Source organism: Ranitomeya variabilis, chromosome 2 (genome assembly GCF_051348905.1).
Source record: "Ranitomeya variabilis isolate aRanVar5 chromosome 2, aRanVar5.hap1, whole genome shotgun sequence".
In the NCBI taxonomy this organism is placed as follows: Eukaryota; Metazoa; Chordata; class Amphibia; order Anura; family Dendrobatidae; genus Ranitomeya; species Ranitomeya variabilis.
In genome coordinates this window covers 465,838,753-465,895,504 of record NC_135233.1, presented here as the reverse complement: position 1 = coordinate 465,895,504, position 56,752 = coordinate 465,838,753, and the positions used below count along the sequence as shown (strand labels likewise).

The window sequence follows — 56,752 nt, the reverse complement described above, 5'->3', positions numbered from 1 at the left end:
ATGCTGCCTGGGGCCCCTGTGCTCTGCCTGGGGCCCCATGTTCTCCCTGGGGCCCCTGTGCTCTGCCTGGGGCCACTGTGCTCTGCCTGGGGCCCCATGTTCTGCCTGGGGCCACTGCTCTGCCTGGGGCCCCATAAGCTGCCTGGGGCCCCTGTGCTCTGCCTGGGTCCACTGTGCTCTGCCTGGGGCCCCATATGCTGCCTGGGGCCACTGTGCTCTGCCTGGGGCCCCATATGCTGCCTGGGGCCACTGTGCTCTGCCTGGGGCCCCATATGCTGCCTGGGGCCCCTGTGCTCTGCCTGGGGCCCCATATGTTGCCTGGGGCCCCTGTGCTCTGCCTGGGGCCACTGTGCTCTGCCTGGGGCCCCATATGCTGCCTGGGGCCCCTGTGCTCTGCCTGGGGCCCCATATGCTGCCTGGGGCCCCTGTGCTCTGCCTGGGGCCCCTGTGCTCTGCCTGGGGCCCCTGTGCTCTGCCTGGTGCCACTGTGCTCTGCCTGGGGCCACTGTGCTCTGCCTGGGGCCCCATATGCTGCCTGGGGCCACTGTGCTCTGCCTGGGGCCCCATATGCTGCCTGGGGCCCCTGTGCTCTGCCTGGGACCACTGTGCTCTGCCTGGGGCCCCATATGCTGCCTGGGGCCCCTGTGCTCTGCCTGGGGCCCCTGTGCTCTGCCTGGGGCCACTGTGCTCTGCCTGGGGCCCCTGTGCTCTGCCTGGGGCCACTGTGCTCTGCCTGGGGCCCCATATGCTGCCTGGGGCCCCTGTGCTCTGCCTGGGGCCACTGTGCTCTGCCTGGGGCCCCATATGCTGCCTGGGGCCCCTGTGCTCTGCCTGGGTGTAGGACACTGGTGACGTCACTTATCTCCGGACATTAGCTCCGGACATTAGCTCCGGACAAAGCCACGGAAGTTGGCACAAATTGCAGGAAGTAGTATTCTAGGCAATTATATATTAGATTATATATATAGATAGATAGATAGATATATAGATATAGATATATATATATAGATATATATACTGGCTCAGTGAGCAGAAACAGGATGGATATGAATTGAACACAGTCTGATTGGGTCATAGAAATCTGGGCTGCCACAGGGGTCAGTATTGGGCCCTCTTCTTTTTAATATATTACCATGTTGAGGGCACATAGAGCAGAATTGCAATATTTGCAGATAATACTATGCAAGGTAATTCACACTGATTATATATTACAGGGGGATTTGGGGAAGCTGGATTTTTGGGCCAAGAAATGCCAAACTAAATATAATGTGGATACATGTAAGGTAATTCACTAAGCGGGAAAAAAAATTAACAATTAAGATAAAATACAAATCTTACTAAAATAACCCTTAGCTGGAAGCTGTGTCCAATAAATAAAAAGTTCCTGTAAGGCTGCATTCATGACTGTATTTTTGTTTCTGTCCGTAAAAAAAAAATTCTGACCATATTCTTTCTCACGAACCGAATGTCCACATGATAAAAATCGCTGCTTGCACTAATCTACGTTTTGGACGGAGCTCGTCTATTCAAGTCAAATTTTTGGAATTCCCGTACAAATTAATGAAAAGAGCTGTGCGTGTGCAGCCAACCCTTCATTAACAGACAGCGCTGGATGAGGTCCATTCAATATATAAGCAGGTCCCAGAGGGAACCAGCATCTGTCAGCCACTTACGCATATGATATGTACAAGATGAAACAATTCCTTTAAAAAGGTCATAAAAGGCCTGGATTCCTTTCTTGAAAGGATAAATACTACAAGTAATGGGTACTATATTTGTGAACTTGAGATTATGTTCCAGAATTTTTTTCTGATTTTCATGATTGAAGTTAGTAAAGAATTTTTAAGCGGAACGTTCACCAGATTTCACAATACAAATGTATTATATGATTAAAGGGAATTAATCAGCAGGTTTTGCTATGCAATCTGACAGCAGTATGATGTAGGGGCTTAGACCCTGATTCCAGAGATGTTGCTTATTTTTTGGGTGAAGCAGTTGTGATAGAATCACTTATCTGCTGTAGATCTAGCAGAGCTCTGAATGCTGAGCTCTGTATAACACCGCCCACAACACTGATTGGCAGTTTTCTGTGTACACTGAATATTGACAGATGCTAATCAGTTGTGAAGATAAGGTTGGACTAGGAGGTACTAGGCACCTAGTCTTGCAGTGTTAATGTTAGGTTGACCAAGTGAGATGGATCCATCGGTGTAGGTCAGGCATGCAGGTAGCAGAGGTACTGGAGACTGCAGGCAGACAGGAGATCAGAAAAAAGTAGCAGAGGTCCTGGGAACAAGTAGCAGAGGTTTGGGGGGCTTTAGGCGGACAGGAGACTGGGAACAGATAGCAAATGTACAGAAAACTGCAGGCAGAAAGGAGACTGGGAACAGGTGGCAGAGGTCCGGGAGACAGCAGAGGACAGGAGATCGGGAACAGGTGTCAGAGGTACTGAAGACTGCAGGTGAACAGGTAGCAGAGGTCCTGGAGAACACAGGCAGGCCGGAGACCGGGAACAGTTAGTAGAGGTCCTGGAGAACGCAGGCAGGCCAGAGAGCAGGAACAGGTAGTAGAGGTAAAGGAGAACACAGGCAGGCCGGAGAGCGGGAACAGGTAGTAGAGGTCCTGGAGAACGCAGGCAGGCCAGAGAGCAGGAACAGGTAGTAGAGGTATAGGAGAACGCAGGCAGGCCAGAGAACGGGAACAGTTAGTAGAGGTCCTGGAGAACGCAGGCAGGCCGGAGAGCTGGAACAGTTAGTAGAGGTCCTGGAGAATGCAGGCAGGCCGGAGAGCTGGAACAGGTAGTAGAGGTACTGGAGAACGCAGTCAGGCCGGAGAGCGGGAACAGGTACTAGAGGTCCTGGAGAACGCAGGCAGGCTGGAGACCGGGAACAGGTAGCAGAGGTCCTGGAGACCACAGGCAGACAGAAGACCGGGAACAGGTAGCAGATGTCTTGGAGATCGCAGGCGGACAGGAGAATGGGAACCTGTAGCAGAGGTCCTGGAGGCTACAGGCACAAAGGACTCCAGAGTATTAATACTGTGGTAGAAAGGCTCACTTGGCTGCACATAGAGGTGGACACAAGAATGCTGTCTCTTTAAATCTTCCACTGGTTTATTAAAGGTACTGCATAAACCAGTGCAGCAATAGCAAAACAAACACAGCCTTTCTGGCCTAACAGGAAAACAAATACATAATGTATGGTACAGGACATGTTGCTGCAGAGATCCGCACGCTCAGGAACAAACAACAACAAAAGTTCAGCTTTCCTTATGAAAATACAGCCCTGGAGCTTGCACCTCCAAACACACCCAGCCCTGAATTTACAACAAAGCTGGCTATTTATCCTCTGGACTCCACCCACTCTACAGCTACTCAACCTAGCCCTAAACATGGCCGATTAACCCCTTTCAGCACTTGGTGTGCTGGAGCATTTTCCTAGGTTCATATCACTGAAGCTAACAACCACAGTGATACATATCTCCCCTCCAGTATTTTGACAGTGACTTTGTCACAATATGAAGATCACATGGGATCAAGCCGGGCCATCTGCAAAGCCCAAAAGAGAGCACAACAGAGTTCAGCAAACCGGGGTGAGGGAAGCAAAGAGTAACAGAATTTTATTGAAACAAAAAAAAAAACAGCCCAGAATGTGACATCACTGGAATCAGAGTTTCAGCCCCTACATCATGCTGTTCTCAGATCACACAGCAAAAACCTGCTGACAGATTCCCTTTACAGTTGGGGAAATAAGTATTTGATCCCTTTGCTGATTTTGTAAGTTTGGGCACTGGCAAAGACATGAACAGTCTATAATTTTAAGAGTAGGTTAATTTTAACATTGAGAGATAGTGTCAAGGTGAAAATATATTTTCTTATATATCTTTTTGTACTTTTATACTCTTATACTGTAAAACAATAAGTTTTTCCTATCTGCTAGCTAATGCATATGTAATTGTATTTAAAGATGGTCGCCAGAGTTCAGTTTCGTTTCAGGTTAGTGACCGAAGGGTTAAGCCATTTCCTCAGAAACGAAAGTTAAGGAATGTGAAGAAAAGGAGGATCCACCAGAAGATGTCAGAACAAATCAGAAAGACTGAATGTTAGCTTAAACCCCGCCTAATGCACGCCTTCCCCTAACACTCAATATAGTATTGTGTATTTTAGAATAAAGCCAGTTGGTGTGACCGCTGCAGACATGTGTGGATGCACGGGGCATTAACTAAGTTTGAACCAGCTACCTGTCTGATTTATTCTTATCCGGTACCAGATGCCCTGCACACATATTAATTTGGAATGACTGGTGAAGGAAGGGTAATTGTCGTATTACGACCCCGACAATTTTGGCGCGACCAACGTGGGGCGTGGCCAGCGATCCGAGACCCTCTGGACCCATGCCTGGATGTCTGTGGATGATACCCGTAGTGGCTGACCTCGAGGACTGATCACCCTCTGCACGCGGTAAGTGGCGATCATGTACACTGTATATGTCACACTTGCTAGTGTCTCAGCCGTTATTGGTTTGTCTGTAGTCTCCTTGGGTCCGGGAGGTGAATGATCGAGTGGTGAGATCAAACGTGATCCTGTGCCACGCTCTGAACCAGCAACTGAGAGACGTCGCATCCTGTGCGACCTCTGTACACCACACCTCCCCCACCGGTCATTATACTCCGTTCAACCATCCTACCCGTGACTATTGTCTAGTAGTGAAGTGGAGTGAAAGATTGAGCCAGTTGTAGATTGTGGGGCAGCTTAGAGAAAGGGATAGGAGACGCAGCCTCTGTGATATTGTGCTGACAGGTAAATAAGGCGTTCCGTGAGGGGACCACCTGTCCAGGCAGGTAACTAAGGCGTTCCGTGAGGGGACCACCTGTCTAGTTAGGTAACTTAAGACGTTCCGTGAGGGGACCACCTATATTTTTGTGGAGGGGTCTCATTAGGAGGCTGCCTCCCGACTGTTTGGGATATCGTGGCAGGATAGTCTGTAATCACTGTTGTTCAGGTTAGGGACGGAAATATTGAGCGCGAGGCTCTTTTCCTAGTACGTCGAACGTGAGGCTCCGTACTGTGGAACTCAGTGTTGAAGATCGCTGCCAGTGGTTTTACTGCAGAAAACCATAGTATCCTGGGAGCCAAGCTGCGTATCTTAAAGTAGAAGTCTGTGCCCCACAAGTTAGATGAGGATGTCGTGGAAGTCAAGACAATGGTCACGGGAGGGCAAGAGACAGTCAAGAAGCTTATCTGCGAGTTGCGCGAAGCTTAAAGAACAAAGGATGAGAATAGGTTGATGGAGGGGAGGATCAGATAATGTAGAGCCCGTGTTTGGTTATAAAATGCCTGTGAACTGTGATCTTACAGATTGTAAAATGGCCGCCGTGCCACTGATGATGAAAATGTAGTCCCAGCCACCGCCCTGTAATGGCGGCGGAAAGAGATCTCCAAAAGCGTAGGTGTGTCCTGTTTGTGTTGTGCAGAATCCAACCTGGGCGGAGACCTGCCTTGTGTGTGCGTACGGACCGTCCTTGGGGCTCCGCCCAGACCACGGAGGATTATAGGAAAGTTTTGTAGAAATTAGGTCTGAAAACTGCTGTAATTTGTGACTGTAGAAGATACGGAGCTTTGTATCAGTGCTATGTAGTGTAGGGGAGGGGCTGAGCAGACCGCTGCGAGCTTCTCTTTTCTCCTTATCTGCGCTACGTGCTGGAGAAGGGGGGTATGGAGTTGGGCTCTTGCTCTCCCTTCAGCGCTGTGGAATGCAGTGATTTTTTTTTTTTTTTCTTATCTCCGCGTTACTAGATGGGAGGGGCTGTGTGTGCCCCTGCGCGCCCTGCTTGCAATTTTTCCCCTCGGCGCTGTGGGCTACGGGGGAGGGGGGGGGCCATGTATTGCATTCTAAGTTTTCTCTGTCCTTGGTACAATACACACTGAGAGATTTATGTTTACAGCAATAAGTACTGTATGAAATTGAAAGTGAAATAGACCTGCCTAGTCTTAGATGAAAACTTGTAAGTAATTGAAAGATTGGTAAAAGGCACCAATATATCCTGGATTGCCGAGAAGTTCTATGGGCGTCTTATGGTAGTGTTTGAAGATCTGAAATTCTCACTGTAACAAAAAGCCCATTCATACTTTTTTGTAGTAGGCCCGATATTGAGATTTCCACTCCGGATGATATATTGAAAATAGTAAAGAGTTTTTTCAAAAGAATTTAGCCCAGCAAGAAAGGCAGGGGTTAAATCACTAGCCGTAGTGATTCTTGCTCGCTCACTGGCCCCCATCGCTGCAGCTGCGAGATCAGTGTTTCTTATCTCCATGTAACAGATTCCAGCTTCTGCCCCCTCCCTTTGTACATGTGAGTCCAGCTTCACACTCCAATACGCCTTTTAACCCTGTATAGGAATCTAACTCCCTCCCAGCTGCCTTATGTCAATTTTCAGCTAGACTTTCTAGGAATCTGAAGTTTTGTTTCCCTGTTATATAGAGGTGGTTTGGCCCAACAGATAGCAAAAAAAGGGGGGCCAGTTATAGCCCAAGAGTGTCAGGCCTACCTTGCCGCTCATGGCCCCTTGCATCCAGGAGATGCTATGACTACCCAGGGAGGGAATTTGCCCTGTGATATAGTGCTACACACTGCAGGCCCTAGATACTGATTACAAGACACCCGAGTATTGCCGTACAGTATTGCAGACTGCCTTGCAGACAGAGATCACCTATGCAGGACATGCTACAGGTGTGCTGACTCAGCTTCATGGAGACAAACAGAGACCTGTTGCTTATTACAGCGGCCGCCTGGATACGGTGGCAAGACAAAGCCCCTTCTGTGTTCGGCCCGTGTTGTCTGTCCAGCTGTTGCTACACAAGTCTTCAGAGATTGTTTTGGATTACCCACTGATGGTCCACACCCCACACGATGTACATAGTATCTTTAACCAGGTACAACCTAGCCACATGTCCATGGCTAGACAGCTGCGACTTCGGTGTGCTATTCTCATGCCTACTAATGAGACTTTGAAAAGGTGCACTGTCCTAAACCCCGCTACTCTTCTCCTAGTTCCCCTGGATCCAAAGGGGGGAGGAGTAGGTGACATATAGGTGACATGAAAAAAAGGACACTTTTTCTTTTAAGAATGGATCCAGAGGAACAAGATTAGGTTTCCAAACCACATGATTGTCTAGAATTGATGTCTTAGGAAACGGCTGGTCTCTAGTGTGCCTATTCTAATGCTGATTTTGAGCTTTTTGTAGATGGATCCCGTCACCAAGATGACCGAGGATGCTACTATACCAGATATGCTGTGGTCTCAGAACATGAGATAATCAAGGCAGAGTCAATGCCAGCTCATATGTCTGCACAAGAAGCAGAGCAAACTAGCAGAAGGTAAGACTGTAAATATCTACACTGATTCCAGGTATGCTTTTGGCATTACACACGGTTATGGGCCTATCTGGAGAGCCAGGGCTTTCTTGACAGCAAATGGCCACCCCTTTAAATATGCTGAGGCAGTCCAGCAACTTATGAATGCACTACAGCTTCCCACCCAAACAGGCATCATAAAGGTAAAGGCACATAGCAAAAGCACTGGTGGACGGACAAAGGGTAACGCACTGGCAGACCAGGCTGCGAAGAAAGCAGCAAGCACTCCTGTGGCCTCTCAAGTACATCACCTAGACACCCCACCATCTCCACTTGTGTTGAAAGACATCTTAGCCCGGTTACAAGAACAGGCAAGTAAGGAGGAGAAAGATAGGTGGCAAAAGATAGGGGCTTGCTCTGATACCGTTACCGGACTATGGGGGAGGGGTGAAAAGGTCTGCCTACCACAGGTACTGTACCCAATGATGGCACAGGTTCTGCACGGGAATGTGCACCACTCGAAGACGGCCATGTGTGACACCCTACAGAGACAATGGATTGCCCCCGGGTTTTCCACCTGCGCAGAAAGGCAGGTACAGAGCTGCATGATATGTGCCACACATAATCAGGGTAGGACAGTGAAAACCCCATCCAAACACACTCCCCGGCCCCTTTACCCATTCCAGAGACTGCAGATTGATTAAATTCAGTTACCCAGGGTAGGGACGTATGAGTATGTGTTGGTCTGCATTGATTTATTTTCAGGTTGGCCAGAAGCCTACCCAGTTGCCAAAGCTACGGCTAAGACAACGGTGAAGACACTGATGGCTGAGATCATATGCAGGTATGGAATTCCTGAAGTCATTGAAAGCGATCAGGGTTCCCATTTTACTGGAGAGATCATGTCAGAGGTAATGGCAGCACTGGGGGTAAGTCAAGCATTGCATACTCCATCCGCAGAACAGTGGAAAAGTGGAGAGACTAAATGGAACTCTTAAGCTTAAAATCCAGAAGGCAATGACAGAGACTGGTAAACCATGGACAGAATGCCTTCCTCTAGCTTTGTTTTCAGTAAGATATACCCCAAACAGGAAGACAGGACAGTCACCGTATGAGATTCTGTTTGGCAGGGGCCCCAATCTTGGATGTTTCTTTCCACAACAGTTGCAGCTCAAGTACCAGGACTTGATTAGCTATGTGCAGGCCTTACATGGACACCTTGCCAAAGTGCATTTAACTGTCTTCAGTTCTCTTCCAGACCCAGACAAGGTTCCTGGACACCATCCCTTTGTGCCAGGAGACCTGGTGTATGTGAAAAAGTTTGTGTGCAGAGATTGTCTTCAGCCGAGATTTGAAGGACTTCACACGGTGATCCTGGTCACCCCCACTGCAGTAAAACTTGAAGGAAAGAGCACCTGGATTCACGCTTCACACTGTAAAAGAGACCGAACCAGTGTTTAGTCACAGAAGTGACTGAAGGGAAATGTTGCTGTTGTTTTTGATCCTGGAAATGGGGGCCATCCTCGCCCCTACCTTCTCGGCCCCTAATGTAAATGAAAATACTAAGGTCCCACTATTCTCTGGATAAACCTGACAGCCCCGGTGAATATCTGGCGATTTGATTTCTGTGATGTAGTCAAGTGTCCCGAGACTGAACGGGTGGTAGAAGAGATCATCCAGTTTTATATGTGTGTTACCAGAAATGACAACAATAACTGTTATTATTGGTCAGATGCTGCTTGGAATACGGGAGATGATTGGGGATATAAATCTAGTGAAGCCATGTTCCCAAGGATGGGACGGGTAGGAGTCTTCGTGAGAGAATGCATCTAACAGCCCTTCTGCAACCACCTAGAGGCTGTAAATGGGGTAAAAGTTGTCACCCCCTCCTCCTGAATCTTGAAAAACCCCAATCTGCTGATCTGCAGACGTTCGTATTAGGAAGGCATTATAATTATGTATTTAATAGTGGATACCATGGGAATTTAGGCCATATACAGCTCCAGGATATTAGTTTCAGACCAACCAAAGCCCCCGTTACCAGTACACCTAAAACAAGCCCAGGTGAGCATTTGCAAAATGTAGTTAATGAAGTGATCCCCATTCCAGGTCTCAGTTGGCAAGAAGTCTTCTCCATAGAAACACAAACAGCCCCAAGGAAAAACCTATGGTTAGAATGGGTGAGATACAATGTAAGAGTCCAGAATATCTCTGTAGGATGTATTGCTTGTGCTGCTGCGAATACACATCTATACACACATGCACTGCTTTTCCCTGATGACAACACCACTGCCTGTGTCATGAATCTGTTGAAAGGTTTGAAGCCCACTGATTGCCCAGATTATGTCCCACTATTTCATAAGGAACCCAGACTAAAGGTCCCAGGAGAAGTAACAGTATTAGCTGACAATTACACCTGCTATAATTCCCACGACACCACAGGTACACTAGTAGGGATCTTCGAGACAGGTTTCTGCAAGGAGAACAGTTCCTTAGATACTGACTTGCTAATCAAACATACACATTATATGTATGACATTTATTGGTTATGTGGAGACGGTAAGCTCCGTCCTAGGTTGCCTAATGCCTGGATAGGCCAATGCACCCTTGTTAAACTAGCCATGCAGTTCAAAATTTTACCTTGGGATCCAAAGATACCTGATGAACCTACCAGAAAGAGGAGAAGTCTCGATCAGCTCCATATGAGTTATGAAGAAGATCCACTAGTATATATTGATGCCATTGGAGTGCCAAGGGGGGTGCCTGACCAGTTTAAAGCCCAGAACCAGATTTATGCCGGCTTTGCTTCTATAATCCCACAGGTGCAGATTAATAAAAATGTTGAATGGATCAAATATATATATTACAGTGAACAAAGATTTGTTAATTATAGCTGTGATGCCTTTCAGGATATAGTTGAGGACTTGGGCCCTAACACTTGTATGACCCGTGCTGCAACCCGACCTAAGAGAATTACACTGAATCCTGTCCAGACAAGATCACATGTAGTGACATAAGAAGCTGACACAGGATTGTGGTTGGCGGATAGTGGGGACATTAACTTTTAGGAGTAGGCTGACAGTAATCCTTTTGGGAAGGAGCTGTAGACCAGCATGTCATGTCGCCCCCACCACCAGAGAACCAACCACATCAGGTAGGGTAAGACAGATACAGGAGTATTATCCCTGGAGGCCCACTGACTAGCTAGCTACGCAAAAACAATTGGCTGACCCTGAGAACCAACCTTTCTCATTCTACAGACAAATAATGACCATATGATAGATGTATAAATCCACCTAGGCAGGCCTAGGTAGTTAGTGAGCACAAAAACGGGTGACGTGCTAGGACGCAAGTTAAGACTTTTTGCAGATGTGACAAAAGGAGAGAGTGTAGAGCTATACTTTGGACGGTTACAGCTGAAATAGGAAGACATGGAGTACAGTCCCATAAACCCACTTGATGTTAAAGTATTGGTAAATACATTCATTGACGGTATGACCAAAGACTTACGAGACGAAATATAGACAGCCAGACCTGAATGGCGAAATGTAGATCCAAAAGACCTGAAGGTTTCTAAAGAAGTTGAACAAATTAGGACAATAAGACGACGTGTCATGTATGCTGGAGCAGACACATCTTTCTTCTCCAGTTGGTTAGGTGGGATCAAGGGATTCCTTCAATAAGTTTGTTTAGTACTAATTGCCCTCCTTGTAAGTGGATCGATAATTTTCTGTTGTGTTATTCTTTGTACAAAAAGGTTATTGCCAAAGCAACTCCGACTGGCACCGTCCTCAATCAAGAAGACCCACCAGAGTACAATGGTACTGATCCAGGGGAGATCCCTAAGTATATTCCTCTCAAGAGAGTAGACAAAACCCCTCATTCTCAGATGATGTTAAGAGATTTAGTTTAGGGACAGTGGGAGAACTCCATGTGAGGTTAGTGAAGGGTTCAGCTGCCTGGAGGCCTCTCGCAAGGGGAGAGTTTCTGAGGTGTCTGGATGAAGAAATCCACCTCCCCTTTTCCCATCACATGGACAGTCTCGAAGGATCTTTCTTTAAGGGAAAAACTTAGTGTTTAGGGGGGATTGTCAAGGTGAAAATATATTTTCTTATATATCTTTTTGTACTTTTATACTCTTATACTGTAAAACGATAAGTTTTTCCTATCTGCTAGCTAATGCATATGTAATTGTATTTAAAGATGGTCGCCAGAGTTCAGTTTCGTTTCAGGTTAGTGACCGAAGGGTTAAGCCATTTCCTCAGAAACGAAAGTTAAGGAATGTGAAGAAAAGGAGGATCCACCAGAAGATGTCAGAACAAATCAGAAAGACTGAATGCTAGCTTAAACCCCGCCTAATGCACGCCTTCCCCTAACACTCAATATAGTATTGTGTATTTTAGAATAAAGCCAGTTGGTGTGACCGCTGCAGACATGTGTGGATGCACGGGGCATTAACTAAGTTTGAACCAGCTACCTGTCTGATTTATTCTTATCCGGTACCAGATGCCCTGCACACATATTAATTTGGAATGACTGGTGAAGGAAGGGTAATTGTCGTATTACGACCCCGACAATAGAATATTAAAAATAAAATCCAGAAAATCACATTGTATAAATTCTATAAATTGATTTGCATTTTGCAGTGAGAAATAAGTATTTGATCCCTCTGACAAACAAGACTTAATACTTGGCGGTAAAACCCTTGTTGGCAAGCACAGCAGTCAGACGTTTTTTGTAGTTGATGATGAGGTTTGCGCACTTGTCAGGAGTAATTTTGGTCCACTCCTCTTTGCAGATCATCTCTAAATCATTAAGATTTTGAGTCTGTCACTTGGTAACTTGGAGCTTCAACTCTCTCCAGAACTTTTCTATGGGATTAAGGTCTGGAGACTGGCTAGGCCACTCCATGACCTTAATGTGCTTGTTTTTGAGCCACTCTTTTGTTAGCTTGGTTGTATGTTTTGGGTCATTGTCTTGCTGGAAGATCCAGTCACTCAGGATTTTACGGTGCATGGCTCTATCCATTGTCCCATTGATGCGGTGAAGTATTACTGTGCCCTTGGCAGAGAAACACCCCCAAAACAATGTTTCCACCTCCATGCTTGACAGTGGGGACGGTGTTCTTTGGGTCAGAGGCAGCATTTCTCTTCCTCCAAACACGGCGAGTTGCGTTAATGCCAAAGACCTCAATTTTGTCTCATCTGACCACAGCACCTTCTCCCAAATCACTCACAGAATAATCCAGGTGTTCATTGGCAAACTTCAGACGGGCCTGCACATGTGCCTTCTTGAGCAGGGGGACCTTGCGGGCACTGCAGGATTTTAAACCTTTACGGCATAATGTGTTACCAATGGTTTTCTTGGTGACTGTGGTGCCAACTGCCTTGAGATCATTAACAAGTTCCCCCGTGTAGTTTTAGGCTGATCTCTCGCCTTCCTCATGATCATGGATACCCCACGAGGTGAGATTTTGCATGGTGCCCCAGATCGATGTCGATTGACAGTCATTTTGTATTTCTTCCATTTTCTTACTATTGCACCAACAGTTGTCTCCTCACCCAGCGTCTTATGGCTTTGTAGCCCATTCCAGCTTTGTGCAGGTCTATGATCTTTTCCCTGACATCCTTATAAAGCTCTTTGGTCTTGCCCATGCTGTGTAGAGGTTAGAGTCTGACTGATTTATTGAGTCTGTGGACAGGAGTCTTTTATAAAGGTGACTATGTAAGACAGCTGTCTTTAATGCAGGTAACAAGTTGATTAGGAGCGTCTCACGGTATGTGCACAAGTTGCGGATTTTGCTGCGGATCCGCTGCGGATTCCCTAGAGGTTTTCCATGCGTTTACAGTACCGTGTAAACCTATGGAAAACAAAATCCACAGTGCACATGCTGCAGAAAAAAATGTGCGGAAACGTAGCGTTTATTCCGCAGCATGTCAATTCTTTGTGCGGATTCTGCAGCGGTTTACACCTGCTCCATAATAGGAATCCGCAGGTGGAATCCACACAAAAATCCTCAAAAAAAGCGGTAATTCCGCAGGTAATCCGCAGTGTGGTTTACCTACGGATTTACCAAAATCAGTCTGGAAAAATCAGCACCACTTTCCGCATGGTGTGCACATGGCCCAACTTGTCTGTAGGAGCCAGAACTCTTAGGCTATGTGCACACGTCTGGAATTGCCGCGGAACTCCCTGCCGTGGGAAAAATGCATGCGGAATTGGCATGCGTTTTCCCGCTAAACACTAGCGTTTTGCAAGCGTAATTAGCTTGCAGAATACTAGCGTTTTCCAAGCGATTTGTAACATCGCTTGGAAAACTGATTGACAGGTTGGTCACACTTGTCAAACATAGTGTTTGACAAGTGTGACCGACTTTTTACTATTGATGCTGCCTATGCAGCATCAATAGTAAAAAGATCTAATGTTAAAAATTATTTTAAAAAATAATAAATTGTGATATTCTCACATTCCGGCGTCCCTTGCAGCGTTCCCGCTCCTCGCGATGCTCCCGTTCCCAGTAATGCATTGCGAGAATGACCTGTGATGACGTGCGGTCTCACGAGACCGCTACGTCATCACAGGTCATTGCCGCTAGGCATTATTGGGAAAGGGAGCATCGCGAGGAGCGGGAACGCTGCGAGGGACGCCGAAAGGTGAGAATATCACGATTTATTATTTTAATTATTTTTTTTAACAATTATTTGGTTCCCAGGGCCTGGAGGAGAGTCTCCTCTCCTCCACCCTGGGTACCAACCGCACATGATCCGCTTATTTCCCGCATGGTGGGCATAGCCACATGCGGGCAGTAAGTAGATCATTGCATTTCCTATGTGTGCGGAATCCCCGCGATTCCGCACAAGGAATGAACATGCTGCGTTTTTTTCAGGAATGCGATTCCACCGCGGAAAAAAATGTAACGTGCACAAAAAAGGCGGAATGCATTCTAATAATAGGATGCTTAATATAAGCGTTTTTTTTTTCGCGGGGTTTATAGCGAAAAAACAAACGCAAAAATTCCTGAACTTGTGCACACAGCCTAAATGGTTGGTAGGGGATCAAATACTTATTTCTCACTACAAAATGCAAATAAATTTATATAATTTATACAATATGATTTTCTGGATTTTATTTTTTATATTCTATCTCTCAATGTTAAAATTAACCTACCCTTAAAATTATAGACTGTTCATGTCTTTGTCAGTGGGCAAACTTACAAAATCAGCAAGGGATCAAATACTTATTTCCCCCACTGTAAGTAGATTTTTATTTTTTAGACCAAATGTAGTTCCTTGGAAAATCCATGTCGGAATGGATATACCTGTATAATCCTTTTCAAAAGTTTCACGGCTTAATTTTAATAGGAATCTAGCTTTATAATCCTCATTTTAATATGAGAATGTACTGCTATTTTTACATAGATTTTCAAAGTTAGAACACCAGCCTCATTAGGTATAAATGATCTCTTTACAGTATATTTATATAGTTTGTATTGTGCAATCTGGTGTCAGATCTGCTTTAAGGATTATAGTTTGGACATGATGGACGTGTGCTTTTGGTGGGTTATCTAATTATGTAGACCTCCCTCCGTAAGCACTTATTGCCTGCACACTTTGTTTATTTGGATACAAGCAATTTTAATATTTTAATTTGTAAGCAAAACTTAAAAATGTTAGCTTCACATTGCCATGACCTATATTGTATCAACGTTCTGCAACTTGTCTTTTTAGTTCCGTCTTAGTTGTGTGTTACTGAGAATTCCATATATAAAGGAGAAGTGGTGATTTGGGAGGAAATTAAAGGAGGAAGAAGAGGAGGGCATTGTAGAGTCACAGTATGTTACTACATAAGGATTTAGTGAGGGGGTAGGTTAGGACGACAGCGGGTAAAGCAAGACACATGGAAGGGTAAAGTGATGTTTAACAGGGCATGGGAGTAGACAGAGATGGAGGATGGCTGTAGCTGATACTAGATAAATATAGTCAATTTAAACACAGAATAGACAGAATAATAATTAATGAGTAAAGTAAAAGTAAGGGAATAGTACAGGAACATAGACTGAACAACAATCGGCATGAAGTAAGTCATTGATAAGGCAGAGGTACAATAATTAAACAAGCGCGCCCCACAGAAGTAATGGCTGTCAGTTAGAGAAGTGAGCGATAGGAGTGAACGTAAGAGGAAACTTTGTACATCTAGAGTGACAGGAAAGAGGACATCTCACAGAAGGGAGGGGACAACGCACAAGGGGTAGCGGTAACGTACGAGCTCCATGCTACAGCACCCTGCAAAACAAAAGAAGCAAGAATATCACTAAAGGAAACCCAAAAAGTATAACCAGGAGCCGAGCAAGTAGGTAAGTCATCATTCATCGTATTGGGATGAGAGAATATTGCTAGTAGTGCTACGGAAGGAAGGTTTATTGTATTTTATTGGGTTTCTTGGTCCTTCGAGAGTGAAGGTAACACTTCCCAGAGGGGGAAAGGTTATTGTAACTTTGTATTGTATGTTTGTAAATATTTACTTGTTTAGAAGTTATGAGTACGTTGAAGAGAAGAAATGATCTGGTCTAGAGCTTCATGACACACACGTCTACAGAAGTTCACATCAAAGACACTTCCTATGGCAGCAGATCAGATACAGTATATCTCTCTCCATTTTTACTCGACATTTCTTATAGCAGAACTCGATGATATCTCCGTCCATATGGCTTGAAATGTATTTGACTAAATTGATCCTTTTTCCACTTTTGTAATCATTCAAAATAACCCTCCGGCGGGGCATATAAGGGGGAGATGTATCAGAATTAGCAAAGGAAAAGTGGAATGTTTCTTCATGACAACAAATCTTACATTTTTAAAAAATAAAAAATGAAATCTGCTCTATTACATTGGGCAACTACGACATTTTTCTTTTACATCAATTATGACAAAACTTCCCCAATTTCAATCCTAGCACCACAAACACTACATCAATCTGACACTATATCGATGACACTATAACAATGTAAAATAATTAAAAAATATCCAATCACTTAATCATCCAGTCCCCTGTGCTGGGAAGTAGTTGCTGCCTGACCACGAGAGATAATACAGAAGTGCTGGTTGTGTGTAATTGTTTCGGTGGTGTCAACTAGAGGTTATAGGTGGCACCTCATACCAGGGAACGGCCCAAAATGCATTTAGTAGTCTCTGCCTTGCATGAGCGACTCTTACACTTTTTTTTTGCAAAAAAAAAATAAATTTATGCTATTATGTAACTTTACACTATAAATGACCAAGAAACCTCTTATTAAACGCTAGTATTCCTGTGCTAATTTTTGCACGGTTGTCTGCAAACAGTGGAACGCTGGTGTTAGGAAACAGAATTTCCTGTGAAAGGTGTGGTCGCGTGCATGCGTACGACCATATAGAATATTAATCAGTCGCAGCGTCGGGTTGAATACTCACTTCTGACCTGTACAGTTGTCAGATGGTCGCCGGCCATTGCAGAATTCACAATATATTTCCAGGTTTGGAAAACGTACCTTTCTTCTGATTAAAGATGCTTCCTGTTCCTGTTAACATCTCTACAAACATAGAGGATGTACAGTATATCACAAAAGTTAGCACACCCCTTGCATTTTTGTCAATATTTTATTATATATTTTCATGGGACAACACTGAAGATCTGACACTTTGATACACTGTAAAGTAGTCAGTGTACATCTTGGATAAGAGTGTACATTTGGTGTGCCCTCTAAATAACTCAACACACAACCATTAATGTCTAAAGCACTGGCAACAAAAGTGAGTACACCCCTAAGTGAAAATGGCCAAATAGTGCCCAATTATCCATTTTCCCACCCCAGTGTCATGTGACTCGTTAGTGTTACAAGGTCTCAGGAGTGAATGGGAGCAGGTAGTGTAAATTTGGTCCTATTGCTCTCACACTCTCTCATACTGGCACCTCATGGCAAAGCACTATTTGAGGATTTGAAAAAAAAAAAGAATTGTTGCTCTACATAAAGATTGGCGAGGCTATAAGAAAATTCCCAGCATCATTACACTGAGCTGCAGCACGGTGGCCTAGAGCAAACAGCGGTGTAACAAGACAGGTTCCACTCAGACCTGGCCTCTCCATGGTCGACCAAAGGAGTTGAGTGCACAAGCTCAGCGTCATATCCAGAGGTTGTCTTTCCAAAATAGATCTACGAGTGCTGCATTTCTGCAGAGGTTGCAGGGGTGGGTGGTCCACCTGTCGGTGCTCAGACCATAGGTCGCACACTGCATCAAATTGGTCTGCATGGCTGTCGTCCCAGAAGGAAGCCTCTCCTAAAGATGAAAGCTCGCCAACAAGAAAGCCTGCAAACAGTTTGCTGAAAACAAGCAGAAGAAGGACATGGATAGCTAGAACCATGTCCTGTGGTCTGAGGAGACCAAGATAAACATATTTGGTTCAGATGGTGTCAGGGGTTTGTGTCAGCAACCAGGTGAGAAGTACACAGATAAGTGTGTGTGATGGCAACCAGGTGAGGAGTACAAAGACAAGTGTGTGTGAAGGCAACCAGGTGAGGAGTACAAAGACAAGTGTGTGTGATGCAACCAGGTGAGGAGTACAAATACAAGTGTGTGTGACGGCAACCAGGTGAGGAGTACAAAGACAAGTGTGTGTGACACAACCAGGTGAGGAGTACAAAGACAAGTGTGTCTTGCCTACAGTCAAGCATAGTGGTAGGATTGTCATGGATTGGGGCTGCATGAGTGCTGCCAGCTGTGGGGAGCTACAGTTGATTGAGAGCACCATGAATGCCAACATGCCAACTTTACTGAGGGTAAAGGTGCTGGACTGGCCAAGCATGTCTCCAGACCTAAACCCTATTGAGCATCTGTGAGACATCTTCAAACAGAAGGTGGCAAGGTCTCTAATATCCACCAGCTCCATGATGTCGTCATGGAGGAGAGAAGAGGACTTTAGTGGTAACCTGTGAATCTCTAGTGAACTCCATGCCCAAATAGTTAAAGCAGTGTTTGAAAGTAATGGTGGCCACACAAAATATATTTGGGCACAATTTGGTCATTGTCACTTAGGGGTGTACTCACTTTTGTTGTCAGCGGTTTATACATTAATGGCTGTGTGTTGAGTTATTTAGAAGTCACATCAAATTTACACTGTTACATAAACTATACGATTACTTTACATTGTATCAAAGTGTCAGATCTTCAGTGTTGTCCCGTGAAAAGATATAACAAAATATTTACAAAAATGTGAGAGGTGTACTCACTTTTGTGATACACTCTATATGGCAGTTTTTATGCGTCATATATATGATTACTGGATCAATGTAAGGCCGGCGTCACACTAGCGAGTTTTACGGACGTATGAGAGGTGCAGAAAATACGGATTGCATATGGTACAATGATTCTCTATGTCCCAGCTCCTATCTGCCGTATTTTACTGATCCGTATTATACGGTCTTGTACGGCCGTAGAAAATCGCAGCATGCTGCGTTTGTCACCGTATTGCGCAAAAAAAATTGCCAATGAAAGTCTATGGGGCGAGAAAAATACGGATTCCACACGGACCAGCAGTGTGACCTGCAAGAAATACGCAGCGGTGTTCTATAGAAAAGCCGGTAATTCAATTGCCGGCTTTTTCTTTCTCCTTCACAAACCCGACATGATATGAGACATGGTTTACATACAGTAAACCATCTCATATCCCTTTTTTTTTTTTTTTGCATATTCCACACTACTAATGTTAGTAGTGTGTATGTGCAAAATTTGGGCGCTGTAGCTTGTAAAATAAAGGGTTGAATCGCGGAAAAAATTGGCGTGGGCTCCCGCGCAATTTTCTCCACCAGAGTGGTAAAGCCAGTGACTGAGGGCAGATATTAATAGCCTAGAGAGGGTCCATGGTTATTGGCCCCCCCTGGCTAAATACATCTGCCCCCAGCCACCCCAGAAAAGGCACATCTGGAAGATGCGCCTATTCTGGCACTTGGCCACTCTCTTCCCACTCCCTGTAGCGGTGGGATATGGGGTAATAAAGGGTTAATGTCACCTTGCTATTGTAAGGTGACATTAAGCCAGATTAATAATGGAGAGGCGTCAATTATGACACCTATCCATTATTAATCCAATAGTACGAAATGGTTAATAAAACACACATTATTTAAAAGTATTTTAATGAAATAAAGACACAGGGTGTTGTAATATTTTATTATACTGGTAATCCAGCAAGGTGACATTAACCCTTCATTACCCCATATCCCACCACTACACGGGAGTGGGATGAGAGTGGCCAAGTTGCCAGGGGGGGCCAATAACCATGGACCCTCTCCTGGCTATTAATATCTGCCCTCAGTCACTGGCTTTACCACTCTGGCAGAGAAAATTGCGCGGGAGCCCACGCCAATTTTTTCTGCCATTTAACCCTTTATTTTAGCAGCTACAGCGCCCAAATTTTGCACATACACACTACTAACATTAGTAGTGTGGAATATGCAAAAAAAAAGGGATATGAGATGGTTTACTGTATGTAAACCATGTCTCATATCATGTCGGGTTTCGGAAGGAGAAATGAAAAGCCGGCAATTGAATTACCGGCTTTTCACTAACACCGCTGCGTATTTCTCGCAAGTCACACTGCTGGTCCGTGTGGAATCCGTATTTTTCTCGCCCCCATAGTTTTTCATTGGCGATTTTTTTTTGCGCAATACGGTGACAAACGCAGCATGCTGCGATTTTCTACGGCTGTACAAGACCGTATATTACGGATGCGTAATATACGGCAGATATGAGCTGGGACATAGGGAATAATTGGGCTGTGTGTTATGCGTATTTTACGGACGTAGTTTATGCGCTCATACGTCCGTAAAACTCGCTAGTTTGAGGCCGGCCTAATAGTGTTTTTTCATGTGACAGGTTCGTGCAGACGACTGTAAAAATTGGACGAGTGCCATCTGTTGTTTTGATGGCTAACACTCATCCCCATGTTATTGTATGGCGCCGCGCACAAGTCCGATTTTTGTCCTCGGATCGAGTTACGAATCGCAGCATGCATCCGATTATCAGATCGCACTCACTCATTCATGTCTATGGGTCCACGGAATAAAATCGGATGGCATCCAAGTGCGGTCCAATTTTCACGGACAGAAGATAGAGAAACTTTTTGGTTTGTTTGTTTCTCATCCGAGAAAAGCTGATGAAACTTTGACCAAACTCTGATAATAAAAAACTGACAAAGTCTTATGAAACTCTGATGATAAAAAAACACTGATGAAGCTCGCACCGATTTTCTGGTATGAGAAAACCACTGATGTGTGAATGAGGACTTACGGACACCACTTTGAGTTTGGAAGATATGGTTGTGAGCCAAGGGCATACCCCAAAAATAATTACTTTCACAAATTCTATAAATGAATATCGTAAAGCAAATGACTTATGCAGACATATTTTATCTCCTTGGAGGGCAGGTGGACTGGAAATGGCTGGAATTCAGACGGCCAGCGGAGAATATATAGATTCCTCCTGGGAGCTGAAGGTCTATGTGGAGGACCTAGGAGAAGATGCGGAGCCGATAACGCTCCGAGTGACTGGGGAACAACACATTGGGGGAGTCATGTTACAACTGGTGGAAAAAATAGGTAATTTTAACTTTAGCCCAAAACTTTACTAATATCTGAAGCTTCTTTGTTACCACTGTCACATTTCACAGGTCCACTTTTGTGGTATCCGTTCAGTGTTCCTGCAGTGTAATCTTCTTATACCATGCTTCTGTGTGGTTCTTACTTCTTCCTATCGCTGTCATGGCCTGACACTTTAAGAAACCAAAATAACTTATGCGATGGGAAAGAGGAAGATGAGTTTTGCAGGAAAGCACCAAAGAGGAGCCGCCGCCTAAACGTCATTACTTTACCAAATCTTTCCCATAGAGAGAATGCAAAACTCTTATATAAGAGCGCAATAATAAAATATAGTACCAGCTCAATGGCAGTACACAGGGGTGATCACATAAGTCCTAGGTGGATCATACACACCTCTGTAGGAAATGTAGAGCCATGCACTAATTCTGAGCTTACTGGTTTATTGTCCTCCCCTATAGGATAGTCTACATGTTCTTGCCTTGTAGAGTCCAGAGTATAAGTCTTCCTCTTTGCAGTCCTTAGTTATTTAGAGGGAATGTGTCATTAAACAAAATAGTTTATTGTTTAAATCCGATGTTTTTTATGTTAAAAGGATATTCCGGATACAGAAAACTGCTGCAATTTTTTGTGTAAAAAAATTAAAAATATATATGGTGCTTTACTCACCATTCCCAAGTCCAGTTTTGAGTGTCTGCTTCTGCTGCCTGTTATTTGATGCAGCACTAACATCACGTCAACAGCGCTGCAGCTAATCAGTGAGCTCAGTGGCTCGTGTCATCAACTCTGGCAGAGCGTTAAGCTCAGTTACTGACTGCAGCGCTGTTGACATGAGATCAAACCTTGAGATAATAAAAGACATTGGGAGCTGCAGTGGAATCTCAGTGCTGGAACCTGGAAGAGTGAGTAAAGCCATTTTTATAAAACAAAGTACCCCAAGGAGGAGAGGTTTTGCAAAACTGGAAACCCCCCATAAATGTAATAAAAAAAACTAGTAATATTTTTTATTATTCACAATCACAGTCTTTATCACAATCTGTATTAAAAAATGGAAATCTTGCAATTTTCACACTGACCATTAGGTGTTACTTTTTTAGACTCGAACTTCTGATTCCTTCAAGAAATACACATTAACAGCAATAGTCTTAACTCAGAACCTTTCTTTTGTATTGAAGCATCTAATAAGTGTGTGCAAAGGTTATTGTGAAGGCAGGGGGAAGAGGTCAACTGTGATATCTCTATTGTGATTAGTGGATCCTGTGTTATCAGCTGTGTATGGAGGCATTACCTATCATTGTAATCCTGCCTGTGAGGACAATGAGACTTCTGAAAAGTCTTCTGTACAGAACAGGAAGTATGAGTTTGAAAATAGCCCCAGTGGCCAGTATGAAACTTGCAAGGTATATATACTGTGTATATGCAGTATATATGTTTGTTTGATTTTTAAATACAGAATGTGGTATGTAAAAAAAAAAAAAAAAGCTAATTTATTAAATTAACTTTTAACATTACATTTAACACAAGACTGGATTTAATCAATGCTTCATTTTCTGATAATACATTCCCTTATCGCTCTTAACATGTATGTTAGCTACTTACTTATGGTCCCCGTGAAATAAAAATTCTGTATTATTATTTTTTTCTTAGTTGCTCTGTTTCTTTTTTATTCTTCCTGGAAATGTATGAATAAATTGACAAATATATGTTACCTTCTTCAATCAGTGCAGATATTGCATACAGATGCATCCTTTTACGAAGCTGAATGGTAACGCCCAGTTGTGAGTTTATAAATACATTTTGAGGGAATGGGTACAATGCAAAAGTTGTAATAATATATGGTCCAGGATTTTTTTTTTTCATGGAGAATGTGACTATTTGTTACCAAACATAAAAGTCAGCATTTATTTGTTTTTATTCTATTCTGATTAATTAATTTAATATTTTATTTTTTTTTGCATTTATAATGTAGGTATTAGCAAAGACTGGTCTGATCACGCTCTATGGTGGAAGCAGAAGCGTCAGTGGTTGCTAAAAACTAACTGGGCATTGGACAAATATGGCATTCTGGCAGATGCCCTCCTCATTTTTATGCCACAACACAAGCCGGTAATCCTCTCTTTGCCCAACCAGCGCTCACTTAGGATCAGAGTTTGTTTCTCTGGCACAACATTTAGCGCCTGCACCGAGGTCTGTAAGATCCTGGGTAAGTGTCTGTTACCATTCAGTACATCACTAATCCCCTGGGACATGCACAACATTCATTTTATTTCTCTTTTCCAGGCATCAGACATCCGGAAGAACTTTCTTTCTTGAAAGCACCTGAAGAACGAGAGAAAAAGAAAAAAAAAGAGAAGGATCCGGTGACGCAAGAAATCTTCGACATCACCTCCCTTCAGCCCACAGTTGGTAATGATCCTTATCCAATATATAACCCCCTTTTACTGTAGTGGTGATAAATGTATGATTGCTGGGGGAAGTTCTGACATTTGGGCTTCCCTCTGACCCCAAAAATGTGATTGAAGAAGTTGCATGAATGCAATAGCATAGCATGGCAAGTATTGCACCCCCTAACACAGTAATAATGCTCTGAGTGGTCCCTTATAACAAGTAATGCCCACCTTTAGAAAGTATTAATGTCACCTTAAAAAGTAATGATGCCACGTAAAAAAGTAATAATGCCACCTTTGTGCCACCCTGCACAACAAAATAGATTTTGCTAACGTGATGTGAGTGACTGAGACTTTTTCTCAATTGAAAAAAGAGAAGGCGGTGATGTCATTGAATCATCTGGCGCAGAAGGCTGATGCTTTGGAAAACGCAGGCCTACAGGATGGAGAGTGGTGGTGCAGAGAGCATTGGGAGAGTAGTGGTGGAGAGAGCCTGTGGAGAGTGATGGTGGAGAAAGCTTGTGGAGAGTGATGGTGCAGAGAGCCTGTGGAAAGTGGTGGTACAGAGAGCCTGTGGAGAGTAGTGGTGCAGAGAGCCTGTGGAGAGTGATGGTGCAGAGAGCCTGTGGAAAGTGGTGGTACAGAGAGCCTGTGGAGAGTGGTGGTGCAGAGAGCCTGTGGAGAGTGGTGGTGCAGAGAGCCTGTGGGGAGTGGTGGTACAGAGATCCTGTGGAGAGTGGTGGTGCAGAGATCATGTGGAGAGTGGGGATGCAGAGAGGCTGTGGAGAGTGGGGATGCAGAGATCCTGTGGAGAGTGGTGGTGCAGAGAGCTTGTGAAGAGTGGTGGTGCAGAGAGCCTGTGGAGAGTGGTGGTGCAGAGAGCATGTGGAGAGTGGTGGTGTAGAGAGCCTGTGGAGAGTGGTGGTGCAGAGAGCCTGTGGAGAGTGGGGATGCAGAGAGCCTGTGGAGAGTGGTGGTGCAGAGAGCTTGTGGAGAGTGCTGGTGAAGAGAACCTGTGGAGAGTGGTGATGCAGAGAGCCTGTGGAGAGTGGTGGTGCAGAGAGCCTGTGGAGAGTGGGGATGCAGAGAGCCTGTGGAGTGGTGGTGCAGAGAGCTTGTGGAGTGCTGGTGAAGAGAACCTGTGGAGAGTGGTGGTGGTGGTGCAGAGCCTGTGGAGAGTGATGGTGCAGAGAGCCTGTGGAGAGTGGGGATGCAGAGAGCCTGTGGAGAGTGGTGGTGCAGAGAGTCTGTGGAGAGTGGGGATGCAGAGAACCTGTGGAGAGTGGTGGTGCAGAGAGTCTGTGGAGAGTGGTGGTGCAGAGAGACTGTGGAGAATGGGGATGCAGAGAACCTATGGAGAGTGGGGATGCAGAGAGTCTGTGGAGAGTGGTGGTGCAGAGAGCCTGTGGAGAGTGGGGATGCAGAGAACCTATGGAGAGTGGGGATGCAGAGAGTCTGTGGAGAGTGGGGATGCAGATAGTCTGTGGAGAGTGGTGGTACAGAGAGCCTGTGGAGAGTGATGGTGCAGAAAGCCTGTGGAGAGTGGGGATGCAGAGAGCCTGTGGAGAGTGGTGGTGCAGAGAATCTGTGGAGAGTGGTGGTGCAGAGAGACTGTGGAGAGTGGTGGTGCAGAGAGCCTGTGGAGAGTGGTGGTGCAGAGAGACTGTGGAGAGTGGTGGTGCAGAGCCTGTGGAGAGTGATGATGCAGAGAGCCTGTGGAGACTGGTGATGCAGAGAGCTTGTGGAGAGCGGGGATGCAGAGAGCCTGTGGAGAGTGGTGGTGGAGAGACTGTGGGAGTGGTGGTGCAGAGACTGTGGAGAGTGGGGATGCAGAGAGACTGTGTAAAGTTATTGGTGCAGAGAGACTTTGGAGAGTGGTGGTTCAGAGAGCCTGTGGAGCGTGGGGATGCAGAGAGACTGTGGAGAGTGGTGGTGCAGAGAGACTGTGGAGAGTGGTGGTGCAGGGAGACTGTGGAGAGTGGTGATGCAGAGAGCTTGTGGAGAGTGGTAGTGCAGAGACTGTGGAGAGTGGTGGTGCAGAGAGCCTGTGGAGAGTGGGGATGCAGAGAGACTGTGTAGAGTTGTTGGTGCAGAGAGACTTTGCAGAGTGGTGGTTCAGAGAGCCTGTGGAGAGTGGGGATGCAGAGAGACTGTGGAGAGTGGTGGTGCAGAAAGACTGTGGAGAGTGGTTGTGCAGAGAGCCTGAGAAACAGATTATTGTGTCTGTAATTATCATCCTGTTACAGGTCTCAGTCGGTGAGGCTAATGTGTTCATAGCAGAATTAGGCCGGGGTCACACCAAGCGTAGTAAAATACGGTCCATATTTTACATGCGTAATACGCAGAAATTATCCCAAAATAGTGATACACATGTCATCCGTAGGCAGGGTGTGGCAGCGTATTTTGCACATGTAAACCTCCGTATGTAATCCGTATGGCATCCGTACAGCAAGATTTTCTCGCCGGCTTGCAAAACGGACATACAATGGATCCATGGGCTGAAATATTCATGAAAACATATATACAGTATATATATATATATATATATATATATATATATATATATATATATATATATATATCAGTGAGACACACATATATAGCCTCTCTCTTCCCACTCCCCTGTAGCGGTGGGATATGGGGTAATAAAGGGTTAATGTCACCTTGCTATTGTAAGGTGACATTAAGCCAGGTTAATAATGGAAAGGTGTCAATAAGACACCTATCAATTATTAATCCAATAGTAGTAAATGGTTAATAAAACACACACACATTATGAAAAAAGTATTTTAATGAAATAAAGACACATGGTGTTGTAATAGTTTATTATACTCTCAATCCAATTGAAGACCCTTGTCACCTGAAACAAAGTTAAAATAAAAAATCAACAATATCCCATATCTTCCGTCATTCAGTCTTGTCCCACGCTGTAAATCCATCTGAAGGGGTTAAATAATTTTACAGCCAGGAGCCTGCTAATGCAGCTGTGCTCCTGACTGAAAAATCTGAGGATTGAATGGAAAGCAGGGGAACGTAGCTACCTAGACCTGCTGGTATAACCTCATATGAACTCGAGCGTGGGAATTTTTCTGAATATTTTCTCCAGCTCGAGTTCATATGAGGTTATGCGCAGCACTGCAAGTCTAGGTAGCTACATTCCCAGATTTTTCAGTTTTTCCGCGATTTTACCCTTTATTTTAACAGCTAGAGCCCCAAAATTTTGCACACACACTACTAACATTAGTAGTGAGGAATATGAAAAAAAAAGGGATATGAGATGGTTTACTATATGTAATCCATGTCTCATATCCTGTCGGGTTTGGGAAGGAGATAGGAAAAGCCGGCAATTGAATTACTGGCTTTATGCTATCTAGCGCTGTATGAAATATACATATATATGTGTGTGTCTCACTGACAAACGCAGCATGCTGCGATTTTCTACGCCCGTAAAATACGGCTGAGAAATATACGGCAGAACGGAGCTGCCCCATAGAGAATCATTGGTCCGTGTGCAATGCGTAGTTTTTGCGCCTCTCATACGTCCGTAAAACTCGCTAGTGTGACCCAGGCCTAATGGTCTGCAGACATGTATCACTTACAATCTCAGTGATTTATTGTAGTTTTACAATGTGTTGCCTATCTGTGATTTTTTTAAGAAGCTGTTCAGAGAAACATAAAAAATCAAGTTGGCGACCCTGTCCTCCACTTGTCTTCATCTCTTGCAGCGCCCATGCCTTACTTCTTCTCCATTCTACCCTCATCCTCTGACTACACAACCTTATTGCCACTATTATGGCCATTTTCTCGCATTATAATCAACTCTCGTTGACTTCTCCTTTTTCTTTTCTTATGATCCTTCTACGGTTTCTTTAATCCTTCTTATCCGACTTCTTCCTACTTCTCCCACAGCCAGAGAAGGACAGGTACAGTTTGGTGGAGTTCCACCTCACTTTATTGGTTCTCCTGAAGGACAGGATTGTTACAAAGCCTTATCCGTCTGCCAAACCGGACTGACTCCTGAAGACATACAGAAGAGATACAAGCCCACTTCCGTGACTGATAAAACTGCAGTACATGCCAGGTATGAATTGTCCCCCAGGCTAATTTGGGTTATTTTCCTTTGCTTTTTAAATAGTGCTGCATTCTGTGTTGATTTCTAGGGCTATCTATGAAATCTATCGCCCAGCCATGGCTTGTGTGAATAACCATAAGAAATCATTGGAACTTAGGCCGGCGTCACACTCAGCGTAAGACAATACGGTCCGTTTTTTACGGCCGTAATACGGAGAAATGTTCCCAAAATATTGATCCGTAGTCAGGGTGTGTCAGCATATTTTGTGCATGGCATCCTCCGTATGTAATCCGTATGGCATCCGTACTGCGATATTTTCTCGCAGGCTTGCAAAACCGACATCTAATGGATTTATGTGCTCAAATGTTCGGGAAAACATATATACAGTGTAATATATATATATATATATATATATATATATATATATATATATATATGTCATTGAGACACATATATATATATTCTGTATTTAGATTTAATTCGGCGCGATATCTGTGAAAAGCCGGTAATTCAATTGCCGGCTTTTCATTTCTCCTTCACAAACCCGACATGATATGAGACATGGTTTACATACAGTAAACCATCTCATATCCCCCTTTTTTTTGCATATTCCACACTACTAATGTTAGTAGTGTGTATGTGCAAAATTTGGGCGCTGTAGCTTGTAAAATAAAGGGTTAAATGGCGGAAAAAAATTGGCGTGGGCTCCCGCGCAATTTTCTCCGCCAGAGTGGTAAAGCCAGTGACTGAGGGCAGATATTAATAGCCAGGAGAGGGTCCATGGTTATTGGCCCCCCTGGCTACAAACATCTGCCCCCAGCCACCCCAGAAAAGGCACATCTGGAAGATGCGCCTATTCTGGCACTTGGCCACTCTCTTCCCACTCCCCTGTAGCGGTGGGATATGGGGTAATGAAGGGTTAATGCCACCTTGCTCGTGCTTGTAAGCCCCGGCGAATGAAGGAAATGTAGGTCAATGACCTATAGTTACCTTCAGTCGCGGTGAGGCGCCCCCTGCAGGTTGTCCTCATATGAGCTAGAGCGTGGGAAAAAGTTCCCAGGCTGCAGTTCATGAGGACATCCAGCAGAGGGCGCCTCACCGCGACTGAAGGTAACTATAGGTCATTGACCTACATTTCCTTCATTCGCCGGGGCTTACAAGCACGAGCACAGCTGCATTAGCAGGGCTCCTGCTTGTAAAATATTTTAACCCCTTCAGATGGATTACCTCGTGGGACGTGACGGTTCATCAGAGGGTATGTATATTGTGGGTTTATTATTTTGCCAAGCGAGGGTCTTGAGATGGATTGAGAGAGCAATAAAATACTAAAACAACCTGTGTGTTTATTTCATTAAATTATTTTTTAATAATGTGTGTGTTTTTTTAACCCTTTCAGACAATTGGATTAATAATGGATAGGTGACATAATTGACGCCTCTCCATTATTAATCTGGCTTAATGTCACCTTACAATAGCAAGGTGGCATTAACCCTTCATTACCCCATATCCCACCGCTACACGGGAGTGGGAAGAGAGTGGCCAAGTGCCAGAATAGGCGCATCTTCCAGATGTGCCTTTTCTGGGGTGGCTGGGGGCAGATGTTTGTAGCCAGGGGGGGCCAATAACCATGGACCCTCTCCTGGCTATTAATATCTGCCCTCAGTCACTGGCTTTACCACTCTGGCGGAGAAAATTGCGCGGGAGCCCACGCCAATTTTTTCCGCGATTTAACCCTTTATTTTAGCAGCTACAGCGCCCAAATTTTGCACATACAAACTACTAACATTAGTAGTGTGGAATATGCAAAAAAAAAGGGGATATGAGATGGTTTACTGTATGTAAACCATGACTCATATCCTGTCGGGTTTGTGAAGGAGAAATGAAAAGCCGGCAATTGAATTACCGGCTTTTCACTAACACCGCTGCGTATTTCTCGCAAGTCACACTGCTGGTCCGTGTGGAATCCGTATTTTTCTCGCCCCCATAGACTTTCATTGGCGTTTTTTTGCGCAATACGCTGACAAACGCAGCATGCTGCGATTTTGTACGGCCGTAGAAAGCCGTATAATACTGAACCGTAATATACGGCTGATAGGAGCAGCCCCATTGAGAATAATTGTGCCGTTTGTTTGGCGAGTTTTACGGACGTATTTTCTGCGCTCTTACGTTCGTAAAACTCGCTAGTGTGACGCTGGCCTTAGAAGGACACTTTAATGAGCATTGGTTCTCACACACCAGGAGATGACTTATAGGGGTATTCCCATCTCCAGGATCTTATCCCAGTATGTAATAGGTGTAATAATAATAATATTATCAAATACCTCCAATTAGAAATGTAGTATAGTTCTTCTGATTTTCTATGTCACTTACCCCATGTTCAGGCATTGCGGGACCTTAGGTATCCATGGTTATATCCACTGATAAAGTGACAGTTAGCTAGCTGCTAGTGGTTGTGACCATGGATACCTAAGGTTCTGCAATGCCTACACATGAGGAAAGAGACATAGCAAATCAGAAGAACTATACTACATTTCTAATTGGAGGTATTTGATAATATTATTATTACACCTAGTACATATTGGGATAGGATCTTGGAGATGGCAATACCCCTTTAAGCACTGGATATACAAAAAATATGTTATAAGGTAAATGAGTCAGACTGAATGATGATGATCCTCAAATGCCTAACAATCACAAAAAAATCTTTAACCCATTAGTTTCACTGGATCATAATTTCCTATGTTGTAATTAAATATGTTAGTTACAACATATAACATATTAGCTACATAGGCAGCATGGTGGCTCAGTGGTTAGCACTGTTGCTTTGCAGCACTGGGGTCCTGGGTTCAAATCCCACCAAGGACAACATCTGCAAAGAGATTGTGGGTTTCCTTAACACCTGTTTGTATTCAAGGTACTGTTGCGTTCACTTACTTTCATGTATTAGCACAGACCTTCACTTCTTTGTGTAAATTCCTCCTTTTCTGTAGCCTGTTTTCTACCCTCCCTGAGACTGTACATGCTTCCTTCCCTCGCTCCATTCTTGTGATCTTTTTAGACCTCATTCCTGCTATCTCTTCAGACGGATTTTTTTTTATTGTTCATTAGTTTCCTAAAAGCAAGTTGTGCAACTTTGTAAATAGTCTTCATTAAAAACGTAGTACGTTTTTGCTGCTGCAGTGTCTGTAAATCCTTTATCTAGCTCAGTACTTTTGTTATACATCGATCTGTCACAGATCCTGCTAAGTTCTGAGTCCTTTCTGCTCACCTCTCCCTACTCTGTGTCAGACACTGCAGCAGCAAAAACATACTACGTTTTTCATGAAGACTATTTACAAAGTTGCACAACTTGGATTTAAGAAACTAATGAACAATAAAAAAAATTCTGTATGAATGTGAACATAGCCTTTAATGACTAAAATGAAAAAGAAGCTGTAATGGCTGTTCTGAGGACGCTATCTGACGGAACCAAAAATATTCCATGATTTCCAATTTTCAGCCTATCCAGCAGATAGGTGACCACCTCTTAGCTGTGGAATAAATTAACTCATCGAGAACCATAACAATGTTCTACTGCTCCAGTTATCTATCTATAGAACCCCATATACTTTGCAGCTTCATTTAAGGTTTTCTCATCTTCTCTACGTAGGTGGCTCGATTCCTCCAAGTCTCTCATGCAGCAAGGAGTCCAGGAAGGGGACAGACTATGGCTTCAGTTTAAATATTACACTTTTCATGACTTAGAGCCAAAGGTACAAAGAGACAATATAACGTAATTCTGTAATAATGTTATCCAAAAGAATGGAGATGACACGGTTCTATGCAGAAAAGACAATAAGGTCTCATTCAGACGGTCCTTCTTATTCTCCTATGTGAAAAAATTGATCAGATTTTCATCCATTTTTGGTCCTTATTATCTGTTTTTTTAATATGTAAAAAGAAAAAAATTTCAATATTCTCCTGTGAAAATCAGACACCACTTGGATGACCCCCGAACGTCATTTCTGTGTTTTCTGACCACTGATTTGAATGGACACATTTGATCCAAGACTAGAAATCAATAAATGGATGTCTCTGATTATTTTTTTTTTTAGGACACTCATTCATCATTGCTATTTCTTCCGTTTTCTTGGGTAATTTTCCCTTATTTTGTGGCTTTTGCATTAGCGCCTTATCCTCTAATAATTTGCAGTTTTTTTAAGTTGTTCTTTTTTCGATTTTTTTTTCCTTTGACTACTTTGCCTATCCAGACATTTAACCCAGATTCATGAAATGCGACTTTTACCAAATGTCACTTTTTTTTTTGGCACAATTCACTTCCCGTCTGGGGTAAAGTTTCCATTGGAATTTTTAGTTTGGTGCCTTTTAAGACAAAAGTGCGACTTTTTAGATGATTTGTGACTTTTTTTGCGCTAACAAGTCATAAAAAAACGGTAAAAGACAAAAACCAAGAACGTTTTTGATCTTGCGCCAAATATGTGAGTCATTTGCGCCACTTTGTAGAATTTGGTGCAAAGAAGCGTGACCTCAATCGATTGCAAATGATGAATTGTTTCTTCCGTCTGAAAACGTGAGCATCCTTGTAAATCAAAGAACACATATAAAAAACCTATGTCTGAATGAGGCCCAAAGCGGAGACTAATGATTTCTAATCTCAGATGGATGCCGTACGGATTAATCTGCTGTTTGAACAAGCGCGGTGGGCGGTTCTTTTAGAGGAAGCAGAGTGCACAGAAGAGGAGATGATGACGTTTGCTGCTCTGCAGGTATAAGATATTTAGTGATCACTTTTTTTCGATAAACAAAATATGTTATGTGTTGCCATGTGACACAGAGAATCCAACTTAATCCAGGATTAGGAATCAGCACCGCAGCTGTGGTTGTCTTTTTGTAGAAACAGCGCCGCACCTGTCTACTGGTTGTGTCTGGTATTGCAGCCTGATAATGCAAATGTGGATGAGCTTTATTATCAGACTAGAGAAACTACACAGTCTTCAGTCTTTTCCTTCAATGGTCACAAAAGCTTTGCTTAAATCTATAGTATGTGAAAATATAAGAAACTTTGTAATATATCTTTATCAGAGAAATAAGCTTCTTTATCCACCTATGAGCCACCTCTTCTCTTCTCCCATGCTTAGTGAACTTACCATTCAATAAGAAAAACATCTAAATGTTGTCTTGATCAAAACACGGTGAAGTGTCTATGGTGGACGGAGGAGTAAGGAGCACTGAGCACAACCCGACACCAGGCAGACACAGGCACGGCATGTCTAGCTTTTTTCAAATGTATTTCACTGCAGTGCTGGATTCACAGCCACACAGCTCAGTGCTGCAGGATAATATCCTTCCTGCTGCTGCTTTTGTCTGTGTGCTATAGAGAATAATGATCATGAATCCATCTCTCTGTGTGTGCTGCGTATAGGAGGCATCATAGAGCTTGCATCCACACAGCTAGAGCATGCTATAGCTTTCAGCACATGTATTTCACGGCAGTTCTTGATTCACAGCCACACAGCTCAATGCTGCAGTATAATATCCTCCATGCAGCTGCTGCTGCTTTTGTCTCTGTCCTACAGAGAATGAAGATCGGGAATGCAACTCTCTGCTTGTGCTATGCATATAAGATATCACAGCAGCTTGTGTCCACAAAGGCAGGGCATGCAATAGCTCTTTAGCAGATGTATTTCACTGCAGTGCTGGATTCACAACTACACAGCTCAGTACTACTGAATAATATCATCCATGCAGCTTCTATAGGAGATATCACAGAAGCTTGTGTCCACACAGGCAGGGCATGCAATAGCTCTTAGCAAATCTACTTTACTGCAGTGCTGGATTCACAACAACACAGCTCAGTGTTACTGAATAATATCCTGTCTGTCTACTATAGAAAATGACGATCAGAAATCTCTTTGTGTGTGCTGTGTATAGGAGACAGCATAGCAGCTTGTCTCCACCCAGCAGCTCAGAGACTATTGAAAATTAGAAATAGACTCTGCATAGGAAAAAAATTGTAAAACATGTAGCATACAAGTCATACAGTGGTCAGAAATACAGTTATACGCATGACAGCCTACTATGAGACCAAAAGTGAAAATGGGGATGATCCGTCACGAGTGGCCATCTGACCCTGCAGACCCTCTCCAGGCCCAGTGTTCTGGTCAAACTTCCTGCAATAGTTACCCCCTCAGTGTATGATTGCAGGGGTAGCATCTGATTTGTATCTTTTTGCAGCTGTTCTGTGATATCATTCTATTCTTTAATATTCTGTACAGCTCGATGGCTGCAGTTTACTTTATTATTCAAAACGCTGAATAGGTTTCTCGTTCTATTCCTCCCAAGGTAGTAATAGGACATTCATTAACTGCAAATGTTCCTCTTTATACTTCACATTCTACATAACTGCCATTGTGCCCTTGGGAGTTAAGGATGCAATTTTCTACGGGTAATTAAGTCATCTTTCATTAAGGTTTCCAAATCATCCTTACGATATAAGTGCTCATCGCCAAGCTAATAAAAATTATCTGAAGACGAGAAAGTAAATTGAATTTAGGTAGGTAAAAAATGGAATACAGAGTAGACGGTGGCTTTTTGGGGGGAATGGTAAGGCTACTTTCACACTAGCGTTGTGCACTGCACGTTGCTATGCGTCGTTTTGTAGAAAAAACGCATCCTGCAAAAGTGCTTGCAGGATGCGTTTTTTCTCCATTGACTTGCATTAGCGACGCATTGCCACACGTCGCAACCATTGTGCGACGGTTGCGTCGGACCGTCGCCACCAAAAAACGTTGCTTGTAACGTTTTTTGGTGCGTCGTGCCCGTCTTTTCCGCTGGAACTCCGCCCCCGCCTCCCCGCACCTCACAATGGGGCAGCGGATGCGCTGAAAAACAACATCCACTGCCCCGTTGTGCGGCGCTTCCACAGTATGCGTCGGTGCGCCGCAACGTCGCATTGCGACATGCAGTGCACGACACTAATGTGAAAGTAGCCTTAAATCTACCTGAAACACAGCACACAACTGTTGTGCCGTAACGCTGTACCATAATGCTTTTCCGTAACGTTGTGCCGCAACTATGTGCCGCAACGATGTACCATAATGTTGTGTTGTAACGCTGTGCCGTAATGTTGTGCCGTAACGCTGTACCATTAGGCCCCTCCGCGAATTAGTTCTTTAGTTCTTGTTTATTTGTAGTTTGGCAGCAAAACCTGAATCTTCTACAGTTTCGGCCATAATGCCACAATATTTTAGCATCTATTTTACGGCCCCAGTGAAAGTACAATATATGGGCTCATTCAGTCCAACAGTTCATCATAATGCGCAATTCCACCCGCTTTGGAGGTGGTAGTCACCCCCTGACTTCTTTGGCCCCAAGTGGCTGCACAGGCTGCACCTTGGTATGTCCGCCCCTGGATCCCCGCTCAGGTCAGCCCCTTCTACTTTCCCAGTGAGCATTAGGAACCTGTACAGAGGACTTGCACGCCAGGCTAGAGAAAATATCGGAGAGTCCTTGTTCCCGTTTCAGGCACAGAAAGGAAGGAGTTGATCAAAGACCTGGGTACAGATGATTTTACATTTGGATGAAAAATGGAAGATATAGTTTGTACTTCTGTGTTGCATCCAAATTTCATCCATTTTTCTCCTATCCATTGTTAATGGATAAGTAAAAGCTCAACAGTCAACTTCCTTTTGGTTTTAAAATGTGGAAAAATCTGGCTGCAACACGGAGACAAAACGGGTGACACACGAGAGAAAAACGGTCTGTTGTACACGGATATAAAAGTAGACACCGATGTGTGAATGGAGCCTCATGAGGACAGCCTCACATGTGAGAAAAAACTACAGATTATTTTGATCTGAGTGTGGTCCAAGTGCCATCCGTTTTTCTCGTGAAAACCATAGATAGCGCTTGTATACACAAAACAGATGTCTGAATGAGGCCCAAGGGTATGTGCACACGTCAGGATTTCTTGCAGAAATTTCCTGAAGAAAACCGGAAATTTTCTGCAAGAAATCCGCATATTTTTTTTTTCGTTTTTTTTCGCGTTTTTTTAGCATTTTGCAAGTGAAAGTAGCTTGCAGAATGCTAAAGTTTTCCAAGCGATCTGTAGCATCGCTTGGAAAACTGACTGACAGGTTGGTCACACTTGTCAAACATAGTGTTTGACAAGTGTGACCAACTTTTTACTATAGATGCTGCCTATGCAGCATCAATAGTAAAAGATAGAATGTTTAAAAATAATAAAAAAAATTAAAAAAATGGTTATACTCACCTGCAGACAGCCGATCTCCTCAGCGGTGTCCGTTCCTATAGATGGTGTGTGTGTGCAGGACCTTCGATGACGTCGCGGTCACGTGAGCGGTCACATGAGCGGTCACGCAGTGGCGTAGGAAGGGGGGTGCGGGGGGTGCGGGCCGCCCCGGGCGGCACAATGCGGGGGTGAGGTCGTCAGTCTGGCGTATCTAGGGGGGGGGGGGGGGCAGCCGGGGCATGCGCCCCGGCCGGGCGCAGCCGGCAGGGGGGCGCAGTCGGGCCGCCTAAAGCGGCGGTCCGCAGTGTCCCCCCCCGGCGGCTGCATTCTGCCGCCCCCGCACTGGGAGTCAGCTGTTCGCTGTGCCGACTGTCAAGCTGACAGCCGGCACAGAGAAGCTGCGGCGCGCCGGCTCCCAGTGTTCAATTGTACTGCATCTGAGATGCGAGTACAATTGAAGCTCTGACTGCCGGGTCAGAGCGACGCCAGCAACGTGATCAGGTCATGTGATCACGCTGCTGACGTCACTCACCTGCGCGGCAGAAGCAGAGCAGGAGACACAGAGCGGTGCTAAGTGCTCCAGTGGAGCTGAAGACACCGAAGGTGCAGGGGGGGATTTACTGTGAGTGGGGATGGGGGGGGGGATATATTGTGGGGGGATTTACTGTGAGTGGGGATGGGGGGGATATATTGTGGGGGGGATTTTATGTGAGTGGGGATGGGGGGCATATATTGTGGGGGGATTTACTGTGAGTGGGAATGGGGGGGATTTTATGTGAGTGGGGATGGGGGGCATATATTGTGGGGGGATTTACTGTGAGTGGGAATGGGGGGGATATATTGTGGGGGGATTTACTGTGAGTGGGGATGGGGGGATTTACTGTGAGTGGGGATGGGGGGCATATATTGTGGGGGGGATTTAATGTGAGTGGGGATGGGGGATATATTGTGGGGGGATTTAATGTGAGTGGGGATGGTGGGATATATTATTGGATGGGGGATATTTAATATGGGTGGAGATGGGATTTATTGTGGGGGGAGATTTAATGTGAGTAGGGAGGGGGGATTTATTGTGGGGGGGATTTAATGTGAGTAGGGAGGGGGGATTTATTGTTGGGGGGAGATTTAATATGAGTGGAGATGGGGGGATTTATTGTAGGGGGAGATTTAATGTGAGTGGAGATGGGGGTATTTATTGTGTGTGGGGAGAATTGGAGTGGAGATGGGGGATTGAATGTGTGTGGGAGGAGATTTGTCATGGGGATGGGGGGATTTAATGTGTCGGGGAGATCTAAGGACACAAAATGAAGAGCAAAGGGGGAGATGGGGGGGCATATATGAGGAAACAGTATGGGGGGATGGGTGCAGACAGTTTGGGGTCAAACGGGGGAATGTATGCGGACACAGTATGAGTAGCGATGTGAAAAACTTATGTGGACAGAGTACGGGGAGTGAGGGTGTTGGGATGTGTGCATGCGTAGCATGGGGGACAGTGTAAGGGCACAGCCAGGAGGGGACAGGATACCAAGGAGGGGGAGTGTGATGAGAGAGTACAGTTTAAATACTGGGCCCTATAGGGGGGACTCAGTGTGAGAGGACAGTGTGAAGAGGGGTCCGGTATAGAAAGGGGAGGTCAGTGTGAAGAGCATGTACCATAAGAGGGACAGTGTGGGGGTCATATTTTATGCAGACAATATAGTGAGGGTCAATTTTTTATTCAGGAGCAATATAATGACACTTGTATCTTTAAGGGCGTCATGTGGAGATTTTCTGCAAAAGAGCGGAGAAGATGGAAGTCTGCAGAGACGGCTGTGGATGAGAAAACTCATCATGGGGTCTGGACAAGATGAAGAAAAGAAGGAGAACGACTCCAGAGACGACATCATCTATAAGGTACCTGGATGTAAAGGTTATGTGTGATACTGACTAACTCATGTTTTTATTTATGTTAGGAGCATTAAAGGGGATGTCCAGGTTTGTGATGAGTCTGCAGTCATTCTTTGTGACTGCAGACTTCTGAATTCTCCCAGTGCGCCCTGCACACTGTCAGGATTCTCTCGTGCCGGCGATTTACATACATGCAGTCACGTGCTGACTAGACATGTGTGGCCTCACTCAATGAAAACGAACTGAGCGAGGCCGGGCACGTCTAGTCGGAATGTGGTCAGAAGTATACAAATCACATACTTGTGCTGACATGACCGTCCACCGGCAAGGGAGAATCCTAAAAGTATGCAGTGCATTCGATGTGAGAATTCAGAAGCTGCGATGTCAGGATTCAGCTCTGCAGGTTCCAGTAGTCGACACATGGACACTTCACTCATATGCGGCTTTCATACTCATGGTCCTGTAACATCAAGCTTCTCTTCTGCTTCTCTCAGTTTTTACTGAACATTGGGAGCTTAAGGGAGAGGAGCTCGTCGGTACATGACTAAGGCTACTTTCACACTAGCGTCGGGAAAGACCCGTCTGTCATGATCTCAATGGCAAGAGAACATAGCATGAGCATATATAGGAACTAGCTCTTGGAAGATGGGAACTAAGCTGACCATGAACTAAACCTAACGCACAACTAGCAGTGGCCGGGTAGCATGCCTACGTTGGTTCTAGATGCCCAGCCCAGCCGGAGGACTAAATAAAGCTAGCAGAGGAAAATATTAGTCCTAGCTCACCTCTAGAGAAATACCCCGAAAGGAGACAGAGGCCCCCCACATGTATTGGCGGTGAGTTGAGATGAAATAACAAACGTAGTATGAAAATAGGTTTAGCAAATTTGAGGTCCACTTACTACATAGCAGAAGACAGAAAGGACACTTTCATGGTCAGCTGAAAACCCTATCAAAAAACACCATCCAGAAATTACTTTAAAACTCTGGCATTAACTCATAACACCAGAGTGGCAATTCCCGTTCACAAGAGCTTTCCAGACACAGTAACGAAACTACAGCTGTGAACTGGAACAAAATGCAAAAACAAACATGGACAAGAGTCCAACTTATCTAGTAGTTGTCTAGGAGCAGGAACAAGCACAGAGAGGCTTCTGATAACATTGTTGACCGGCAAGCAACTAACAGAGCAGCAAGGTTATATAGCGACTCCCACATCTTGATGGGAACAGGTGAACAGAGAAGATGAAGACACCAGTTCAATTCCACCAGTAGCCACCGGGGGAGCCCAGAATCCAAATTCACAACACCCGTCGCTGTGCGTCGGGCCGACGTTCCCGACGCTAGCGTGGTCTCCGCCGCACAACGGGGGCAGCGGATGTATTTTTCCAACGCATCCGCTGCCCCATTGTGAGGTGCGGGGAGGTGGGGGCGGAGTTCCGGCCGCGCATGCGCGGTCGGAAAAAGCGGACCATCGTGAGCAAAAAACGTTACATGTAACGTTTTTTTTCTCACGACGGTCCGCTACCACACGCCCAAGCGTCGCAAAACGGACGCGACGTTTGGCAATGCGTCGCAAATGCGTCGCTAATGTTAGTCTATGACGAAAAAACGTATCCAGCAAGAACTTTTGCTGGATGCGTATTTTCGGCAAAACGACGCATTTGCGACGTATTGCAGTTAACGCTAGTGTGAAAGTAGCCTAAGTGTGCAAATCGCATACATTCTGGGGGGGGGGGCGCCAAACTCGGGAACAGCCCCGGGCGGCAAAAGCTCTAGCTACGCCCCTGCGGTCACGCGACCAATCGCAGGTCCTTCACAGAAACCAGCTATAGGAACGGAAGCCGCGACATGCACCGGAGAGGCGGGAAGACTGCGGGGGCCATCGAAGGTGAGTATATGACTATTTTTTATTTTAATTCTTTTTTTGTTTACCAATTATATGGTGCCCAGTCCGTGGAGGAGAGTCTCCTCTCCTCCACCCTGGGTACCAACCGCACATGATCTGCTTACTTCCCGCATGGTGGGCATAGCCACATGCGGAAAGTAAGCAGATCAATGCACTCCTAGTTGTGCGGAATCCCCGCAATTCCGCAAATTTAATGAACATGTTGCTTTTTTTTTCCGCAATGCGATTTTTTCGCGGAAAAAAATGCAACATTTGCACAAGAAGTGCAGAATACACTGTAAATAATAGGAGGCATATGTAAGCGTTTTTTTCGCGTTTTTATCACATTTTTATAGCGAAAAAACGCGGAAAAAAACGCGAAAAATACTGAACGTGTGCACATGGCCTCACAGTGATTTGTTTAGTAGCAAGGGAAGTAAATGGAGATAAAAAAAGAGATAAAAAGTTAGGATCTATGTTGCATATGAGACATTTGCTGAACCCAGACTTTTGGCTGTGCCTGCGCCCCCAGCTTCTTTGGTAAAGAGTATTTTGTTACGTTGCTGATTTCCATGTTGATGTCCTCTATAGTTAGGACGCATAAGGCTGGCGTCACACTCAGCGTAGGGAAATACGGTCCATTTTTTACATGTGTAATACGCAGAAATGATCCCAAAACAGTGATCCTTATGTCATCCGTAGGCAGGGTGTGTCTGCGTATTTTACGCATGTCATCCTCCGTATGTAATCCGTTTTGCGTTTTTTTCTCGCAACCTTGCAAAATGGACATATAATGGATCCATGGGCTCAAATATTCGTGAAAACATATATACAGTCTATATATACACTGTGTTCCAAATTATTATGCAAATTGGATTTAAGTGTCATAAAGATTTAATCGTTTTGTTTTTCAAATAAACTCATGGATGGTATTGTGTCTCAGGGCTCAATGGATCACTGAAATCAATCTTAAATACATGTGATAATTAGTTTTCCAGGTGATTCTAATTAAAGGAAAACTACTTAAAAATGATGTTCCAAATTATTAAGCAGGCCACAGGTTTCAAGCAATATGGGAAATAAAAAGGATCTCTCTGCTGCTGAAAAGTGTTAAATAGTGCAATGCCTTGGACAAGGTTTGAAAACATTAGATATTTCACGAAAACTTAGGAGTGATCATCATACTATGAAGAGATTTATGACTGAAACAGAGTTCATGCAGATAAAGGCATATTGAGGAAGGTTTCTGCCAGACAAATTCATTGAATTAAGAGAGCAGCTGCCAAAATACCATTACAAAGCAGCAAAAAGTTATTTGAAGTTGCTGGTGCCTCTGGGGTCCCTCAAACCTCAAGGTGTAGGATCCTTCAAAGGCTTGCTTTGGTGCATAAACCTACTATTTGGCCACCCCTAAACAGTGATCACAAGCAGAAATGGTTGCAGTGGGCCCAGACATACATGAAGACTATTTTTCAAGCAGTCTTGTTTACTGATGAGTGTCGAGCAACCCTGGATGGTCCAGATGGATGGAGTAGTGGATGGTTGGTGGATGGTCACCATGTCCCAACAAGGCTGCGACGTCAGCAAGGAGGTTGAAGAGTTATGTTTTGGTCCAGAACAGCTGGTAGGGCCCTTTAAGGTTCCTGAAGGTGTGAAAATGACCTCTGCAAAGTGTATAGAGTTTCTGACTGACAACTTTCTTCCATGGTATAAAAAGCAGAAACGTGCCTTCAGGAGCAGAAGCATCTTCACGCATGACAATGCACTATCTCATGCTGTCATGCTGCAAAGAATATATCTGAGTCATTGTCTGCTATGGGCATAAAAGGAGATAAACTCATAGTGTGGCCACCATCTTCCCCTGACCTCAACCCTATAGAGAACCTTTGGATTATCATCAAGCAAAAGATCTATGAGGGTGGGAGGCAGTTCACATCAAAACAGCAGCTCTGGAGGCGATTCTTACTTCATGCAAAGAAATACAAGCAGAAACTCTCCAAAAACTCACAAGTTCAATGGATGCAAGAATTGTGAGGATGATATCAAAGAAGGGCTCCTATGTTAACATGTAACTTGGCCTGTTAGGATGTTTTGGAGTTTAATAGCTTTTTTGTTCAGTGAATGTGACCTCTTAATGTTGCAAATTCAACAAATGAGCATTTTCAGTTCTTTAAAACAGATCAAATGTTTAGAAATTCTACTGTGCCTAATAATTTGGAACAGTGCATTTTGAGTTTTTATTCATTTTGGAGATTATACTGTTATCATTGGGAGGTTTCTTCAATAAAATTCGATGTATACTCTATCGGGTGATGACTTTTATTAGAATGACTTTTATTATACTCTATCGGGTGATGCACCAACCATTTAGGACAATCAGAGAAAAATGTCATTTGCATAATAATTTGGAACATAGTGTATATACTAGATGGTGGCCCAATTCTAACGCATCGGGTATTCTAGAATATGTATGTCCACGTAGTATATTGCCCAGTTACGTAGTATACAGCACAGAGCCACGTAGTATATTGCCCAGTGACGTAGTATATTGCCCAGCCACGTAGTATATTGCCCAGTTACATTGTATATTGCCCAGTGACGTAGTATACAGCACAGAGCCGCTGTAGTATACAGCACAGAGGCATGTAGTATATTGCCCAGCGACGTAGTATATTGCCCAGCTACATAGTATATTGCCCAGCCACGTATGACACAGGTTAAAAAAATAAAAAATAAACATATACTCACCTTCCGCAGGCGCGTTGTAGCTCTGTCGCCTGTGTGGGGTGCAGGCGGCAGCTTCCGGTCCCAGGGTGTGATGACGTCGCGGTCACGTGACCGTGTTGCGGTCACATGACCGTGACGTCACAACAGGTCCTTGTCGCGCAGGACCTGTGATGACGTCGCGGTCACATGACTGTGTAGCGGTCACATGACCGTGGCATCACGGCAGGTCCTTTCCGCGCAGGCCTTGTGATGACGTCGCGGTCACTTGACCGTGACGTCATGGCAGGTCCTTCTGCCAGACCATCCTTGCCACCTAAACGTGGCGCTTGCATCGCGAAGAGCGGGAAAGGCGGCGTAGGTGAGTATATACCGTAATAATTTTTTATTTTTTTTATTTTTTTTAACATTAGATGTTTTTACTATTGACGCTGCCTAGGCTGCGTCAATAGTAAAAAACGTGGTCACACACGGTTAATAGCAGCGGTAACGGAGTGCGTTACCCGTGCCATAACGAGGTCCGTTACCGCCGGCATTAACAATGTGTGAGCGATGACCGGAGGGGTGTATGCGGGCGCCGGGCAGTGAGAGCGGCCATTTTCTTCCGGACTGTGCGCGTCGCTGATTGGTTGTGGCAATGGTCGTGGGCGTTTTGCCACAACCAATCAGCGACTTGGCTTCCATGACAGACAGAGGCAGTGACCAATGAATATCCGCGACAGACAGACAGAAAGACGGAAGTGACCCTTAGACAATTATATAGTAGATATATATCATTGAGACGCATATATATATTTATACTTAATACATCGCTAGATAGCAGAAAAGCCGATAATTCAATTGCCGGCTTTTGCTATCTCCTTATTAGCGAGGAGTATGCAAAAAAAAAAAGGGATATGAGATGGTTTACTGTATGTAAACCATGACTCATATCCTGTCGGGTTTGTGAAGGAGAGAGCAAAAGCCGGCAATTGAATTATTAATTGTTGTATTAAATATAAATATATATATATGTGTGTGTCTCAATGACATATATATATATACACACCTATACTATCTGTAGACATTTATTTTAGCTATTCTATTCTAACCTGTCAGTGTGATTTTACTGTACACCGCACTGAATTGCCGGCTTTTCTATAGAGCACTGGTGCGTATTTCTTGCAATGGTCATTGTGTTATCCGTATTTTTCTCGCCCCCATAGACTTTCATTGGCGCATTTTTTGCACAATACGCTGACAAACACTGCATGCTGCGATTTTCTACGCACGTGAAACACAGATGTGAAATGTACGGCAGATAGGAGCTGCCCCATAGAGAATCATTGGTCCGTGTGCAATGCGTAGTTTTTGCGCCTCTCATGTGTCCGTAAAACTCTCTAGTGTGACCCCGGCCTTATATTGACCTCTGTACTGATGGATTTCAGGTGATGAAATCAATAACAATGTGCATTTTCTTCTCTGTTTTTTTTTCTAGTACCATGTGAATAAACTGTCTGTAACCTCGGATCCAATGCTTTTGCCCCAAGACCCTGCTCTCCAGGACCTGGACGAGGCGCTGTCACATCTGGAAGTAAAATTAGAAGCATCTACTCCCAGCGAGGCTCTGGTATGGCAGGCACTATGCCACTGACCATCACCATATTTGCCACCTTTGTTCCAATTTTTTACTTAAATGCATGTAGTTTTGGCTAAAATTAATTTTTCATAAAAAAAAAATTGTACTGCACTTTCTATTGCTGACTGCAGAATATGTTAACTGAGAATCTGTCAGTGAGCTGATAACTCTTATCTTCCTTCTTCTGAGCTCTTCTCAGCTGATTTATCACCGCGAACATCAGTCAAACTTTTATGTGGTCATAAATCAGCTGAGAAGAGCTCTAAATAAGAAAAATCAGAATGAGTTCACTGTCGTATTCTCAGTTTACTCATTCTGCAGCCAGCAATAGACAGTGTAACACAGAAGCTATAGAAGGATTACAGTTAACAATTTTTAATAAACTCAATTGCAAAAATTATTTTTTGCCAAAAATAAATGTCTCAAGTATAAAAAATTGCCCCCGAAAATATCCATATCCTTTAATCTGAGAATTTCATGATTCCTGGGTTATATGATATCAGTTATTTACCACTATACACTGTGTTCCAAATTATTATGCAAATTGGATTTAAGTGTCATAAAGATTTAATCATTTTGTTTTTCAAATAAACTCATGGATGGTATTGTGTCTCAGGGCTCAATGGATCACTGAAATCAATCTTAAATACATGTGATAATTAGTTTTCCAGGTGATTCTAATTAAAGGAAAACTACTTAAAAATGATGTTCCACATTATTAAGCAGGCCACAGGTTTCAAGAAATATGGGAAATAAAAAGGATCTCTTTGCTGCTGAAAAGTGTTAAATAGTGCAATGCCTTGGACAAGGTTTGAAAACATTAGACATTTCACGAAAACTTAGGAGTGATCATCATACTATGAAGAGATTTATGACTGAAACAGAGTTCATGCAGATAAAGGCATATTGAGGAAGGTTTCTGCCAGACAAATTCATTGAATTAAGAAAGCAGCTGCCAAAATACCATTACAAAGCAGCAAAAAGTTATTTGAAGTTGCTGGTGCCTCTGGGGTCCCTCAAACCTCAAGGTGTAGGATCCTTCAAAGGCTTGCTTTGGTGCATAAACCTACTATTCGGCCACCCCTAAACAGTGATCACAAGCAGAAATGGTTGCAGTGGGCCCAGACATACATGAAGACTATTTTTCAAGCAGTCTTGTTTACTGATGAGTGTCGAGCAACCCTGGATGGTCCAGATGGATGGAGTAGTGGATGGTTGGTGGATGGTCACCATGTCCCAACAAGGCTGCGACGTCAGCAAGGAGGTTGAACAGTCATGTTTTGGTCCAGAACAGCTGGTAGGGCCCTTTAAGGTTCCTGAAGGTGTGAAAATGACCTCTGCAAAGTGTATAGAGTTTCTGACTGACAACTTTCTTCCATGGTATAAAAAGCAGAAACGTGCCTTCAGGAGCAGAAGCATCTTCATGCATGACAATGCACTATCTCATGCTGTCATGCTGCAAAGAATATATCTGAGTCATTGGCTGCTATGGGCATAAAAGGAGATAAACTCATGGTGTGGCCACCATCTTCCCCTGACCTCAACCCTATAGAGAACCTTTGGATTATCATCAAGCAAAAGATCTATGAGGGTGGGAGGCAGTTCACATCAAAACAGCAGCTCTGGAGGCGATTCTTACTTCATGCAAAGAAATACAAGCAGAAACTCTCCAAAAACTCACAAGTTCAATGGATGCAAGAATTGTGAGGGTGATATCAAAGAAGGGCTCCTATGTTAACATGTAACTTGGCCTGTTAGGATGTTTTGGAGTAAAATAGCTTTTTTGTTCAGTGAATGTGACCTCCTCATACTGCAAATTCAACAAATGAGCATTTTCAGTTCTTTAAAACAGATCAAATGTTTAGAAATTCTACTGTGCCTAATAATTTGGAACAGTGCATTTTGAGTTTTTATTCATTTTGGAGATTATACTGTTATCATTGGGAGGTTTCTTCAATAAAATTCGATGTATACTCTATCGGGTGATGATGACTTTTATTAGACTGACTGTCATTTGCACCAACCATTTAGGACAATCAGAGAAAAATGTAATTTGCATAATAATTTGGAACATAGTGTATACATAACGGTATATACCATTTTTATCTTCATCTACCTTTCTCTTTGCTAGGAAGGAATTGAACTTGAACCTGAGCTGCAGGAGTATCTGAAGGTTTTCAGGTGACATCTTCTGTTCTTCTCGTACCGCCTGTCTTTACACTTGGTGCTTGGACAGTACTAACTATTTAATATTGACCTCAGGCCCCGGAAAATGACTCTTAAAGGCTACAAACAGAATTGGGTGATGCTGAAAGGAACCAATGTGTCATGTTATAAAAGCAAAGAAGAGGCCAGAGGGGAACCATTGATCCTACTAGCACTAAAAGGTGATTAATAGTCATTTTATTAATTATGCTTTGGTTATATATCGCTATCATATTCCACGGCGCTTTACAGACATCATCAGCATCGCTGTCCCCATTGGGGCTCACAATCTACATTCCCTATCAGTATGTCTCTGAAATGTTGGAGGAAACCGGAGAACCCGGAGGAAACCCACGCAAACACGGGGAGAACATACAACATGCAGATGTTGTCCTTGGTGGGATTTGAACCCAGGACCCCAGAGCTCCAAGGCTGCAGTGCTAACCACTGAGCCACTGTACAGTGCTAACCACTGAGCCACCCAAATTTTACATGCTAAAATGGATCATAATAGCCAAAAGCATGTGCTCAATGCAGGGACATAGTCTGGCTTTCTTTCATCTACTCCTCTCCATCATATAAAGTGGTTCTGCTGCCAATACAGTATGCATCACTAATAGTAATAAAGTGACCCTCCAAAAAATAGGAAATGAAGCTTTGTTTCCTGCACTTGTCATAAGCTGCCTGTAAACCTGTACAAGAATTAACTCTCTGCCATCCACATAAGTAGCCCTGTGGTCCCCCGGCACAGCAGAGACTTGGAATGTATACCTTTAGGGGTGGGCACCAGTCTTTTTTGGGGGGAAGAAGCTCTTTCACTTTTTTGCTTACATTTGGTGCGGATTTTAGATTCAGATTTCTAAACTGAAAAACAGCAGCGTTACTACATCTAAAATCCGCGCACATTTTATTCCCTTATTCATGAGGTTTTATTTTCATTTTTCTCGTTGCAGAAACAAAATAATGGCAGAGATTTAGGGCACCCATTGTAATATCTGCAAGAAAAACAAAGATACATTCAGAAATTGACACGTGGTGAAATAAAAATAATGTAACAATATCCAATTTCAATACTTAAAAAAAAAAAAATCACAGACGACAAATGCGTGAAATGTGATCTCAGGCTTACTCAGTGTCGTCACACTTCTAGCATCGGTGCCCACTAGTGACGAGTGAACGTGCTGGGATAAGGTGTTATCTGAGCATGCTCGGGTGCTAACCGAGTGACTTCGGGGTCCTCAAAAAATATGTTTGAGTCCCTGTGGCTGATGATGTAGGAAACAGCGTGGTCTTTCAATAATCCCCTGGGTTGTTTAGAAGCCACCCATAATTGTACTACACTACTGTACATGTGCCAGCAGTCCACTAACGCTAGTGATACTGCACTAATTTTGCTGGAAATTAAATGTCCTCACCCTTTTTTTTCCAGGATGTGAAGTTATTCCAGAGGTCAATATTGCTTCCCAGAAGTTCTGTATTAAGCTCCTAGTCCCGTCCCCAGAAGGAATGAATGAAGTTTACTTGCGTTGTGAAAATGTAGGTATCCATCAGGTCCAAGAAATCACTGCGTCCAGGAACCAAAAAACAGAACTAATACAATATATCAACTGGTCTTTAGGAGCAGCAATATGCCCGCTGGATGGCTGGTTGTCGATTGGCAGCGAAAGGACGCACCATGGGTGACTCCTCTTATGATGGAGAAGTGCAAAGCATACTATCCTTCCTCACTCTCCAGAAATCCAAACCTCAAACTTCAGCCTCAGCCGCGGAGTCCATCAACATGCTGGCCTTGGTATCACCAAGATACCAGAAAAAGCTCAAACTTAAGCAGGTGAGGCGTTACAGTCCGTCATCTGGTTAGATATTTGGGTAGTCGCACAATAAGGTTTTTGAGGAGGTAAAAAAAAAGGTTATGTTTTTAGGTAGGCGTTTTTGGAGCAGAAACTCTTCAAGGGTGTGTGCGCACAACGTGTTTTATCCAATAGTTTTCTTTCACAAAGTCGCTTTTTTTGCTGATGTGGCTCTGCTGGCGGCGGCTTTTTTCTAGGATGGCTTCCAAACAAAGCCACCCCGAAAATGAACATTTTACTTAATTTAACCGCTTCTTGTTTTTTTGCACCCTGTAGATGTTAAAACAAGTAACAAAAGGCGGAACATGCGGGACGGCAATGTGTTGTGCATAGTTCATTTTTTGTGGAGCAACGGGAACATAACCCAATTGAAACGCGTGGTTTTTGGAGACTTCCTTTTCTAAAAGCTCCATGTGATCAGACCCTACTAGTGCAAACAACTTCAGGAAACTCTCATTTTGGGTGGAATTTTTAATACCCTGAATTGTTTTCTGAAGAGGCCTCGAAGAGCATTTTGGAAGAGGTTTTTTTTCTTGAAGCATTCTTTACATCATTCCAGTATGCCGCAGAAAGGTCCTAATGGTGGTGGCCATACTTTATATGGGGGAAAACTTGATGACAAGTTCCCTTTAGGATATGTGCACAACGCTGTGGATTTTTCTGCGGATCCGCAGCAGTTTTCCATGCGGTTTATAGTACCATGTAAACCTATGGAAAACAGAATCCGCAGTGCACATGCTGCGGATAAAAACGCACAGAAACGCAGCGGTTTATATTCCGCAGCATGTCAACTCTTTGTGCGGATTCCACAGTGGTTTACACCTGCTCCTCAATAGGAATCCGCAGGTGAAAAACCGCAGGTGGAATCCGCGAAAAATCCACAGTGCGGTTTACCTGCGGATTTACCAAAATCAGCGTGGAAAACTCCGCACACCATTCCGCAGCATGTGCACATAGCCTCAGAGTTTTTGAAGCGATATTTGATGGGTTTTTTTTAAGCAGGCGCACTCAAACAAATGTCTAAAAAAAACATTGTGTGCACATCCTCTTACTTTCTAGATCTAGTTTTCACCACCTTCCAACTAAAGGATTCCTGAATTTAGCTTTATATGACTCTTTTTTAGCTGTCGCCTCGTATACTGGAGGCCTACCAGAATATTGCCCAGATTACACTTATGGAGGCCAAACTGCGCTTTATACAGGACTGGCAATCTCTTCCAGATTTCGGAGTCTCCTACTTCCTCGTAAGGTTAGTGATTTATCAGGTATAACAGCATCATCAGTTCTATAGGAAGCAACTACAGTGTCGCCGAAATTCTTGTTGGACGTGCAGTCCGATCAGTGGACAGCAAGGTATAGAGAGGAGAAGCTGAGAAGAATGGATGGAGAAGGGGTGCGCTCACTTTCTTTTTAGTATTATTCTGCTTGTCCTTACTTCGGGTTGTTTCTAGGGGCCAACTTCTGCACAGGGGCCCACTGGAGAGTTCACATGTCCCCCTCTGGTTCAGTTCGAGCCCACCCGGAACCAAGGCTGGTCTGATAGAAAATAGGAATAGTTCACACAAACACATACAAAACCCCATTCACTATTGCATTTGCACCATTTTTCGTCTAGTTTTTGTTGTTTTTTCTTGTTTCTCACGCCTTATTATTTTTATTCATTTGTGCCTTTATTTAAAAAATATATTTTTTATGTCTTTGCTTGTTTGGCTTTTTTATGTTTGTCATTGTGGATTTGGATCAGGATTTGGAGGTTCAATATGTTTACAGCTTATTTATTACCTATTTTTGCAACAACTGTACTCCAGTCTTCCCCCTGGAGTGATTTTTATGTACCGTATGCCTGGAATTTTTGCATAATTTGTGTAATGTAACCTTTGAATGGAACGTACAACTTTTTGCTGTAAAAGGGCACAAAAAAGTAAAAGAAAAAAAAGAGCATTTTTGATTTAGCATAAAGTTAACGAGCCGCGAGTGCCTGTTTTAAAGAATTTGGAGCAAAAGAACACCAAAATAAAAGAAAATGAAATTAATCTTAAGTGACAATCCACTCTTCCCACGCCCCATCTACTTACACCATATGTGATGATTTTGGCTATTTTATGTCTGGACAGTTGGATCATTCACTTTCATCCATGTATTTCTTCCATACCAATCCCTAGGTTTAAAGGGGCTCGTCGGGACGAGATATTGGGCATTGCCAGCAACCGATTAATCAGAATAGACCTAAATGTTGGAGACGTGGTGAAAACCTGGATGTACAGTAACATGAAGCAGTGGAACGTAAACTGGGATATCCGACAGGTAAAAGGGCAGTGTTAGATGAGATGGATGGATGTGATATACACTGGCCGTAGGGGAAGTGTATGTTATCCTCTGATATGGGCAAATACCGCAGACCTATTAAAACCTAGCAGCCAATTTAGGGGAATCTGTCATCCCCAAAAATGCAATTTAAATAAGCCATGCCATTATATAAGGGACATATTCCCTATCCAAATCATACCAGCATTGTACCGGTTAGTAGTACAGTGCCTGAGAAAATGACTTAATTCAAATGCAAAGTAGGGGGCTTCGGTGCACCCCTCATGTGGCCAAGAGCTCAGGTCATCATTACACCTCATTTTGCACGTTGTGGACTGCCTCTGCTTGACACCGCTTGCTTCCCGGAGAGATCACTGCCTGAACTAAGCCAGAGTGTGTGCACATGCGCACCGACACTGCCTGAGGCCAGCCGCGCACACAGTGTCATTGCAGGTGTACACATAGTACAATGTGCAAAATGAGGGAGCATAATGGTGGCTCTCGGTCATGCCAGGGGTGCACCGAAGACCCCTAATTTGCACTTGAATTAAAGGCGTTGTACCAGTAACAGGAATGGTGCAAGTATGATTTTTATAGATGCTAAGTCCCCTACATTAGTGTATGGGCTCGTTAAAAGTGCATTTCGGGGGTTACAGACTCCCTTAAATACGATTTAGTAGCAAACTTCAGGGAAGTGGCTGTTTGGATTTGTTCTACATGACGGGGTGGGGGGTATTGCAGCTTTACCGGTAATTTTGCCACCTATTTAGGTAAAACCTTATATTTTTTTTCTCCTTCCTGGTTTATATTTCAGGTGTCCATTGAATTCACTGAGAACATTAACGTGGCCTTCACATGTGTTTCTGCTTCATGCAAAGTTGTCCACGAATACATAGGCGGCTACATCTTCATGTCTACACGGGCAAAAGATGGTGGTCTGAAAGGCCTCAACGAAGAGTTGTTCCATAAACTTACTGGTGGCCATGAAGCCCTGTAGGAATCTCCTCCGATGTCCACCGCATCATCATTTCCATATAAGATGACTGCACTTCATAACGATCACTCGCAGCGTTCTCCAAGTTTATGTTTTTCACAAGTTGATTATATGTTCATAAACATGGAAAAGCTGCAGTAAGAAATCTTTCTGCCTTACAACACGGCTGTTACATCTACATGTAGGAAAAGTCCTACAAGGGCAGGAAAAGTCCTACAAGGGCAGATCCTGCTTTATCCTGCTATAGGGAGCGAGCAATGCTGTCATTGTACTCTTATATCACTGTTCATACATGTCTATTATATGGGGTTTAAACAGGTGTAAAAATAAGATTATACATCATTACTGTAGAGAGAAATTATTAAATGATTAGAAAGTAAACTAGTTATTATTAACGGTTGTTACATTTGACTTCTGTACAATAAATATTTGTATCACCTCCATTCTCTCGCTAGTCTCTTGTGTCAGGCAGGGTGCTAGTTGGGTTGCGGATTATTAATACGTTATAGTTTGTTTTGGTTTTTTTTTCTATCCATATTAAAAGGGGATTTAAAGTTTCATAAAGAGCGTCCCTAGTCACAGTTTGCTCTAAAAAAAATAAAAAACTGGGCTTTACTCACACTCCCCAGGTCCAGCGCTGAGTCTTCACTGCTACTTCCAGTGTCTATAAGTGGCACATGCACATGTTCAGTGTTTGATCAGTATTTTACATCAGTATTTATAAGTCAAAATCAGGAATGGAACAATCAGAGGAAAAGAAGAATAAAAAACATGTCACCACTTCTGTATTTATCACCCACTCCTGGTTTTGGCTGACAAATACTGATGGAAAATACTGACTAAGGCTACTTTCACACACAGCATATTTGCTGCGTATTTTTACGCGCGCGTATTTTGCTGCTGCTTTACCTGCGTTTTTTTACGCAGGCAAAAAAACGCAGCTGCTTTCACACACTGCGTTTTTTGCTGCGTTTTTTGCAGCTGCGTTTTTTTCAGCATTGTGTACTGAAATTAAAGTTTGTTTGAAAAAAAAAAAAAGGGGAAAAAAAGAGTCATTGAGGTCATTTCCTGTCTTTATGACTCAGAATACAATACACACTGGAGTTAACACTGGAGTTTTCCGGTACTCCACATTGTTTGCTGTACGTTATTCCTGACACTCCTGTGAGTTCTTCTACCATAGATATAGAGTGCCTTCTATTCAGCAGTTCCCCTCGTAGTATATCTGATTTCTAGGGGGTGTCCTCTATTCATGGCAAGTGGGTGTTATGTAATGTGTATTTTTTGCCATGGTCGACAAATCAAAGAAGCAGACTACATCATAGTTAAAAGTTCAAATATTTATTTGTAGTAACTGTCAAAATTGAAAAACTTTTCTAATAAAATTGAGAATAGAATGATTTGTTGTTTTTTTTTGTTATTAACAAAATTCCACACGTAAACACTGTAAACATCCCCAAAATGGGATTATAAACCTGTGGATGTCCAAGTCCACTCATTAATTGCCGCCAGGAGGGCATGCTTCCAGCTTTCATTAGTATTGCGCAAGGCCCTTTCCTCATCACCACTGACGGTGAGTCATTCGGCACTTGCGCAACACTAATCAGAGCTGGAAACATGCCCTCTTGGCGGAAACTGAGGAGTGGACTTGGACATCATGGCGTTTTAAACATGAAAAGCAACATTATGCCTACTGGTCCTCATATAGGCTTTGTGAATATGAGTAGTAGCTCCAGTCTGGATGGTGTTCTTCAGACTGGGCTACTACTCTGGATGTTGGAGCGTTTTTTTAAATAAATATTTTGCTAGGTTTAAAACTAAATTGGAAATAAATAGGGATTCAACGCAGGGCGCAGAGAACGCAGCAAGTTGCGTATTTAAGTGCCACGTGCCACGTATTTAAGTGCCACGTATTTCGGTGCCACGTGCCACGTATTTAAGTGCCACGTATTTAAGTGCCACGTATTTAAGTGCCACGTATCACGTATTTCGGTGCCACGTATTTAAGTGCCACGTATCACATATTTCAGTGTCACGTATCACATACTTCAGTGCCACGTGCCACGTATTTCAGGGCCACGTGCCATGTATTTCAGTGCCACGTGCCACGTGCCACATATTTCAGTGCCACGTATCAAAGTGCCACGTGCCACATATTTCAGTGCCACGTGCCACGTATTTCAGTGCCACGTATCAAAGTGCCACGTATCAAAGTGCCACGTGCCACATATTTCAGGGCCACGTGCCACGTATTTCAGGGCCACGTGCCATGTATCAAAGTGCCACGTGCCACATATTTCAGTGCCACGTGCCACGTATTTAAGTGACACGTGCCACGTATCAAAGTGCCACGTATCACGTATTTCAGTGCCACGTATTTAAGTGACACGTATCACGTATAAGTGCCACGTGTCACGTATTTAATTGCCACGTATTTAAGTGCCACGTATCAAGATTTTCCATGGAGAACAGACACATCCAGAGATATGTCTGCTCTCCACGGCTGCAGCAACACACTGACAGGAGCCATAGTTCCTGTCGGTGTGTCACTGCGCATGCGCGAGCGAGTTTACCGGCGGTCATTGACCCCGGCACTCTCGCTTAACGGCAGTGCTGCGTGGGAAAGTTCAACGCAGCTGTACTGCTGTTAACCGAGACGCCGGAGCCATTGAACTCCGGAACAGTACGCGATACACTGCTAGGAGCTTCGCTCCTGGCAGTGTATCGCCGGAGAGCAGCCGATCGGCGTGGGACACTCGTTTTATGGATTCTGCGGACAGGGAGTATGAATTTGGTTTATTATTTTTGGATTTTTTCCTGGAGGATCGAGGGCTTCGCCTACCAGTGTGCTGTTGGTGAGTATATACTCTGTGTTATGTGTTGTATGTACTGTGTCATGTATGTGTATTGTGTGTAGGTGTTTTGTGTAACTTTACAATTGTGCTAAGTCGCCGGACACAGGGACAACTCTCCCATCCTAATACCGGATGGGAGTAGTAGTCCCATACGGCGACTTAGCACAATGGTGGCACTAGCGTCGCATGGGGACACACACGCATACACACACATACACACACACGCACGCACGCACACACACACACATACCGTCTCGATCAGCAGCCCCACGTTTATGGTCATTCTGTTGAATGACTCCATGCTGCTTCACTGGGGGGCGGGGGCTTCCCTCTTCCTGTCCGACGTCACGTCCGGTCCTGGGTGTCAACCCCTCCGTACAAAGACGCCGACACCCAGGACAAAGGCGCTGTGTGTGGACGGTAATATGGGGCCCTATGGGGACACGCAGACACGCCGCTGCGTAAAGAATTGACATGTCAATTCTTTTTACGCCGGCGTGTTTGCAGACAAAAGCGCCGCGTTTTTTTGCGGTGTGTCTGAACGGCAAAGTGAATTTCTCATTCACTTTGCCGGCAGACGAAAATGACATTGCGCATTTTTGAAAAGCGCCCGCAAAATAGCGCTCAAAAATGCGCTATGTCTGAAAGTAGCCTTAGGGTACGTTCACACAGGACTTTTTTGCTGCTTTTTTTTATGCTAATTTAGGTGCGTTATTTTGGTGCGTTTTTGGTGCGTTTTTTGGGTACGTTCACACAGGACTTTTTGCTGCAGATTTTTGCTGCAGATTTTTGCTGCTTTTTTATGCCAATTTTCAGCTGCTAGGACACCTCACAATGGCTCTTCTCACACCTCACTACCAGGAACTCCCTCACAATAGATCACAATCAGGACACCTCACAATGGCTCTTCACACCTCACTAACCACACCCCTAAGCTCTTGACTGTGAGATCACTTCCTGCTGGCCATGATTTTCTGCACAAAAAATGCAGCAAATAATGCTACATGCGTTTTTTCAGCGTTTTTGCAGCGTTTTTTTCATCACCCATTCAAGTCAATGGGTGAAAAAACGCTGCAAAAACGCTGAAAGAAGTGACATGCCCTATGTCCAAAAAAAGCAGCAAAGCAGAAAAAACTGATCAAACAAAAAACCAACGTGTGTGCATGAGATTTCTGAAATCTCATAGGCTTTACTGGTACTGTAAAAAGCAGCTGAAAATTAGCATAAAAAAAGCAGCAAAAAAAAGCAGCAAAAAAGTCCTGTGTGAACGTACCCTAAATACTGATAGTGTGAGCGTGGCCTTATTGTCTGCAGCACTGATGTCATATCGACAGTACTGCAACCAATCACTGAGCTCAGTGGGTCTGAGTGGCTTGTGATGTCACCTCAGGCAGCTCAGTTATTGGCTGCAGCGCGGTGACATCAGCACTGCAGACCATAAAAGACACGGAGCAGTGGAGGAGACTCAGTACCAGACTGGTGAGGGTTAATAAAGGACAGGATTTTTTAAAAAGAAATTGCGGCCAGGAAACAGAGTTTTTCTGAATCCGGAACCCCCCTTAAGTTGTTTCAACCTGCAGATTTTTTGCGCTTCTGGACCATTATGTTATGTGTATTAGAGAGCTCTGATTGTCCTCTGACAGCAGTGTCCTCTGGTGGGGAAATAAGAATTCCAACATGCTCGATCCTTTCTTCCATAAATGATTAAAGGCGTTTTCCACAATTTAAATGTACAGTGTATGAATAGGACACATGTTATGAGCACAATTGTGGGAGTCAGACTACTTGCAGGTAATGCATCTGTAGCTGCAGAGACGAATGACAGAAAGTAATCTCAGCTCTTCATTTCTCTTCTCCTGCTTTTCAATCTGTCAATTTGCTGCAGACCCGCTTCCGCCTGCTATGGACCCACTTCCACCTGCTGCAAACCCACTTCCACCTGCTGCAAACCTACTTCCGCCTGCTGCAGACCCACTTCCGCCTGCTGCAGACCCGCTTCCGCCTGCTGCAGACCCGCTTCCGCCTGCTACAGACCCACTTCCGCCTGCTACAGACCCGCTTCCGCCTGCTGCAGACCCGCTTCCGCCTGCTAGGGACCCACTTCCACCTGCTGCAAACCTACTTCCACCTGCTGCAAACCTACTTCCGCCTGCTGTAGACCCGCTTCCGCCTGCTGCAGACCCGCTTCCGTCTGCTATGGACCCGCTTCCGCCTGCTAGGGACCCACTTCCACCTGCTGCAAACCTACTTCCACCTGCTGCAAACCTACTTCCGCCTGCTGTAGACCCGCTTCCGCCTGCTGCAGACCCGCTTCCGTCTGCTATGGACCCGCTTCCGCCTGCTGCAGAGCCGCTTCCGTCTGCTACGGACCCCCTTCCGCCTGCTGTAGACCCGCTTCCGCCTGCTGCAGACCCGCTTCCGCCTGCTGCAGACCCGCTTCCGTCTGCTACGGACCCACTTCCGCCTGCTGTAGACCCGCTTGCGCCTGCTGCAGACCCGCTTCCGCCTGCTGCAAACCCGCTTTCGTCTGCTCCAGACCCACTTCCGCCTGCTACAGACCCACTTCCGCCTGCTGCAGACCCACTTCCGCCTGCTGCAGACCCACTTCCGCCTGCTGCAGACCCACTTCCGCCTGCTGCAGACCCACTTCCGCCTGCTGCAGACCCACTTCCGCCTTCTACAGTACATACCCACTTCCACTTTTGGCTTGTGGGATTGGGAGTGGAAGCTTCATTTTTTCATTCA

The 56,752-nt window shown here is 44.2% G+C and overlaps 1 protein-coding gene across 3 annotated transcripts; it reads left to right on the top strand.

Moving 5' to 3' along the window:
• The first annotated feature begins 15,172 nt into the window (after window positions 1-15,172).
• FERMT3 (FERM domain containing kindlin 3) lies at window positions 15,173-51,595 on the top strand. Of its 3 annotated transcripts, none has more exons than XM_077287608.1 (15): window positions 15,173-15,705; window positions 20,806-20,976; window positions 22,943-23,176; window positions 23,254-23,379; window positions 27,270-27,441; window positions 31,082-31,184; window positions 32,091-32,198; window positions 43,659-43,790; window positions 45,931-45,980; window positions 46,062-46,186; window positions 47,434-47,540; window positions 47,623-47,835; window positions 48,979-49,103; window positions 50,017-50,158; window positions 50,973-51,595. In XM_077287608.1, exons 2-15 carry the CDS (start codon window positions 20,817-20,819, stop codon window positions 51,153-51,155), a joined length of 1,980 nt encoding a protein of 659 aa, XP_077143723.1. In that variant the 5' UTR covers window positions 15,173-15,705; window positions 20,806-20,816; the 3' UTR covers window positions 51,156-51,595. The 3 variants fall into 3 exon arrangements, with proteins under 3 accessions (XP_077143723.1, XP_077143724.1, XP_077143725.1); XM_077287609.1 differs by having other exon boundaries at window positions 15,603-15,705; window positions 20,801-20,976; XM_077287610.1 differs by having other exon boundaries at window positions 15,625-15,701; window positions 20,801-20,976.
• The last annotated feature ends 5,157 nt before the right edge of the window (window positions 51,596-56,752 follow it).

What these genes read in the sequence shown, in the direction of transcription:
- FERMT3 (XM_077287608.1), top strand. Translation starts at nt 20,817, where the DNA reads ATGGCTGGAATTCAGACGGCCAGCGGAGAATATATAGATTCCTCCTGG. An exon ending in GATCCTACTAGCACTAAAAG is followed by an intron (nt 46,187 to 47,433) that starts GTGATTAATAGT and finishes TTTTTTTTCCAG; the next exon opens with GATGTGAAGTTATTCCAGAG. An exon ending in GTCTCCTACTTCCTCGTAAG is followed by an intron (nt 49,104 to 50,016) that starts GTTAGTGATTTA and finishes ACCAATCCCTAG; the next exon opens with GTTTAAAGGGGCTCGTCGGG.